A 72,089-nucleotide genomic window follows, 5' to 3' on the forward strand; every position below is an offset into this window, starting at 1 on the left:
TTTTCAGAGTCCGTGCCCCTGGCCTCTGCCTCTCAACAGTATCCTAATGAACAACTAGATTGCTAACATTCTATATTTATTACAAAAGTGTGGAACGCCTGACATCTTCTTAATGTAATCAAAACTGTAATACCTAGAGCATTCCTTTAGAAATTACATATATGAGAGGGTCTTATTGGCTTCAAAATTATGGTTAGTGCTCTAAAAGACTAAAATAAGGACATATTTTCTGAGTTTTCAAATAGCGACAAAGCACTTTTAAATTATTTGTTATCTTTATGTTTTTTTATCTAGTTGACAACTTGAATAAATGTTGCACATAGGGGAGAGGATGTGGTGTTACTTCCAGAACTGCAGACTTTGCAACTGGGGAACCAGGTTGAAGTTTCTGCTTCAGCTCGACATTCTGTGATTCTGGTCAAATCACTTAGTCTCCCCATGTCTACAACCAAAATGAATTTGTTCTTGTGTGATGTAACCAATGCTCATGTAAAGCACTCCAATACCTGACAAGTCTGCACTATATAACACTGCAAAAACACAAAATAATAAGTGTTTTGCACACTTCTGTCATTGGGCTATATTTGGGCTATACCTGGGTGATTTTGGGCTACATTTGGGCTCTTTTGTCTCCGGTGGCCATCTTGGGAGATTTATTTGTTATGAAGTTTCCTAATTTCCTCATGTACTGCAGTCTCCTCAGTCGGAAATGCTTTCAGTTTTTTACTTTGATTCCATCATGAAGGTATTCAGATATGTCACACATTTGCCATAAATTCTGAATGTTAGCACTCTAGTTGCTCATTAGATCACTGTAGTAAAACTACTGTTCACCATGGAAGTCTGCTCCTGGTATTAAAAGTGCATGTTTCAGTCTGCATGTCAGAATTTTTTAATGAAATAGAAGAGGATTTGAGAAGTCACTCAAAATGTGCCCTCATTTTCTTTCTTCAGCATTAATCATAATTTCTATGGCAAAATGAACCCCCTCATTGTGTTCCTTTTTAAATTAAATGTTTTAAGTGTTACCAGTTTATTCCAATCAAGATGGCTTCAGGTGTGCCATACTTTTGTCATAATGAAGACAGTAAGTGCTCTAGTTGTTTTTAAGAACCTTCTTGGACATTCTGTCATTGGGCTATACTTGGGCTACATCTGGGTGATATTTGGGCTACATTTGGGCTCTTTTGTCTCTGGTGGCCATCTTGGGAGACTTATTTGTTATGAAGTTTCCTAATTTCCTCATTTACTGCAGTCTCCTCAGTAGGAAATACTTTCAGTTTTTTACTTTGATTCCATCAAGAAGGCATTCAAATGTGTCACACATTTGCCATAAAATCAGAATGTTAGCACTCTTTTTGCTCATTAGATCACTGTAGTAAAGCTACTGCTCACCAGGGAAAACTGCTGCTGGTATTGAAAGTGCATGTTTCAGTCTGCATGTCAGAATTTTTGAATGAAATAGAAGAGGATTTGAGAAGTCACTCAAAATGTGCCCTAATTTTTCTTTCTGCAGCACTAATCATACTTTTTATGGAAAAATGAACCCCCTCATTTTGTTCCTTTTTAAATTAAATGTTTTAAGAGTTACCACTTTAATCCAAGCAAGATGGCTTCAGGTGTGCCATACATTTATCATAAGTAGGACGGTTAGCGCTCTAGTAGTTCTTTGGAACACTCTGGAAAGCTGCAGTAGAACACAAAGGAATCAACTGACAGTCTCTGCCCTTGTTGGATGTACATGTTTTACTGAGAATGTCAGACTTCATTCTCACATGACTGAGAAAGATAATGTGAATTTACAGAAAATAAGCTCTCAGTTTAGCTTATAGATCACCTTCCAAACCTCTGTGGTAAAAGCATGAGAAAATAGTTTTCTCTCAATCATGATATCCCAGCAGAAGGCTTTTTCACATGGTGAAATCACCTTAGAACATACCACAATTCCTAAAATGAGTATGGTACCATCAACAAATGATTTATAATGTAACTAAAGTCTTAAAACCTTCTATTAACTGCAATGCTTTTTAATGAGGTGCTATCATGTATATTGGTCCCAAGATGGCTGCCAACACTTCTTGGATGAAGTGCTGACAGCCAATCAGATCTCAGGATGAGATGTGTGGTTAGGCTCCGCCCACATATATATATTGATTTAAATGCTATTTTCTCAGGAACTACTGAACAGATTTACACCAGACCTACAAAAGGCACTTCCTTGACCTGAGGACTACCTCTCTGCCAAATTTCAAGTAACTCTGTTCAGCCGTTCGGGCTGTAGCTGTGTCTAAAGGTCCTATGGAAAAATGCATGGGAAAAACGCGTTTTGGGACCCCCCTTTTTTCTCAGCCCCCGCTTGACGAATCCCCCCGAGACTTTCAGGGTAGGAGCGGAGCGTAGCGCCCCACCTATTTTGAAAAGTTCGCGAGGATTCATCGACCGGCGCCAAAGTTATTCCAAATAGAATGTTGCGGATTTCCTATGGAAACAGGGTCCTAACTATAACTATCTACTGGCGACCGCCAGTAGATAATATATATATATATATATATATATATATATATATATATATATATATATATATATATATAAAGTATTTCCCTGCCATGCATTATAAGGATATTGCAAATCACTGAGGAGTTCCATAACAATACAGAGGAACCCGGCCAAAAGGTGAGTTTCTTTTAGAAGATTATGGAACTCCTAGGTGACTTGCAAAATCCTTATTTTGTAGGCCAGGGGGTACTTTATCCCTTTTAATACATGGGTCACACCATCACCTTTCCCAAAAACCTATTAGAACCTAGTTCTTTCATATCGAAGAGCAAGCATGTTTGTAAACATGAACAATACAAATAAAATCTCTAGTGCAAAATTGAATACATCAAAAACCTGTTAGATATTTTTAGCAAACAAATATTAGTAATAGTTAATTACAAGTCAGTTCCTTTTTTTAAAAAAAAGCTGCAGTAGCTTAGAAGGTATAGAAACATGCAGAAAGGTTCTACCTTTTCTATAATCAAATAAGGATTGTAAAAAATAAACATGCTCTTTCTCATTGTCACTGTACACTAGAAAAATAGAGCAGAAGAAATAAAAGCAAAGTTTCCTTTTTGTGGCTTTAAGCAGCTATGCCTTGACCTGACCTGTCTTTCACCTCAGCTGTTGGCTCTGGTGCCAAGAATTGGGACCTCTTAACTGGACTGCAATAACTTATTGCAGTTGACTTCTGACACAGAAAGATTCTAGCTTTTCTGTGTTCAAGGAGTGCAAAAAATAAACATATTTTCTTTGCTTGTCATTGTAAGCTATTAAAACGGAGCAGAAGAAAGAAAAACAACCTTCCCTTTAAGTTGATTTAAACAGCTGCCTCAATTATGCCCTGTAACCTAACCTACTTTTCATCTTGGGTGCTGGCTCTGGCAGCAGGCATTCTGATGTTAGAACTCGACTGTAATGATAATAATAATAATAAGAAGAATAAGTAGAATAGCAACAATAATAATTATATTTATATATATATATCCATACCTTATGCATACAGATATATATTCAATGAAAAAAACAAAGGTTACAGCGACATTACAGTTAGACTCAGATTTCACTCGTACAAAACCATAGAAATTCAGCAATTACAGTGACTTTAGCTAACTATAACTTATGCCCCACACTGCACTGCTTATGACCTCACATATTAAGTCACTCATGACATGGTCAGTTACATCACTGATGAGTTCACTGATGACATCTCAAATGGCATCATTGATGATACCACTGATGAAATCATCCAGTGAGTGTAAGTGTTTCGTAAATGTTTCTGAGACTTAAAGATATATATAAGCTACAGCATACGTTAAATTACTATTCTTTCTGGACTAGTAATTAGTTATACTATTTCTAACATATCTCATCTGAGTGACTGTGTGACTGTATCAGTGTGTGAGTAGATGTTTGAGTGGCTGAATGGGTAGGTGAGTGGCTGTATGGATGTGTTAGTGGGTATGTGAGTAGCTGTGCGGGTGAGTGAGTGGCTGTGTGAGTGACTGTACTGGAGAGTGAGGTGGTGTGTGAGTGGCTATATGGGTGAGTTAGTGGCTGCATAGGTGTGTGAGTGGCTGTATGGGTATCTGAGTGGTTATGTGAGAGGCTGTATGGGTTAGGTAGTTGATGTGTGAGTGGCTGTGTGGGTGAGTGAGTGGCTGTTTGAGTGGGTGTATAGGTAAATGAGTGGGTATGAGAGGCTGTATTGGAGAGTGAATGCCTGGGTGAGTGGCTATAAGGATGATTGAGTGGATGTGTGAGTGATTTTTTTGGATGTGTGAATCAGTTTGTAAGTGATTCTATGTGTGTTTGGGTGGGAGTATTGTATGGGTGAGTGAGTGGTTCTGTCAGTGGCTGTAAAGGGTAAATATGTGGGTGTGTGAGTAGCTGTATTGGTAAGTAAGTGGCAGTAAGTGGCAGTGTGAGTACCTGTATGGGTGAGTGTGTGGATGAGGGAGTTTCTTTATGGGAGATTGAGGGGGTGTGTGAGTGGCTTTAAGGGTATATAAGTGGTTGTGTGAGTGTCTGTATGTCTGTATGACTAGATGTGTGAGTGGCTGTTTTGATGAGTGAGTGGGTGCATGAGTGTATGGGTCAGTTAGTAGATGTGTGAGTGGCTATATGAGTGAGTGGATGTGTGAGTAGCTCCACAGATGAGTGATTAGTTGGGTGAGTACTGGTATGGGTCAGTGAATGGGTATGTGGAGGGTAGCATAGCAGTGGCTATAGGAGAGCTTCTATGAGGGTGTGAGCTGGTGTCTGAATGATTCTGTGGATGATGTCATCAGTGATGTCATTAGTGATGTCACTGACCATGTCATGAGTAATGTAATATGTGAGGTCATTAACATAGACAGTGCATTATGGGGGTGTAATTTGTAGTTAGTTCAGGTCACAATGACTGTTGAAGTTCTATTTTTGAGGTAAATCTGAACCTAACTATAATGTCCCTGCAACCTTTGTTGTTTTCAGTAAATTTCTAAGGTTTTAAAAATATTCTTTTTCCTAACTATAACGTCCCTGTAACCCGTGTTTTCTTCAGTGAATTTCTGAGGTTTTTCAAATTCTATTTTCAAATTATACTGTCCCTGTAACATTTGGTTTTTTAAGTGAAATTCTAAGGTATTTTAATTTTATTTCATAAGGATAACTTGTAAACTTTTATAGTAAATGTGTGACTGTGTGCCTGAGTGTCTCAGTGGGTGTGTGAGTGAGTGTCTCTATGTAAAGATGCAAGATGAAGTTTTTATCTAATTAGCTGATCTTAATAGTGAGGTGAATGCATTTGCAGTGAATTTGTATAGCCACTCAAAATGCATGCGTGCATACATTAGAAAATACGATGGCACAAGAAGTTCCCAGCAGCAACGTATCCACTAGCCTTCAGTTAAGTCTGAACTTTTTGAAAAAGCAAATGAAGTTTTAAAGCCACTCTTTTTCATGCTGGCTACGGGTTCTCAATCAATGAGATCAGAGAAATAATGGTCACAATTGAAAAAACTGTATTGATTCATAAAAATAATGAAATTAAGATTTTTCTGGAGAGAATGTACCATGACAGAATTCGTTTTTGTCAGTCTAACAAAAATAATGAACCACTTATGGTGTTCTCAGCTGATTTGACTCCTGAAGTTCTTGCTGTCAAAATGAGATCACAGGATGCAGTAAAATCAGCAGGAACCATTTTAAGAAATGTCCTTAAAGATTTAGATTTTGGACTTAGTGATAAATTTTGTGAGGCCACAGAACTCCGCAAATCATGGGAGTCAACAAGAACGCCTGATGTTGTCTTAAAATTTTTTACATCATTGTTTAATATCAGCAAAGCAGAACTGTTACAAACTAAATTTCTTGAGTGCAGAATAGAAGCCAACAACATTGATGATGGCTTTGAAGATATAAGCAAAGAAGTGGAAGACAATCCCATGATCCAACAGGCTTATAATATGCCAATGAACTGTCTTTTCCAAATCATGCTTTATGAATTACATCACGGCAAAAAGAAAGCTCCACTACACATGATGAGTGTCTCCACAATTTATAACAAGTGCAAAAGTATAGAGCTGATCACTTCAATTAATATGATTGGTGTATCAACAAGTTTTATTGACATAGTACAGAGCAGGAACATGTTAGCAGCTCAAGCTGTAACATCTTGTGACTCCGACAACACACCACGTCCAACTCACTTTACCAGGAAAGTATTTACAATAGCTGCTCTTGATTATTTTGATTTTGAAGACAGTTCTTCTTTGTCTGTAAGATCTAGCACACATTATACTGCCATGGTTCTTTTCCAAGACTGCCAATGAAGTAGCTGCTGGAATGAAAGCTGTGTCAGCAGTAGCCATAAACAAATTAAGCCGCAAACTTATAACCCAACTGCCTTTCCAATGTGTGTAAAATCACTACAAGCCATTAATATGTCCTAGTCTACCAGAAAGTGTCAAAGTGGCCGAGGACTTGAATCTTCTTCTACCTGGTACTGCAGTCTGTAAAACTGGTTTAACTGAATTTATCATATCGCTTATTCGGTGTGGTACTGAAAGATGAAGAAAAGCCAGTTCCTCTGTGGGCTGGAATTCATGCTCTGATCTCCCAGAATATGGTCCCTCTGAAGAAGGTTGGGTTTTTACCAGCAATACCATCTCCAGTATGCAAATGTATACTCTGCTCCAGAAAAATTCCAAAATGTGTGTTCTCAGTTTGAAGACCAGCCTATCCTGCCAATTTTATGTGATAAAGGTGCTTTCCATATTGTAGCTGACATTTTTCTGGATAGTTCTGTAGAATTTAATGATCTTTATTCAATGATAAGCGTTTTCCACATGAAAAAAGTTGTGTTGTGGTATGCAGGAAGGTATCTCAGTGGATGTGGCATAGACAATGCACTTATTGAGTTTGAAATCTTTGGAAGCAAAACTGTCCCATCAGTATTGAAGAGCTGAAGCAGGAGAGATTTGTTCTGAAAGAGAAAAAGCTGTTTGACATCATCACTAAAGCTAAACTTAGTCACTTTAATTGCCATAATAAGAGTTTCATCCAACCAGCAACTACAAAACAGGTTCCAGAAAATCAAATTTTGCAAGCACTTAGTGTGATGGATGTAGCAAAAGAAAGGGGTGAATTCACCAAGGACATTCTATCGCATGATCTTCTTCCACCAAACACATTACTTGATAGAAATGCTGCAAACAAACCAATGAAGCACAAACTCATACAAGGGCTTTAAAATAATCTTTCACCTGAAGAATTTCAATTTGAAAAGGTGTCCTCATTGAGAAATGCTGTTATTGTGGAAAATATGTCACAATTGCAAATGGTCAAGATTTAATCCATGCAAAACTTTGGAGAGATTGTTCAGACTTTTCTACAGATATCAAAGTCAGTGTGCACCTTGCAAAAACTGCACATTGTCTTTGACAGTTGTTAGAGCTGGAGGTCTCTAGTTAGCAGAGGGACCCTTTTTTCCAAGTCAGGGAAAGGGGATTACACTACTGGATAAGCCCTGCTCACCCCCTTGGTAGCTTGGCACGAGCAGACAGGCTTATCTCAGAGGCAGTGCGTTAAGCATTTGTGAACACATACAGTAATACAGTGAAAACACTACAGATGGACACCACACAGGTTTTATAAAAATAAGTATTCTTTATATAGACTTAACACAAGACCACAAACGACAAAAATCCACAATACTGTACTCAAAATTGACTTAAAGATGGTAGAATTAGCTTAGTTCAAGTTGTTGGTAAACGCGACACAGTTCTCACAAAAGTACCTGGAGGCGTAACGCAAAATAAACAAAAGACTCGCAGCGTTGGAGATGCGTCGGTTCCTTGCTTCAGGGGAGACGATGCATCGCACCGCAATGCTTGCGCAGAGTAGGAGATGTGTCTTGATCCTTACCGGAGAGGAGGTGATGCGTAGGCTCTCATGCTGCAGCCCGGTTGCGATGCGGCAAGATGGTGCCTCGATGCGATGCGACACTCCGGTGCAATGCGATAAGATGGCACCCTTGATGCGACAACGTTGAGACGGTGCAATATGCCCTGACATCCTTGCGGCGACTCTGTACTTTGGAGCCGTGACAGGCCCTGCGACACGCTTCTCTGATGATGCGACAGCGACCCTCATGGTTGTGACGCGCTTCACCGGTGATACGACAGCAGACAGCTGCGACGAAGACATGCTTCTGGGAGATGCGGCAGTGCCACGCTTCTCCGGCAATGCGATGACTACAGCTGCGGCGGCAACACGCTTCTTCTCGTTGCGTCGCGCTTCCTGCTCCCAGCGACATGCAGGCTTCTGCAGATAGAATTTCCAGCAAGGAATACCAGAGGGGAGCTGGTGGTGAAGTCTGTTGTCCCTGAGACTTCAGCAGGAGGCAAGCACAAGTTCAAGCCCTTGGAGAAAGATTTTTCAAGATGATGAAAGTTCTGTAAAAGTTCCTTCCCTCCTTGGCAATGAAGATACCACTGCAGGCCAATCCAACAACACAGCACACTGGCAGGGGGATAGTCCAACTGCTACAGCTTCCCTTGGTTCTCCTCCTTGGCAGAGGTTTCTTCTTGTTGTTCCAGAAGTGATCTAAAGTCTTGGGGTTTGGGTCCCCATATTTATACTACTTTTCTCTTTGTTCTCTGAAGGCAGAGAGGCCTTTGCCTAGTCCAAACCAGTTCTGGTCAGTCCTGGAGCGCTTTGTTTACCAGACTCCTTCTTTGCTTTCAGAGTGCAGGGCAGAGACATCAGACACACCACAGGAGGTGGAGCCAGCATTGTGGAGGGAAGGCACAGCCCTATTCAGGTCCCAGGTGCAACTTCTCCCACCCATCTACATGCAGATCTTCCTATTCAGCCCTGTGGTGACTCACCCTTTCCCCTGGAATCCCCAGCCCCTGTCACTTACAGAACCAGACACACAATACAGGTGTATAGGAACATCACAAAATTAGTACTCCCGCGTATTCACTTGGGAAACCATTTGGCCCTGGAGCTTTACCTGAATGCAAATCTGTCAACGCGGTCCCAAGTTCATCCGTCGTTAATGGGATGTCTAGTTCTTCCCTCACTGCATCGGAGAGTGCTCTTGGGGGTAGATCCCCTAAGAAGCGATGGATTTTGGCTTCCGGCAAGTTCTCCCCAGGGGCATATACATCTGCAAAGTAGTAGGCGAAACTCGCTTCAATCTGGGCCGGGTTATACAGTACCTCGCTGTCCGGACCACAGATACCGAGAACAGTGTGGGGCTTCAGTGCCTGCTGGCAGAGCTGATGTAATATTGCGCTGGACTTATCACCCCACTGATAGATTCTGCTGTGGGTAGAGAGCCATGTGAGTTTGGCCTTGTCCAACAACTCACTAGCATATAATTGTTGTGTGAGGGGTAACTGCCGGTGTGCTATGTTCCCATCCACTTCCCTACTCTTCCGCTCCAGATTAATGAGCTGAGCCTCTGTCTGGGTCAATTTCTCTCGCCGCTTTTGGCTCTGTGCTGTACAGAAGGAAATGTCTGCTTCTCTTATGGTTGGCTTCATGGCCTCCTATAGCACCTCCAAGGAATCCACCGATTCTGTGTTATATGCAAAGTATTCTGTAATGGCTTGGTGTATGTATGATTTATATTTGTGATCCCGTAGGTGCCATGTCAAAAGGTACCATCGGAACTCTGGGCATCCCGGGCCCATCAAGAACTCCAGTGTCACGGGGGAATGATCTGAGAGGCCTCTGGGTAGCATGTCAGCTGTCATCATTCTATGGAGGCATCCCGAAGGCATAAAAATGTAATCTAGGTGGGAGAATGAGTTGTATACAGTCAAGTAGTATGCACACTATTGGACATTGGGTTGGGCCCTTCTCCATGTATCAACCCAACCCATTCCGTTGGTCAGGGATTGCAGTCATGATTCCTGCTGTGCCACAGATCTCCCAACCCTGCGCCACCTGTCCCGGGTGGGGCACATCACATCATTCCAGTTGCACCCAACCACAGTCAGTCCGCAGGGAATATCAATCCAGATGGCCAGCAGGCATTCTACAAAAGCCCAGGTCAGGGGTGGGGGGGCATAAACACTACCCAGAGTGACTGGCTTTCCGTATAATGTGCCTGATACTACTGCATACATCCCTTGGGGGACAAGCCATGATCTGGTGTGAACAAATGGAACTCTGCTATGGATCAGTATTGCTGCCCCGCATGTGCCCCTAATGAATCCGGAGTTATAAACCTGGATATAGCCGAAACAGGAGAGACAGGCCGCCTTGTTACCTAGGATATGAGTCTCCTGTAAGAATAGGATATCAGCTTTGTCCTGTTTGGCCTGGTGGAGTACGGCACCCTGTTCAATCTTGTCTCGGATACCCCGTACATTCTAGCTGACTGTGCGAAGTCCAACCTCTAGGGTCTCTGTCATGGCCGGAGACATGGGTCTAGGGGGACCAGGGGTGTGTTGTGAGGCTTATGTGTGGCATCTGCATGGGGATAAGTGTAAATAAAGTAGAAAAGCATGGCATTAAAAATGGTAACAAGAAACTGCCCAAAAAAAATCCCCTACCCTAATACCTCAAAACTATTGAAGTATCTGTCGCAGCTGGGAGGTGGCCTGAACCCAAGGGGGACCAGGCACCCCTCCACCAATGGATCCCCAGTAACCTTCCCTTAGACATGAGAAAGTCTCTTTATTCAAGAGACGATGCCATAGGGAAGTAGCCGGTGAGTTCTATTCCACAACTGCCACAACATCTGTTGCAATCTGTTGTCTCTGAGACCGGTTATGAGACCGTCTGCTCCCACTGGGATTCTGTCAGGCTTGCACAGAATTGGCTGTGGGTTTTGGATCTGCGCATGGACCGTCACCTATGATTCCGCCTATCCTTGAGCATAGAGGATTTGTAGCCCCCATCAATAGATGATGATACAGAGTCCAATCTTGGTGGTTTGTGTGGTTTCGTCTTGAGTGTTTCATCTGTCCATGCGAACCTCTCCTACGGGATTTCAAAGAAAAGATACAGTGATTTGTATGACACTCTCAGGTGGGCCGGGCATAGCAGGGCGTACTGGAGTTTCAAGGCACGAAGCCGGGCCTTCGTCTCCGTGAAGGACTGTCGAGGTTGCTGGACCATCTTTGTATAGTCCAGGAATATCATTATGTGATGTGAGGTATAGAAGAGTGAGTTTTTTTGTCTGGCTTGTTGTAGGATTGTATCCCGATCATTAGAGTAGAGGATTTTGGTGATAATGGGCCGCGACCTAGCTCCAGGAGTGGGTTTTTGAAGCAGGTCCCAATGTACGTGTTCTATAACAAAGCATTGTGACATGGAGTTAGGGAGAAGCCAGTCCGTGAGCCATGTTGCAAGGAATTGCTCAAGGTTGTTTCCTTTGCCGCCTTCAGGGAACCCCACAAATCAGAGGTTATTTCTGCGCGCTCCCCCTTCTGCATCTCCCACTCATGTTGCCAGGCCTTTCATGGCTGATTCTAGGGTGGACACTTTCTTTTGGAGGGAGGCGACTAAGTCTTCCACTGTTGAGATCCGAGTTTCCGTCTCCGTGATTCTTTCTACAGCATTGCGGAGATCCTGATGAATGAGCATAATGGCGTATCATATGGCTCCAATTTTCGAGTCAAGCATATCTCTGGATTGAGTGATTGCCACCATCAAGGCTGTGTTATCTGGCATGGCAGCTGCTTGATCCCCTGGGTCCCGGTTGCGGTATATCTGCCCATCGTATTCTGTTTGGATCCAGTGCTATGCAGCTTGTCTTTCATCATCATGTGACCATGAAGGGGGGCCGTCCTTGACAATGCTCTACCCACCAATAAGGGAGTAAGGACCTTTCCATTGAACAGATGGAACTCCAACCCTCAAGCCGTACCGGAGGCTAACCCAGTCGCCTCCGCAGGTGGCCACTTCTTATCTCCTCTATCAGTTATCTCAGTCTTGGCAACACTAGTCTACCTTCTCCAGGGGAGTAGCAGCGATCACTGGAGAACTGCCTCCCAGCCACACAAATATTAGTCTCTTCAGTACAGGGGACCCAGAGTACTCACTTTCTTGTCGAGCGGTCAAGAGATCTTCACCAGGGCCGTCTCATGGTGCCACAGCTCTGCGGAACTGCCATGGTGTCCACTTAGATCGTGGTGTCGCTCCCAGGATTCCTGGCTCCAAGCTGGTCCTGATCCCAATGTGTTGCCACCCGCAGCCACACCACTGATTTGGGATAGTCAAATTGATGCACCACTGTGACCCAAGCTGGCTGCTGAGCTGCAGGGGTAATGTTATCGACAATTGCCCAAATGCTTCCTCAATGCTGTGTTACTTCAGGTCCGGGGAGATGCCTGTCTGCACATAGCCCTCTTCCCTGCAGGGATCCTCAGACAGGGCCGGCATGCCAACTCAATCACCTGGGAATCTGGTCGCCTTAGGGCGTCTAGGACCAGACCACCCCCCTCAGCGTCTCCAACTAGGGTAGGCAGCACTGTACTGCTGGAGCCCACTCCATCGCCACTCCGTTACTCTGGGATTACAGAAGCATTAGGATGTCACCATGGCCCAACCTTGCTGCTGAGTGCAAGATCCATGGTCGCCTACCACAGCCCTCTCCTAGCTATCTCTAGAGGCTCACTGCCAGGGGTGAAGGCCCACCTCCGCACAATGATCCAGGGTGACAATCTCGGAGCTGGCAGTCTCGCCCCAGCACCCCTCCCAAAGTCTCAGGCATAGCGTTGGGGTTGTGCCCCCCTCTGATCATTTTGCAGTGGAGAGAAGGTCACTCTCAGTGCTGCAGCACCCACCCAGGCCGTCTAGTTTCAGCAGCAGCAACTGTGCAGCCCAGCCACGGCTAGCAGGGTTATCCAATTGCCGCTACCTGCAGCGTGTAGCTCCAGACATATACATTTGGTCAGGGGAGTAGAAAATATGTGTCAATGTGGCAGGACTATGGAAGAATCAATACATGGTTACGGGAGCTTGCCTAAAGGGCATCTGCCATGTTGGACCACCTGGCCACGCCCCTTGGCCTGTGACTTTTGAATATATCTCCGGACACCACCTCCTCACTGACAATCATTCCACTTCCAATAATAGGAAATTTTGCGTCACTGAAGCATAAGCAATGTTTTGGCAAGTTAACATCTCCAAGTTCATATTGTTCAATGTTTCTGACCACAATGTATCCAGTTGCACAGGTAAAGGTGTCGATTTTTTTTTCATACTGGCATGGTCAATTGTTTCATTTGTTGACATTTGTCTGATTCTCTCACATTCTTTGACAAAGAGCTCAAGATAACTGTTGTTAGACCTGGTACCATTTGCGTGAATCTCCCTTCCATTTTTTCTGATTGCCTCCTCTGTTTTTGATATGTTTTGCTGGTTTAGATGCTTTGGGCACTGTGCCACTGCCATTCAGTGCCACAGTGCAAGTGCTCCCTATGTTAAATTGATGTAATGATTAAGCCTGGGCGTTGGACTACGCTCCGTTCGCGGAGCTTGCGAAGTTTAGGCAACTTCGCGATTCGCGCAGTGCGCGAAGTTGCAGATTGCTACGCAATCTAGCGCGTAGTGTAGTAGTTTTGCTTCCTCGCGTGCTCAGTATTCATTCTCGCACGCGCGGTAACGTCTTACCGTGATTCTGCGATCGCCAACTTGCTTTTCTATCTGTTCGCGAGCGCCACGAGATTTGTAATATGGCTGCCCAAGCCCACGAGAGTGTGCGAACGCGAACACGTCATTCGGGCGCGCGAGCTGACTTCCGGCGGCTGTCTTGGTAAGATCGCGATCCCTAACATGCAAAACAACAATCTGGCGAAGAATATCTCACGATCTTCATAAAACCTTCTCTAAAATGATCATTTTGCTCAGAAAAACTCCTCAGATTGTGATTTTGCTGTAGTCTTTTGTGTAAGGAGGAGTCCTTTAATGTTTTTAACTCTTTTTTTCAAGAGGAAGGAAGTGCCCCTGAGTCTACAACTTCCTGTTCCTGTCCAGCAGGCTCCTCCCAGTGCTTTGTGCATGTGCTGTTCACTTTCATTTGGATTTGGAGCTGGAAGGATCACTTTTTGTGTCTGTCTGCTGCATCATACAATTGGATTGGATTTCTTTGAGGACTTTTTGATTTGAGATTTAATTTACTACAAGTAAGTTGGAGAATTGGTGTGTTTGTTTCATTGGGGCTTGTATTACCTACATTTTTCTGGGTTTTTCATTGTTTTTTAAAAATTATTGTTGTTGCGGGTGGACTGTGCTTTCAATAGGGGCCTAGTTGTTTTTCTCTGCAATTTCAGCCAGTAGGGTACCCATCGGTCCATGTTTCGTGGTGTCTGTAGAATTTTCAACATCATGTAGGGCATGGATGGCATAGGATTATTTGAAATGCTAAATGTGGCTGTGGTGTATTTCACTGTTGGTGGGTGTGTGTGTGAAATACCTTTGTTGGATGTGTGTGCTTGATGTGTAACTTCTTTCCAATCCTTTCGTAGCCCTGTTGATTTTCATTTTTGTATTAAAGCTGTGTTGGTTAGCAGGCCTCCTTTGTCCGGTCATATATTATAGGCCTGCTTCAGTTCATTGTTTTCCATGGCCTGTTGTGACTGTGAGTGCCCATGTGGCTTGTGGCAATTTTGTGGTGGTAGTTTAGTAGTCTGTGCTTCTTTTTCCATAAAGGCCTGCATTTCTTTTCTTTGTTCCCCTTGGCTTATGCTTGTTGTTGTTGTGTCCTCCTGGCCATGTGTGTGGCGGCCATTTTGTGAAGGCAGGCATTGTGCTTTTGCCATAGGCTTACATTGAATGTTCCAAGCTTGTGGCCTAGTCTGCCAGTAGGCCCAGAGGTAGTCAGCCTCAAATCTTTGGTGCTTTATTTAAATTTACAGTTTGTGCTGTCTGTTGATTTTTTTTTTTACACCATGGATGGCTTTGGATTTTATTGCAAAAGGTGTTTTTTGGGGGTGAAATAGCATTTTTTGTGTGTGTGTTAAATAAATAGGGCTTTTTAGCCAGCAGGTAACCCTAGGGATTCATCTCGCGTACTTTTGGTAACTCTGCACAGCGCGGCAACGTAGACTTACAGTTTTCATCATTTTCGCGCTCTCAATATGCGTGTTCGCGCACACGATAAAGCCTTTTTGTACAGTTCGCGATCCCGAACATGTAGCATTTGCAATCTGGCAAACAATATCTCGCGAGCAACATAAATCCTTCTCGAAAACACTTTTTTTGTGCATTTTGCTAAAAAAACTCCTCAGGTTGTCATTCAGCTGTAGGTTTGGAGCACAGAGAAGCTTTTATTTTTTTGAAAATATTTTTATGAGAGGAAGTAAGTTCCACAGACACTACAACTTCCTGTCCTTTGTTATCACTTTTTGGGTATTTGTGGTGGGTGGCCTGAGCATGTGTGTGGTGGCCATTTTAGGAAGGCACGCATTGTGCTTTTGCCATAGGCGTACATTGACTGTCTTCCATTTCTTGTTGTTGTGGGTGTGTGGCAGCCATTTTGAGGAGCCATCCAAGCAGTGTGCTTGCTTTTGCCATTCTGTTCCAAGCTTATGGCCTAGTCTGCCAGTAGGCCCAGAGGTAGTCAGCCTCAAATCTTTGGTGCGTTATTTAAATTTACAGTTTGAGTTGTCTGCTGATTTTTTTTTTTTTACACCATGGATGGCTTTGGATTTTATTGCAAAAGGTGTTTTTTTGGGGTGGAATAGCATTTTTTGGGTCTGTGTTAAATAAATAGGGCTTTTTAGCCAGTAGGTAACCCTAGGGATTCAGCTTGCGTACTTTTGGAAACTCTGCACAGCGCGACAATGGGGACTTAGAGTTTTCGTCATTTTCGAGCTCTCAATATGCCTGTTCGCGCACGCGATAAAGCCTTTTTGTACAGTTCGCGATCCCGAACACGCAGCATTTGCAATCTGAAAAACAATATCTCGCGAGCAACATAAATCTTTCTCGAAAACGCTTTTTTTGTGCATTTTGCTAAAAAAACTCCTCAGGTTGTCATTCAGCTGTAGGTTTGGAGTACGGAGAAGCTTTTATTTTTTTGAAAATATTTTTATGAGTGGAAGTAAGTTCCACAGACACTACAACTTCCTGTTCCTGTCCTTTGTAATCACTTTTTGGTTATTTGTGGTGGGTGGCCTGAGCATGTGTGTGGCGGCCATTTTAGGAAGGCAGGCATTGTGCTTTTGCCATAGGCGTACATTGACCGTCTTCCATTTCTTGTTGTTGTGGGTGTGTGGCGGCCATTTTGTGGAACTTGGGGGTATTTAGCTGGACGCACTGCTATTTGAAAGTTCAAATGTTTGTATAGTTGTCGGGTCCTCAGAGAATTGCTCTCTGACCAAAGAGCGTGATGTGATACAATAAGTCGGTTGCGCCACTCAACTGAGTGGAGTCCCCCGGGCTCCAATGCCCCTCGATTGGGTTTCAATAAAGTAGTCAAAAGTTCTACATAGATTGATGTTTCATGGTGTTTTATTCACACACAAGTTTCTTAAAAGTTTTCTTTTAGCATTATTCCATTGCGGAGTCCCAATGCATTTCGGCATTAACATAACATGCCTTCATCAGGGGAAACGTTTCTATAATGTAAACAAAAAGCGTAGCACTCAATAAATGATTCTGGACAGGTACGTGGTTATATGCAATAACTGTGATGTTACGGAATACAAAATGTTTAAAAACGATCGGTATTTGTGAGCATTATCCTAAAGTACTATGCATGGTGACAGCATTAATCCGACGTGTTTCGCAGTGAGCCGACTTTCTATTATGCAGTTGTCCATAATATCAGGAAGGTCCGTGAAGGTTAGCTAAGTGCACTGTTGAGTGAATACAGAACGGGAATCAATGAAGCTGGCTCGGGGTGTATTATAATAAAACATGCTAGTAAACGTGTGTGTTTTCGATATTAGTTAGAGTAAGACAAATGGATTTTGAATGTGTGCTATAGTGCTCCATGAAATCCAATATGCGTCGCGGCTAAAAATCATTCTTTTAGAATCAAACAGTGATGTTCTTACCGAGTTAAGCGTAATGATTCTCGCGTAGTGTGCTCCGGAAGTAAAACCCGAGCATGTAACCCGGAAGTGTATTAAATGAACTAGGGTTGCTAAGCAACCGGGGCAACGTTGTGATAAAAGTGTCGGTTGTTAGTGCTAATAAAGTTAGCTATTCCATGAATGGCGAGGAAGGTGATGGAAGGTGATAAGGGTCGAATGGTGATACAAATAAAAATAAAAGCGCACTGGTAATCAAAATGAAAACGGAGAGTTAAATTAACTATAATGGTGTAGACAGAACGTGTGTAGTGGGTGACATCTGTTCCAGCAAGGAGATGGTAACAGTAAATAATAACAAGGAAAATATCTGATTGAAGGAAAGATAAATGACACATTATACGATGAATGAAACATTAAATATCATGGTGAAAAATTACATTAAACCACATGGTAAAGGCTATAGGCAGGACCAAGGAAGCTAATGATTAAATATTAGCGCTGTTGTAACTTTAAAGGTAACAATTAAATTCCATACGGTCGTTGAGACCATTTGGCTTCATGCTACACAAAAGGGATATCCAGTAATTCTCTCTTTTGAGAAGTTCATTATGATTATCTCGACCCTCTAGTCTGGGAACTGTCTCTAATACGCAATAGCGTAATTGACTGATGCTGTGGCCTGCTTCCAGGAAATGCTGTGCCACTGTCGATTTCAACTGTTTGGTGCGAATGTTGGACTTGTGCTCGTTAAGTCATATCTTAATCTTGCGTTCAGTTTGTCCAATGTAAACCTTCCCGCACGGGCATTTGATCATGTAAATAAGGTTTGCACTGTCGCATGTTGCTGTAGCTCTGACCTTGATATTGTTTCCTTTCATAGGGTGACTGATGGTTGTCCCCTTGATTACATTGCTACAATGGTTACAATTCCAACAGGGTACTGTCCCTTTGTGAACAGTTATTGTAGTTTCTTTGTATTTGATGAGTTCTCCAAGATTTTTGCTCCTGGTGTAAGCGAATATGGGGTCGGAATTGAAAATATTATTAACATCCTGTTCAATTCGCAGTATTTCCCAATGTCTTTTAATGATCTGCCTGAATTTGAAGCTAGAAGTCGAATATTTGGATACCACTGTTATGGAATCTTTGTTGGTAGGTGGCCCGGGGGACTCCACTCAGTTGAGTGGCGCAACCGGCCATTTTGTGGAGCCATCCAAGCAGTGTGCTTGCTTTTGCCATTCTGTTCCAAGCTTGTGGCCTAGTCTGCCTGTAGGCCCAGAGGTAGTCAGCCTCAAATCTTTGGTTCGTTATTTAAATTTACAGTTTGTGTTGTCTGTTGATTTTTTTTTTTGACACCATGGATGGCTTTGGATTTTATTGCAAAAGGTGTTTTTTTGGGTTGGAATAGCATTTTTTGGGTGTGTGTTAAATAAATAGGGCTTTTTAGCCAGTAGGTAACCCTAGGGATTCAGCTCGCGTACTTTTGGTAACTCTGCACAGCGCGACAACGCGGACTTACAGTTTTCGTCATTTTCGCGCTCTCAATATGCGTGTTCGCGCACGCGATAAAGCCTTTTTATACAGTTCGCGATCCCGAACACGCAGCATTTGCAATCTCGCAAACAATATCTCGCGAGCAACATATATCCTTCTCGAAAACGCTGATTTTGTGCATTTTGCTAAAAAAACTACTCAGGTTGTCATTCAGCTGTAGTTTTGGAGCACGGAGAAGCTTTTATTTAAAAAATAATAATTTTGAGAGAGGAAGTAAGTCCCACAGAGACTACAACTTCCTGTTCCTATCATTTGTAATCACTTTGGTTATTTGTGGTGGGTGGCCTGAGCATGTGTGTCGGCCATTTTGTGGAGGCAGGCATTGTGCTTTTTGCATAGGCCTCCAAGCTTGTGGCCTAGTCGTACAGTAGGCCCAGGGGTCCTACTCATCAATCATCACGGGTGCATGGAATTTACACAACAGTTTTTGTGTTGTGCGTTAAATTTCAACATCATGTATGGCTTTGGATTGAATTGTAAAATGTGGCCTTTACTTTCCTACGGGGGTAGATTTCACTTTTTGGGTGTTGTAAATAAATGCTTTTAGTTTTTGTGTATATGTTCGTTGTTGTTGCTCCCTGATGCTGCATCCATCCCATAAGATGCACAAATATTTATTTAGGTCAAACAGGCTAGACTACATTTATGTTTTTGTTCTTTGCTATTCTTCTTCCTGAGTGTACACAGTACAAATACAATAGGATCCCTGGCCTTGTCAGTCTCTTAATGGCTGGCTATACTGTTGTTGTTCACTGACTTCATAAAATTTAATAATTGTGACCATCCACCAGACACTAATAAGTTATATATTATATTATGGATCTTTTGACTGACGTTCTTCTGGCTTTTTTGCTTTTAGGTGCACAAAAGACAGAGGAGGTGTGTCATCATCATCCACCGTTGTGGTGCCAGACCGACGTCCTGCTGCTGTACACAACGTGACGTGTGAGTGACCTGACCAGGCATCTCTGCAACTTGTGCAACTGAGTGCTGTTTTGACATCTGTTGAAGATGCCCCCAAAGAAAGCAGGTAGCAGGTCCTCCGGTACCAAGAAAGTTGCCATGGAGAAGAAGGAACAGAAGAAGAAGGAAGTGTTACTTAAGTCTGGTGTGCTTCCCAAAACCTTTTTTGGTACACCAAAAATGATGCCTGCAGCAGCGGTGACGGGGGACCAAGCTGGGGGCAGCACCTCCACACCAGTGGGCCCAACCCACCAACCCAGGCCCAAGCAGATGAGTGTGGAAGAGGTAGCCAGCCTTATGGTGGAAAGCAGTGATGCTGAGCCTGAACTAAACTTATCGCTATCTCAAAGTAGTACACAATCAGCGCAGGAGGGAACACAGCAGATAAGTGGTCAACAGCCGCAGCCACCGCCCACAATAGTAGCTGTTGTTCCTCCCGAAGTAGGGGCAGTTCAGGAAATTGAGCCTCATGCAGAGGAAGAAGAGGAAGCCACTCCTTTAGAAGTTCCATTGGCTTCCAAATCCCCAGCAAGGAAAAGGAGGGTTAGTATATCAAGTTCTTCACCAAGCCCCCCTCCTGATGATCTAGATGCCACTTGGAAGCCACAAACTGAGTCTGAGAGGGAAACACATCACAAGAGCAGGCATGGGAAAAGGAAGGTTCCAGAAAGCCTTACACTTATGGATGTTGATGTAGAAGAGCAGGATGATGATGATGATGATGAGCCAGTCATCACAAACATCACTCCCGGGCCTGAGGAGATGGAGACCAACATTTTTACACTATCCAAAATGGCTGCGAGGGATGTAGCATGCATACCTCCAACACAGGTAACACCAACACGACCTCCAGCTTCCATATTTACATTAGCAAAGGGCCGGCAGCGTCCTACATACAGCACAAGCACCAACTCAGCAGAAGTAGGTAGTGGTGCTGCACAGAGTCAAATTCAACACACACCCTCCAGTTCATCCGGCATTGGAAGTGGGAGTGGCACCTCCAGCAGGAGACAAAAGTTAAGCTCCCCAGTGTGGGACTTCTTTACGGTTAGCGGAAAGGAGGAGAACATTGCTATATGCTCCGTTTGTCATACCTCTGTTAGTCATGGTAAGCTTGGTACAAACTATGGTACCGGAGGCCAAATGACCCATCTGAAAAAACACCACGCAATCCAGTGGGAGGAGCACCTTAGTCTTATCAAAACTGGAACCATTGCTGTTGGGCATAAACGAGTAGATAGTCCGCTCACGGTGGAAAATGAAGAAGAGGGAGACATTCTCTGTGGTAGTGGTACACAAAGTAGCCCTGTCCCAAGCACTGCAGTGGTAACGCACACATCCTCAGCCACATCTCATTGGCACAAGAGTAAAAGTCAGCCTGAGACACCAAGGAGTACTGCTGGCCAAAAAAGTGTGACAGTGACCACAGGAAGGAATATCATGCAGCCTACCATTCTTAGCATGTTTTGTAGGCCGGAGGGGCAGTATGAACGCAACCACCCAATAGCACGTTTGTACAATGCAAAGCTGGCTGAAATGTTAGCACTGGACCTTCTCCCTTTTTCTTTTGTTGAAGGGGTGGGTTTTCTTGAATTTGTGACCACCATCTGCCCAAAATGGAAAGTTCCCAGCCGCTACTATTTCAAAGAGTTGCTGTTCCAGCACTACATCACGACATGCTGGAATTGCTTGGAAAAGCCTTAAAACAGAGTGATGTTCAGAGTATACACCTGACAACAGACATGTGGACCAGTTGCCAAGCCACTGATTACATGTGCATCACTGCACACTGGGTCTCTTTTTCGGGTGTTAAAGATAAGATATCTGACGGTGTTGTTGACACCGCTGAGATTTTTAAAGACACACGCAAACATGCAACTGTAGCCATGTTTGCTATGGAGAAATCTCATACTGCTGCAAACATTTTGAATGAGTTTAACAGCAAGGTGTTTGAGTGGCTGCGACCAAGAGGGCTTACCATTGGATTTGTTGCCACGGACAATGGCAGTAATGTAGTTAGGGCCATGAAAGATGGTGGCTATTTCAGGGTGCCATGTTTGGCTCACTGCATTAACATTGTTGGTCAGGACTTTCTGAAAAATGAAAGCAAAGTCAGCAGCTTACTGACCACCTGCAGAAGAATATGCACACATTTCAACCATTCTTTTAAAGCCCGGAAGCAGCTGAGGGTCATTCAACGTGAGCATAAAATGCCAGTCAAAGCACTCACTCAGGAGGTGCCAACACGTTGGAACTCAACCTATTACATGCTTGAGCGTCTGTTTGAGCAGTACATACCACTTAATGCTTATGTCATGAAAAGGTCTGGGGATCCTACTGTGAAAGGCATGACAGTTGAGATGGCCCAATGGGACCTCGTCAAATGCCTGACAGAGATGCTACTTCCTTTTGAGGTCTTCACACATGAAGTGAGCAGGGAGGACCGTACTATGGGCCAAGCTATCCCATTGTTGTACATGCTAGAGCAAGAGCTGAAGGAGGTGTTAGAAATGTACGCAGGTGTGGATGACAAAGTAGATGCATATTATTTGGCAGACACCTTAGTCGCTCGCTTATCTGACAATACAAGGATTCAAAATAACATTGTGTCACATCCACATTGCATTACTGCCTCAATTTTGGATCCACGTTACGAATTATTGCTGCGCAGTAATGAAGTAATTCCTTTTTCAGAAGTGGATGTTGCCCAGTACAAAACTTTGATAGCTGAGGAAGCCACTGACTTTGAAAACGAAAGGATCTTAATTAGAGGCCCGCCCCCCCAGGGCAGAAAAAGTACTGCAGGGCACCCACAGTCAAGTTCTACTTCAGAGTCCAAGAGCAGTGCGTTTGCCTCCCAGCAGTCAACAACACTGCCAGCAATAACATCAACACCACCAACAGGATCATCAGGCACATTAAAAAAAACGGCAGGTGATTGGTTTCTACGGAAAGGGTATTGTACGTCCATGACTGATGCAAAGGCAAAAGAGGCCCAGGAAATCGGAGCACCCCTGAACATTGAGTGGATGGTTCAGGCCTATCTAGTTGACACAACAGAGGTCTTCATAGAGCAAAGCCCATTGATGTATTGGTATGGGAAAAGAAGCTAATGGCCAGTGCTCAGCAGGCTGGCGATAAAGTATGTGGCTTGCCCTGTTCCAAGTGTCTCTTCAGAGCGTGTTTTCAGTGCTGCTGGTGCCATTGTTATCGTCAAAAGGACCAGTGACTCGCTCAAAAGCGTTGAGAGGTTAACCATGATCCAAATGAATCAACACTTTATACCACCGGAGTACAAAATACGTGAATCACAGCAGGAAGAGGAGAGCGACTTCGATGACATAAGTAGTGGGTTGTTAGACGTACTTCTGTCCGAACCACCAGAGTTTGAGGACGAGCTCCTCTTCCTTGACAACTAGGCTTTCAAATTGTTCTCCCTTCCTTTATTTGTGTGTGACTGTGTATCTGTTTTTCTGGTTCAAAATCTAATCACAACAAATCCATCAACAGTCTCCTCTTTTTATTTCCATATTGGAGTTGCATGTCTGTGCATAACTGTCCACTCTACTCCTCAGGGTCCTGCTCCATCTTCCTTACTCTCCCTAAGTACATTTCAAGCAAGCCAGACATTGGATGGAGATGGAGAATAGTACAATACATGTTGCCTCTAACAGTCCCTCCATAAGAAGTGAAACGTGAGTCCAGCTATTTTCCATTTTGTTTCCAAGCCGAAAGAAACTCATCACTGACTGCCAGAAGGCTAGGCAGGCATCAGATCAGACAGCCAAAGAGAACACCAAGACAGGTAATGAGTGGTTATTGTGAATGATGGTGGCATGCATTGCATTGGATGCTGGCTGACTACGAATAATTGTGCATGAAGTAGAACTATACTAGTTTATCGACAAAGTAAAAGTGACTCAGGTGTGGTGACAGTTAATGTTTCCTTGTTGTTTAATAATAACCACATTGTACTCCTACCACTGCAGGGGCCGGTCAATATCCCTTGCAATTTTGTAATATGGAATATATTATAAACTTAATCAGTCACTACAGACTGAGTTGGTGTTGGAGAATACGTACCACATGGTCATCATCATGATGCTGCTGAGCATACTATCTTTGCACACAGTCAGTTGGATTGGAGAAAATTGATGGAATAACTGCGTTTCATGGCCTGACTTAAAAGGTAAACAGTTTGAACAAGAACTACAGCAGACCTAGGCTAGATGTCCGTGTAGTGGTGTGGACTGGAGTAGAGTGTAGTGGTATGAGGGACAGTGGCGCATTGATTTAGTCACTTCATTTGGAAAATGCTAGGTTGCTGCAGTGCATATGACATTTCTCTGGCTCGGTCAAAATGTAAGTAAGGGGTAGGGTGCCTGGCCTGTGTCGCGGTTCTCCTGTTCTGTGGCTGTGCTGGCTCCTGAGTCCTGTCCCGTTGTTGTTGTACCTTAATGCTGTAGAGTAGACACTATGTATCCTATCCAAGCTGCCTCAGTCTGAAAGTGTTCTCTCCAGAGTGTTGTCTTCTTGTCTTGCTCTCCACTGTAATTGAGTTTATTGTTTTAAATGCAGTAATTTTTCAATACCCCGTTTGTTTTTCCATCTACACTTACAGGCCGGCCTTTAACCTGTGCTATAGTGGGAGAAACGACTCACACTTACCTTACCAATCCGCATCAGGCAGGCAGTGGTATCCAAGATTGATGTGCGGAGTGTCCATGGAAGGGAGGACCAAGAGGAATGACGAGTATGATGCAACTCCACATTTGGACCAGGATAATACAGTAACTTTAGTATCATTCATCATTCGTTAAATTTATTTGATTGCTTTTTTCTCTTCAATCATTACAACTGTGTTGTGGTTTGTTTGGTAATTGATCCCTACAACTATTTTTTAATTTCCTTTGCTAGCTTGAAAAATAAAAGTAAGCCCGGTACAGCATGTAATTGGGTTCGGTCTGAGCTCTGAGGGCGGCAGACAGGCAAGGCAAATTTCAATTTCTTCCCTGACTGTACTGTCTCATTGGGTAATAGTAGTTATAGTAAGTACAACTCATTATCATTAACCATCAAGTTCTCTTCCTCAGCATGCATGCATTTGCTTTTTCTCACTTTATACTTTGATTTCTTTGATAATGGATCATGGTCGTCTTACAAGATTGTGTTTTACTTTTGTTGTGTCCATGCATACTGTCTGTTTTTCTTTCTCAAACCTTTCCCAAAACCCCACTTCCCATCCATTCATCAATCCCTAACCCTCTTCCCCCGGGCTATGTGATTTATATTGAGGTGTGATGTGATGACTACATTAAATGTACACCAATTGATCACACGCTTGCTGGGGCAGATGTGGTGATAGCAACACCAATTGAATTTCAACTAAGGCAGGGCAAGGATCTTCTTCTGCTTGCCCACCCATGCTGTAGTTTACTTTGTGTTCTGTTCTACTACTCCTCCCACAGTCTCTCAGTCAAGTGACTTTCTATTTCTTTTTTTCAAATGCTATTGCCAGTGCCTACTACTACCACCACAATAATGGCATCTTGTCCGTTAATTTTGGAAACCAACCATGCAGTCATCAGTGTGCCGAACTTCATCATCAATCACAGGTAAGATAAGTTTGGTGGGAGGTATGAACTAGGAGGAGAGACTGACAGTACTATTATGACAATTAAAAATAACTCAGTGAGGGGTACTGCATCTATCGGTTTGTGTGTTACAAAATCGGCAGATGTTTTAAATTAAACACTGGCTGTGGGCATGCAGCAGCACGGAAACAAAGTAACAAACCATGTAACTTAGATTGAATTCGGAAAACTGTAACCCACCACAAAACATTAACTTCGTATAAGTAAATAGTAAATAGTATATCATTTAATATCCCCTAACAAAAATAAACTATCCCACTCTGACCTAACCCTCCCCACTCCCTAACCCCAACCAATGTCCAAAACTAAACGAAAGTTGAAGAGTCCCAATGTCCAAAAGAATCCCTAACGCCCAAAAACCCACCCACCAACAAAAGGAATTAAAAAAGGGGCAAATGACGAGGTCCTCTATTGTCGGCGGGCCTTAAGGTGTTTATCGACCAGGATCTTTACCCGCTCCTCCAGGTTCTCCTCTAAGCGGGCCATCCGGCGGAGCAGCTGGCGGCAAAATGCCCTGCAGTTACATGCAGGGTGGGGGCAGCAGTGCTTGAAATCGAGGCGCGGCGGCGGGCGGATGCCGGACCACAGCGTCGTGAAAGTGGAGGCAGTGCCTGACTGGGGCCGGGGCATTGGAGGAGGCTGCAGCTGCAGCCGCCTCCTCCTCCTCCGCCTGAGCCACCAGCCAGAGATAATGTTGTGTAACCAATAACCTTAAACAACAGATAGGCCACCCTTTGCAGGCTGGCTGCCCCAATCGAAAATACATTAATAATAATAGGTAGGGAGTGGTCCCCAGAGTGGGAGGAAGGGGCTTCCGCTTGATAATATATATATATATATATATAAATATTAGCTCCAAACCGGGTTCCTTGCATACGAATCAGGCACCAACTCCGTGGGATGAATTTAAAGAAATGCTTTATTTCAAAAGCTGTGGCACAGACGCGTTTCGGCGAATATATATATGATGTGCTTGCAAACTACTGCAAGTGTACTGTATTCTGATAATACTACCCATATTCCCCTAGGCTTTGCTACTGTCGCACAGTTTCTTTTACATTTTCTTCAAAGTAAGAATCTCCAGTGACACTTTCCACCTATACTGTCTATTGATGATAGTACATCCAGGCATACATCCATTAAAGTAAACGTTTATCCTTCTTTTATATATCTCTCATACTTAGTTGGTTTCACCAACAACCACCCATGCTTCCGCTCCTTCCTTGCTTGCCTTGGCTTTGAATTTGAACCAAACAACTCTGATTTTTGCTATCTAGCACTATCCACCCATACTGTGTCGCCCACCCAGGCAGGCATTCTTTCACCTTCCACCCATCCTTCAACAACCCATGCATCTGATCTGATTACTATCAGCCACCTATGCATGCTTCCAACAACATATCCTTCTCTGCCAGTCAGTCATATTATTTTTCTCGCCCGTCCTTCCACCCTTAGTTCTTTCCCTCTTTGTTCAACACATCCATCAAGGTCATCTGATCTGAGTTTGTCTTCTCCATAAAACCTTTACAGCTGATTTTTGAGTCAAATAGAAGAGGCCATTGGTTACTCTACTCACGCTGCTAATGCTAAGTAAAGGGAGTCTTCTTCAACCGTTGTATAATAATAAGTCGCACAGTACAGTGAAATAGTGAACACACTTCCATCTAGTAGTAATGTCAAGAAGTAATGAATATAACTTACCGCCACCGGCCACTGCTGCTGGATCCCCCCTTGTCTCTCCTGCAGGTGCCGCCAGTTCGCCTGCCCCCTCCGGAATAGCCGCATCGCTGGCCCCGACGGCACTGGTGGATGGTAGTGTGCCTAGAAAAAAACATCACAAATTTTTAGATGCCTGGAAACCTCCCCCTATTTCAAGTGTTCACTTGGAACATTGAAAAAAAGTTAATGAAACATACATCAGCACTAGACAGTAAGTACAGTCAGTAGACAGACACTAGCAGTAGTGATATGGTTCCACTTCCTAGGGTCATGGGTCATCTAGTCCTACTCTACTCTTTTGAAAGTTAGCCTGAGCCATGAGTAACCCTTTTAGATTCATCATGTCGACTACTACTCTTTTGGCGCATATTTAATTATACCTGCCAGCTTATTGACATGTGCAGTAGATGCCTTTGAGGCCACTTGACTGTTGCGTACAAGTGAAGAGGTCGAAAAAAAACCAACACTTATTGAGTTTGTTTAGTTCATATTGCTTAGCCATCACATACATGTTACACTTTTTGCCATGACTGCAAAATGCTTGCATTCACCAGTATACTATCTAACGGCTAACTCGCAGCATTTTCCTCATATAATAGGTGGAAGATTCCCTTCTACAAACCAGAGATTTACAGAACATATTATGATGCAAGATGATGTAACCAGTATTTCTACGTTCCACGGTGAGGGGTCTTGCAGAATTCTAAAGATCTTGGCTCTTGTTCTTGTTGTCATGCACTTGTAAATGTTTACTGTTTTAATCTTAGGTTTTTTGCTGGCTTATTGACTATGGCTGTAGTAAATTAAATTTCATATTAACGATGTACAGAGTTTGATACTTGTTTCAAATAAACCTTTTGAACTTACACATAGACTCTGTGGTATTTGGTGTGGTGGGGTGGACTTACACAAGTGAGTGAGCAAAATGGTGTTATTATGTTCTGGGTTGTCTGTCTCAGTCATCATCAACATTGTGTATCTTCTGTGTGGGGGGGGTCGGGAGTGGGACCCTAATGTGAGACACTATAGCTAGTCGGTCAGGGGATCCTGGGTTCTTCGGACTGAGGTGTGATCAGTAAGGTCCAACCTCCCATCAGCAACATCCTATTTTGTTGTGTATAGTTCTGTATGTGGCTCTGCAGAATCACAAGACAAGAGTAGTATCATGTACTATCCGATCAAAAATACTAGTCAAATATCTGGTTGGCCATTTTGTTTGTGGTAATTGTCAAAGCCTCAACATTGAGAAGACTTGAAGAGGACAATCCAAAGGACAGGACACAGTGGCTAGAGCTATTGGTCAATCAGAGTTTTGTTATTCCAAAGAAAACCTTCTATCAAGAGTGGGCAACTGTGCAAGCTTCGCTACAGACAGAGTAATATAATAGTAGTAGTAATAGTAGTACAGAGAGTCATAGCAGAGGCAGTTAGAAGCAACTTAGTTAGAGGCACAGATAAACAGAATTTGGAAACAGATAGTCAAGGTCAAAGAAGTAAGCTTTTGTAAAAATAGAATTAGAAAGTGTAACCATAATTTATAGTTCGGAAAAAAAAGATGCAGTAAAAGTTAGGGAAATATAAATGTCAATATAAACACTGGAGGACTTACTGGGGCCAGCAGCAGGAGCCTCGGTAGAGGAGCGGTCCTCTGGTTCCCCCGCCGACTCCGACCCCGTCTTCTTGCCCCTGGGTGGTTCTGATGATCATGTAAAATATAATAAAGAAAGAGACAAACATTAAGGAGTGCTGTGAAAGAAATATTAATAAATCATTTGGAAAAATAAGTCAAACAACATTTTAGGAAACAACAATTGCAATAAAATTGACATATCTAATCAGATGGATCGACTACTGGCTTCTTCCTGCATTCACGGATCGTCTACTTATTTATGAACACTCCAGTGTTCCATAATCATTCTGATTACAAATACTAATGAAGCCTAGAAGTACCACCTGACCTAAACCACCTATTCCAGACGGGCCAATTGTTCACTAAGTCTGCATTTCCATTTTTTTTCAGCCATCAAATGCATAGATGAGATGGAGGACGCATGCATACATTAGTGCATACATACATACAATAAATTGTGGGTTGATTGCATGATTCTGATCTGGTTCTGCTACTGACTGACCATGCTAAGTCTACCACTCACTAAACAAAGTACAAAAGGTTCGACGGAGGACTGGGGTAAGCAGCACTCAGTGACAGAGGAGGCGTCACGCAGACCGCATAAAACAATTATTAACTAATACTAACAAACTAAACCTAGTATCCGATATCCATCCACCACTATTTCACAGTAGGGCAATGGAAGGACTAAAGTCTCTCTAGCAAATCGCATTACCTAACTTCAGTTCTGTAAAATAAACTCTTATATAATCAGCATCAGCACAAGCTAGCGCAAACTAAGTTGCAAACAAGTAAGAGTACCACCGAGCACCTGGGTCCTTAAATCAAAGAACATTTTGCTTTTTGGAACTTAATTTACCAGCAACGCTTGGCACGCAGCAGTAATCTTGTTGTTCATCAAATTTAATATACACAATAAGTTACTCACCAAGCCCGACGACCTCGACACCTAGCAGGTCCAACAGGTCCTGCTCCCGGTCCAGGATGTCGGACCACCGGTGGGCTAGTTGATTGTGGGTGCACCGGACCCCAGACCACCGGAACACGGCCCGGCGAACCCTCACCCACCGACGGTTGCCGCTCCTGGGTAGCGTACCCGGAGCCGGGCCTGCCGCCTGCTGCCAAGGTCAAGGGGAGGTGGTGCTGGGTGAAAAAAACAAGGGCGGCCACCTCCTCCTTCCCAAACAGTTGCCGGGCCTGCACCCATGCAGGACGCATTCTGCCGCAAGGCAGGCGGCCCTTCTCTGCTCCTGCAGGTCCCTTGCCCTTGGCACTCGGTTTGCCCTTGGCCATGGTTCTGGGGTGGGTGGGAGGCGGAAAAGAAAAGTTAGAAGGGGAAAAAAAAGTTAGGGGGAAGAAGATAGAAAGAACTTTATAAAAGTAACAAAAACACAGGTAAAGTAGCAATAAAATGCAAAATATAAACTTAGGCAAAGAGAGAGATAGATAATAACAAAAAAAAAGTCAGAAAAAATGTTTTAAAGACAAAGGATTGAACAGATAAAGGGAGGATACAAAAGTAGGCCCAGAACCATAGCATAGAGTGAAAAACAAGATGGCTGCACCCATTCGCAACTGCGTGGGTTAGTTTGCGCGATATTTCTCGCGAACATGTACTATTCATCGCGAACAAGTAAAATGCGCTCCCGAACACGTCAATGCACATCGCGAACACGCTATCCGCGACCCGGAACAGGAAATAGGCATCGCGAGTGGGTGGGACAATTGAAAAACAAGATGGCCGCGCCCGTTGGCGACCGCATGGGTAAGATCGCAAGATATATCCCCCGAGCATGCAAACAGCTCCCCGAACACGCTCACCGTGCTCCCGAAGAAGAAAAAGCCATCGTGAACGGCCGCACCAAGCAGCTACGCAAGCTCGCGAAGCTACGCGAAGGTCGCGTAGTGCAAGTACATCTTCGCGAAGCTTTGCAAAGCGTGGCTACACGAACTACACCCAGGGTTAGTATTGATTAGTGACTCCATGATTGGGTTATTTGATTTACTTGTCAGACCCTAGTATAGTGCACCATGTGTGCTCAGGGCTTGTAAATCAAATGCTGCTGGTGGGTTTGCAGCACTGGTTGTGCCACCCACAGAAGCAGCTTGTAAAGTGTGTCCCATTCCTGCCATTGCAGAGCCTATGTGCAGTCTGGTACTGCCATGCTGACTGACCAAGTGCACCCACCTGCCAGTCCCTAAACCTTCCCTTATCTACATATCAGACACCCCTATGGTAGGCCCGATGGCAGGGTGCATTGTAAGTATAAGGTAGGACATGCTCTGGTGTGTGTGGCATGTCCTAGTAGTGAATTTCAGCCATTTTTGTTTTTCACTATTGAAAGGCTATCTGTTCCCCATAGGCCAGAACGGGCAGTTTGATTATTACATCTTATAATCCTAACTGACTCAGGGAACATGGTAGAAATTCGAATTTAGTATGCCTGAACTCAGAATGATAAAATACATATTTTAGTGAAGTTGGTTTTAACATTCTGTGTTTGAAAATACCACTTTTAGAAAGTAGGTATTTTCTTGCTTAACTGTCCAAGCCTGCCTCTGCTAGGTTGTGTATTCCATGTCTGGTTTCTGAGTGACAGGGGCTGGGGGGCTCCAGGAGACAGGGTGAGTCAGCACAAGGTTGAATAGACCTATCTGCATGAGGAGTGGTGGGAGCAGTAGCACCTGGGCATGAATAGGGCTGTGCCTGCCTTCCACAATGCTGGCTCCACCTCTTGTGGTGTGTCGGATGATCCTAGCATACACTGTCAAAGGAAAAAAGGAGTCTGGTAAACAAAGTGCTCCAGGACTGCACAGAACTCGTTTGGACTAGGTACACACACTCTCTGCCTTCAACACCGAAGCGTGGCGTATCCCCGGAGAAGCGTGCTGCAGAGGTCACCGTAGATCCGCGTCGTAGGGCCTTTCGCTTCTACAAAGGTCATCGAGTCGCCGTATGGCCATCGGGCGTGCACGCATCGCCTCAAAGTTGTCGCATCGTGAGCAAGACGCCATTTTGTCGCATCGCACCGGAGAAGAGTATCGCATCGAGGCACCATCTTGTCGCATCATACCAGAGAGCAGTAAGAAACTGATGCATCACCTCCTCACACAGTAAGGAAGCGAGCATCAACTCCCCTGCGCAGCAGTAAGGAACCAACGCATCCACTCCCCTGAGTGTAAGGAACCGACGCATCACCTTCCCTGCGACCCTTTTGTTTGCATTGTGTTACGCATCCAAGGTACTTTGAGAGTAAAGTGTTGCATTTACAACTTGAGAGAACTGAGCTATTTTCTACCATTTTAGAGTCTATTTTTGAGTACAGTACTGTGGATTTTTGTCATTTGGTCTTGTGTTAAGTCTATATAAAAATTCTTATTTTTATAATACAACCTGTGTGTTGTCCATCTGTAGTGTTATCACTGTATCACTGTGTGTGTTCACAAATGCTTTATGCACTGCTTCCGAGATAAGCCTGCCTCCTCGTGCCAAGCTACCAAGGGGGTGAGCAGGGGTTATTTTAGGAGTGTAGCCCCTTACCCTGACTAGACGCAAGAGTCCCTATTTGGTCAAAGGTACCTACCTCTGCCAAGTAGAGACCCCCAAATCTAACAATGTGTAATTAAGATAACTTGCTGTATGTTTATTTACATAGGAGGTGTATGAAATCAACCCCATAGAGACATCATGCAAGATGTGTCATCGTAATTCATCTCCTTCTCCTTTTCCGTGTTTTGTTTTACCCCCTTCCCCACCTTCACCTTGTTGGCTTCCACTGTGTTGGGCTGATCTTGGTGGGTGAGGGGAGTTGGGATCCAGCATCAGGTCTTCCATCTCGCATCTGCGGAAACATCAGGTGAGATTCAGGCCTATCTAGGGCTCCAGGAGGGGGACGCATGGCCCCCCTCCATTGTAATTCTTAGCCCCGGGGAGGTGGTGGTCTCTGGGGCAGCATTGGGGCCCCACGGCAACCCGTTAATTACTTATAAACATTTGCCCCGGGGAGGTTCCGGTCCCCAAGGCACAGGGGTGCCGCGTAGGCACCCTTGCATACATAAAAAGCAATGCCTTGGGGAGGTGGCTTTCATAATCCATGAGGGGCACTGTGTGACCCCTCCTATTTTTTATGTATGCCCCTAAGACCTAGCCAACCAGAGGGGTTATTTACAAGCAGGCGCAGAAGCCCATACTTGCATTTTTTTCCCTTGCAAATTTACGAATAACCCAAATTCACAGCAATTCTTTTCTTTTTAAATGCTTTTAAGCTGTGGCAGGGTCCCAGGGGGACCCAAAGACCAAGGCTTGGGGGTCAGGGTATTCCTACCCTGTCCACTTTTCTAAACTTTTTTTTTGGGACTCGGCTGAAGCCGAGTCCCAAGATGTCTGCCAACACTTCCTGGTTGAAGTGTTTGCAGCCAATCATAGCTCTGCATTTCCCTGCAGGAGCTCATTATTTTTCACAGAGTTGTTGTAGCCCCAAATATCACTAACTTTAATTCTCTTAAATTTCTCTACAACTACTGAATGGATTTACACCAAATAATAAAAAGCACAGTCTGCATAACCAAATCTATCTTTCTGCCAAATTTGGTGTAATTCTATCCAGTGCTTCAGGCTGTAGACACATTCAAATGTCCTATGGGAATTCCCATGACACCTCTTTTTCTCAGCCCCCACTTAATGGATCACCTGAAACTTTCCATGTGCAACAAGAATCACTGGTACACTTTTTGGGGAAAAGTTTGTGAAGATTCATTAAATGGCGCCAAAGATATAGGCAAGTCCAAAAACACTTTTCCTATGGAAACAACATGGTCCTAACTATAACTACCTACTGGTGACTGCCAGTAGGTAATATATAAATATCAAGATGTGTAGATATGGAGTTAGGAATGGTAAGTCTATATATCCCTATATACACTTACCTTCCAATCCTCAACATTCTCTCCTTCACATTCTTGTTCCATAATATTTTGGTGTTTGATATTCAGTAGTACATCTAACACCTGACTGGTATATCTAAATTGAAATGGCTGCCAGAGTCCCTTAGCTGTGATCCTTAAACAAGGAAGTTGATGTAGATTGAACATACCTCAAATTAAGCTGTTTTCAAATTGGAAGCGTTTGTGATAAAAGGAGTGCATTAAAGGTAAAAAGAAATGTAAGCCTATATAGATGATGAGCCAGACTGACTAATGATGTAAAATGGAAGTGCCATACATTCCTGATTGCTCTGGCATGTGCACAACACAAAGAGGTTATGTTATAGGAAACTTGTTTAGCTGATGTACACTGCAAGGTGTCTTGGTGCCGAGAAACAGAAGAGGTAACACGATCAAGAAACTTTAGAAGAAAAGAAAGTGGCATTAGCTTATATTCTTGCCGAAATAGCCAAGTCTTTAGTGCCTGTGTAAACTTTGAGCAATCCACCACCAACCCACAGTATTTGGCATGGCCTTCTGTACTAAGCTGCATATCTCTTTTCTTATATTAAATAATGCTAGGTTAAGAGCTTTGGAGCTGTTGGACTGCCTTCGTCATATGTAAGCTTTTCTTGAAAGTCTAAATTAAGAACTCTATCATGTGTATATAATTTGTGATTAATTTATAAATTAACATATCCGCAGAACACCGGCCTCCGAAAGCAGACTCTATAGAGATCTCCCTTTATAAAAAGGAAATTAAATCTATGTGTGCAAAAAGTCATAGGTATTTGCACTCACAAATTCACTACCATTGATTAAATCTGAAGAAATATAGTTTACATCTCGTTTCTGACTGGTAGTATTTGCTAGTGATTGCCTTCATGGAGTGAATTGTGCTTTTTATTCCAGATCGGTGAAGTAGACTTGGGGAAGGAAGAGTGTTTATTGATGGGTCGTTAGATGAGTCTATGCCCCTCATCCGTGGGTATGAACATTTTGCAGTTATCCAATAGGACCAAGACGATGTGGCGCGGTCCACTGCTTAAGAAGCCAGGATAATATAGGCTGCCTAGCAAACCTGCAGTTTGGATAGGACCATTGCAAGGAATCGGTATGAAAGACTCCCATACATGTTTATGCACAGGTACAGTGGGGTAAATGTGTTTGATTGATGATGGGCTGGGCAACTAGCTCTTTTAGATGGATCAATTTTTGTAGTGTTCACCTCATGCTGGGGTGTTTTGTGAAGGTGTGTAATGAAGGATGTTACTGCACTTTATGAATAATAAGAGGGACTTTAGGGCACATGATTGTAAGAAGGTGTCTGTGACAAAGACCATGAGCTTTAAGTCGGCCGCGACCCTCCAGGTCTCAGTCTCATTAGTAGTTAAAAATGGGCATTAAAACATTTTGCTATTGGGACCTACATTTATGTTCTTAACTTTACTGGCAAATAGCAATGATCAAGTACCAAACAATTTTTGTAAGAAACGTTAAGGTATTCCTAGTCAGAGATTTAGATCCGGTTTTTATTTCTCATGTTTTACTTAATCTTGCACCAAAATACTGGTCAGTGGACACTCTCTAGGGATCACAAAAATGCAATTTAAATGTTTAAGTAACACTCTTAGTTACATAGGCTATACCCCTTTTAGAGACTTCCCACACTTTTTGCATCCCACTTAAAGCCCTGACAATGGCAAAAGTACTATGTTACCCACGTGTTGTTCTTGGTTTAGGGGCGAAAAAAATCTCTTTAGCTGAAACCCAGTAATTCAAATTATCAGGTGTTTTTGTGGTGCAAAGGCCTGCCACACATTTCCCAAGATCAACAGACAGAGTATACAGAATAATTTTTAAACCTAGCTCTTTAAATTCTGTTTTGCGGACAGCCATGCATATATTCCACAGGCCAACCAACATACACCCAAGTCAGCATCCCCCGTCAAGCTCAGCCAAGCCGCCCACATCACAGCAGCCCATGAAACCAAATAGAATGGATCTTATGCATTGCAGAAAATATCCTTTGGTGTAGGTCTATATCAATAGAGCCTTAGCAGAAGGACTAACCTTTGCACTGCAGTGACATCCCTTCAATGATGTCCTTGTCTCCCTAGACGTTATGGAAATTCTATAATGTTTACAATAAATTGTAGTATTTGCATTATTTCTGTAGCATGATGAGACATACAGTAAGCACTATCTTCTACAGTGCATCAGAAAGAAAAGTCCTTCTTATATTGCTACAGTGCTAAAGACACAATGTGGGAAAATCTGCTGCAATACAAAAGAAAGACCTGTTTATGTACTTGATATTTGCATGGCTTTTTTACGCCATAGTTCTCTCTAACGAGTCTACAGTGAGCTACGACTAGCACTATTTTATTGGTGGGAGTTTATTAAAAGTCAGCACTGGACTTGTGGAGCATTATAAAAGGGTAAGAACTATGTGTATGTGTTTACATACATTTTTATCATGAGAATAATTTCGCTTATCTTTACTTGTAGCCTTGAAAAGTATTGACAGAAACACTTGTCGGCTCTGAATATGTATGGCATTGAAGTTGACATGACACTGTATTTGACAATGAAGTTGACATTGAATTTAGCAATGAAAGGATAATAAAAAAATAGCCTTTTGTATTGCATCCTTCCTTGTTTAAAGACATTCATGTTTGTAGAAGTACAAATCGCGCCTGCATTATAATTGTTTTAAAATTCCTGTGAGTCTCCTGGGTTCTTGAATTCACACCTGGGATGGTAGGTTGTGCTCCAGTTTTGCACTTGTCAATTTGCTATTGTCATATAATTGTACTCGATTAATACAATACTCGAAATACGCTGCAATAGGTCCGATTATGAGTGCCATGGAGGAAGGTGTGATATTAATCTCACCTGATAAAATCTGACACCGCTTAGATCAGAGTTTATTGAGCACATTAAATAGCATATATTTTTGCACATATTGTAATTATTCGGGGCCAAAGTCTGCACTATATTACCCACTGCTGCTACTCCTAGTGCTGCTACTCCTAGTTTAGGGTCGATTGGTAATTAATATTTCTCTACATGTCCATTTTAAAAGTAGCAGAATGTTTGCCATTGACATTGAGCCAAATGCACAGAATATGTTTTATTTGATTCAGTATCTACATTCAAGCAATTCAAAGGTAACTTGCACATTGCAGTAAGTTTACAATTTTTGGGAATTCACTATCTCTGACTGTACGTTACGATTATAAATAAAAGCAGTAGTAAGTCTGGCTCTACACATGGCCAACCACAGGTACAGCAACATCCTCTCCTTGAAATTAATGGAGATCGGAACTTAAAATAAAACGTCTTGGAAATAAAATTAAATTAAATTATTTAAAATAGTTAACAATATAAATAAATATAAATGAATGTAAAATATTTATATAAAATAGTACATATTCGTTATGTAATGATAACATCTTTTAGCAATCTATTTTGAATTTAAAACAGTGTGACAAATCCATTTTATTAAAAGTTGATTCATTCGATAAATAGCTGTTAATAATTAATAATAAACATCTAAAATGTTTTTTTTCTTTAGTTGGGATTTTTTTTTTTAAATTTAGCTTCAGAAAATAATGTTAATTTAATTAATATATTTCATTCATTAAAGTTCTAATTTAAAATGTATTTAATAGTGCTGTAGCTTCTTTTAAATTTTGTTCTACATTTTAAGTAAATAAACAAAATTAATTCATATTTAAATTTAACATTGAAATATTTTAAATATTTATATTTGAATTAAATGCATTAAAAAAAATTCCTATACTTTACAGTAGGAAAGCTCTGCAGTCGGAGTGGCGATCGCCGTATGGTAAAGTGTAGGGAAAAACAGAAGGTCTGACGTTTAGATTTTTAAGATACACATATGTACACTGTACAGATTCAATTTCCCTTAGTGTGAACCCCTACGTGTTTTAATTTTTCAGCACCTCATTTTGAAAATCCACTCAAAATGACTAAATGATGAAAAAATAGTCTTGTATGGGGATGTGTACACATGATAGACAAAAGGTTATTACATCAAACTTGGGGTGCAAAATAGAGGATTTGGGGAGTTAAGTAACCCACATGGGTCTCCAATGAAAATCAGAAGCAACATCATGGTGTTTTTGGGGCTATGTGGGCACCCAAACCACAACCATCATGTTGAATGGATCAATTTCAATGAACAATGCCGAATTGCAAATTAAAACCAGACAAAAATATCTGATGTGGGTGTTTATATTGAGTAACAATGAAAATGAACTCAAATGCAGCGGATCTTAGGGCAAATGAGACCCTGAGAAGGAAAAAAACTAGACCAGCTACACCATGTACATTTTATCAAAATCCTAGGAACTTATTAATGAACTGCATTTTATAGTAAGTAAAGTAGTGCTAAAGTGTAACTATTTACATACTACAAAATGCTATTCACAAACGTACAACAGGAGACCTGTGCCTTGGCCTCTCTTATCTTTTGTGTGGATATGTCTACCAAGGTAGTAGAGATCTCTGTACATGGTGTGGACCTCAGCACATAAAGGCATATATATTTGTACTAAATGTGGAAGAAACAAAGGGGAATAACTGGAAAATGAGCACTACTTACTACTAAATAGGAAGGGATTAGGGATATTTAAGGATAGGTTTAGGGCAGAGCATCGTAATAGATAAACACACTAATAAAGAGTAAGAAATTTGCTTTTTAGAAACTACACTTCTAAGTTACTGCAGCCTTAAAGTTGTCCAGACAGATGTAAATTTACTGCAGCTCAACCCAGTCTGGAGTAAATCAGGCACCAAACATGGCCACTCACAGGTACTGCAACACATTGCCATAGTAAGTAATGAGGCAGGGAAATACATTACCACCCTCTGAGAACCAATTTTATATTATATAATTCACTTTAATGTGTAAATTATATATACACATATCATGTCATGAGTGATGTAATATGTGAGGTCATAAGCAGTGCCTTGCAGGGCTGCAAGTTATAGTCACCTCAAGTTACTGTAACTGCTGAATTTCAATTGTTTGGTATGAGTGAAATCTGACCCTAACTATAACGACCCTGTAACTTTTGTTTTCTTCAGTGAAATTCTAAGGTTTTTTAAATGTTATTTGCTAACTATAACATCCCTATAACCCTTGTTTTTTAGTGAATTTCTACAGATTTTTTGATGTTATTACCTTACCATAACATCCCTGTAACCCTTGATTTTTTAAGGGTTTTTAAATTTTATTTCCTAACTGTAAACTGTAACCTTTGAGAGCGAGTGTTTGAGTGAGTGCATGAGTGTCTCAGTGGGTGTGTGAGTGAGTGTGTGAATGTTTCGATGGAAGTATGAGTGTCTGAGAGGGTTTGGGAGTGCCTGTATAAATGTCTCACTGGGTGTGTGATGGTCTGAGTGGGTCTGTGAGTGGGTGTGAAAGTGTCTGAGTAGGTTTGTGAGTGCCTCCATAAGTGTGTGAGTCAGTCTCTGCATAAGTGCATGAGTTTCAGTGGGTCTGTGAGTGGGTGTGTGTCTCTGAGAGGGTCCATGAGTGGGTTTGTGAGTCTCTGAGTGGGTCTGTGAGTCAGTGAATGAGTCTCTGAGTGTAGTGTTTGATGACAGAGTGTCTTGGGGTTCCCAAGTTGCTAACAAAGTAGCAGCCGTGAAAAGATCTTCGGCGGCTATATTGGGTTTCGCCAAAAGATTGGGTGGTAAACCAGCTGAGGCTATACTGATGATTTATAAAGCCAAAACCCTAGCCATAGCAAGGTACGGGGCAGGTATTTGGGGCTATAAAGATCTAGCACCAATCCAGAGAGAAGAAAATAAATTTCTTCGTTCTGTTCTGGGTCTCCCCCAATCTACATCATCCTTTGCAACCCATATGGAGCTCGGGATAGGGTATATTACGGATGTCTTAAACCTGGCACCACTCTTACTCTGGATTAAAACCTGGCTGAACCCGAACCTTACACTAAATCATAAGATCATTAGAGACTGTATGGAGAGGGATGGAGTGGCGGACATTCTGTGGCTGACTTTCATCAAAACTTCTGCAGCTTTTTTGGGTCGCCCTGAATTATACTCGAACCCAGAAAATCTAATTAAAGAAGACATTATATGGGTAAAAACTCAATTTATTAGTCTGCGTGAATCAGAACGAGAAGCAATAGAGATTATAAAGCCTACAGTTAGGTCTCATTTTTTGCTGATCTCGTCTCTGTCAATTCAACCCTATTTGACCATTGTCACCAGACCCTATCATCGGTGGCTCCTAACAAAATTTAGATTTAATCAAGTTCATTTTTTGTTGGGAAATTATGAAAAGTGGTGACACCCAAATGAAAATGTGCCCTGCGACTGTGATCATTTTTCTGATCAGGACCAGACTCATTTTGTGTTTTTCTGTTCTTTCTTCTCCGAAAGCAGGAAAAAGTTTATTAGACCGCTGCTAAGGGAAAAGGGGTTTGTACAGTTTAAACCCGCTTTGTGCTATCTCCAATTAATGGAGACCCCTTTAGTAATGTTTGGGGTAGCCAATTTCCTGATTGCCTGTATCCGGGGTAGAAGAAAAAGACTCAACCCAAATGCAGGTCCTGGTGTTGTAACCGCATATTCGAGTACTGTATGAGATAATTTTATTCAACCAGCCTATAATACATGAAATACTGGGTTTATGCACCTTGTTATATTTTGTTATCAAATTCTAGCTTGTGTGGTTTTATTGCTAATGTATTTTAATATTCAAAATTTTTTTACCTGCATAAAATGTTCTGGAAATTTTAAAACTTTTTAACTGTATAACTGTATAGTATACTTTTATGATTTTTATTTAATCGAATAAAGTGTTTTTGACTTGACTTGACTTGAGTCTCTGAGTAGGTCTGCAATTTTGATATAAGAGAATATGAGTGGCTCTGTAAGTTTGTGCATGAGTGTCTGAGTGGGTCTGTGAGTGGGTGTATGTATCTGAATGGATCGGTGAGTGGCTGTGAGAGTGTCTTAGTGGTTCTGTGAGTGGGTGTGCATGTCTGAATGGGTCTGTGAGGGGCTGTGAGAGTGTCTTAGTGGTTCTGTGATGAGTACATGAGTGTCTGAGTGAGTCTATGAGTGTGTGTGAGAGTGTCTGAGTAGCTCTGTGAGTGGGTGTGTGAGTGTCTGAGTGGGTCTGTGAGTGGGTGTGTGAGTGTCTAAGTGGGTCCGTGAGTGGGTGTGTTTGGTGTGTCAGTGGCTGTGTGAGTGCCTGAGAGTGTGAGTGAGTGTCTAAGAGTCTGATTACGATGCTTATTACGATGCTGACTTCCTCATTCCTGTCAGAGGCAGTCAGACTTCTGTGGTCTCTTCAGAAGCAGTTGCTTTGACCATCAAATTAAAATGCTTGCATATGCACAGAAATCTGACCGCCACGGTCCTTCTGACTCCAACAGGAAATTACGACTGCGGTGGTGTCAGAAAGGACCAATAGAGTCTATCGGACAGTGGATCGCCTTATAAACTGCCTGCCCAAATACAATACATATTTCCGACAAGCTGACCGTGGCAGTGCAATCAACTCATCTGAGCTGGCGGAAATAGGGGGATATAAGGGCAATAATCACCTCAACACAGCTTCCCATGTCCTGTGCTGACATTGAGCCTATCCTACATGTCCTGCCATTGCTGTATCTGCTTGCTGATGCAGAAAATCAACATCATCATGGATGCAACCACCTGTAAGTCTCAATTGATGCACCACCATGGAACAGCAGGGTTGTAGCTTGATCAGTATGAGTGGGGGGGTGTAAGAGCCACATGTTTCCAATTCATCACACTGGAACTTCTTGCTAATATATATTTCAAGAAAAGCAGGACTTGAGGGGGCCTGAAGGGACATTGGAAAGAGTGAGTAGTGAGAGTTGTGTAGCAGGCTTTGAAGTGATTCAGGGTCTGCCGGTGGTTATCATTAGCAGGTCGAAAAAGCAGATGCAGAGATGGGTCATGTGTGAATCCAAATCAACTCTGCAGTAGTACTACCTTACACTGCCACAGATGTAACTGCAAAGAGACTCCTGATACCCTCCTGATACCCCATTTCCAGTGGTGTCTGGTCAGGACTGAAGCATTATCATAATATATGCAATGAAGTCACAGTTGTTGCTCCAATAATTAGAGCAACTAACAAACATTGGCAAATCCATTTGTCCAGGCTTCTTGTAGGTGCAATGTTACATGTTGTATCAGATAACCTTGATGTTGTTCAATGACAGAAGTAGGTATTTATTGTTTGTGTAGGATAATATGCCAATCACAATGTGCAGCTCACATGATTGTAAGGCACTCCCACACATACATCAGTTAAGCTCCTGTGAGAGACTCCCCATAGTGCATTCATCCCATTCATGTATAGAATAAGAAAAACCCAAGGAAACACAAAATTCACAACACTGTACAAGTCTGCAACAACATAGAAGACAGAGAGACTGTGTATGTGTCAGTGTGGGCAGGTAAAACATCCCTGGTGAAACATCTGCACATCACCTAACTGAAAGCACTCCTAGCCAACATTGGGCCACACAATATCTCAATCATGGGGATGTGACACTACATACACCCCCTGGAGCCACAACATCATGTATAAGGCTAGTGGTGTTGCAATCCTGATCTAAACTTATTTTGTGAGTCCATATATGCAACATCACAGAATGTATGTTCCTATCACATCTGAATGATTCCCTCAATGTCCAGGTCAGTGACAATGCACAGGCACATTCTCACAAACCCTACATATGTGCACATCTCAGAAGCTGCTGTAATGGGGCGTGCAATAACCAGTATCAATAAATAGCACTGCCTCATGAATGACAAAGCATGAGTCTCCAGTAACACCCTCACATTGCTCATAAGCTAGGTCCTGTATCAACACATAACATACATCAGTATGGACGCTCAGAAAAAGAAAAAACACCTCCGCTGCCAAAACACTAAAATGGGCATTCACACATCAGTCACATGAAAAAGGAAAGTCAGGGAAATGGGATTCCCAAAAATCACATCCACATACGTTTAAAGGCCACAATGTAATGACTTCCTGCAGATCTGGGTCACCTAAACCAGGTGGACTCTTAGAAGGCAATGGGCCAAGGCCACACTACATTTTGCACCTTCTTCAATGTCTTCATGTGAACAATATTGTCACAAAGTGGCATGTGAATCTGGCTAATATGTAAGTGCAAGCCCTGAAAGAAAACACTGCAGCAACAGCAGTTGTCACCCCCCCTTTTGAAAGTACATGGAAAGAACATACATGAAAACGGTGAAATGTGCTTCCAAAGTGCCAAATAGGTATGACAATGCAACACCCCCATGTGTGGTGAAAAAACCCCTGCTTTGCACACTTTAAACTCATATCCAATATACACCTCAGCCAAAAGATATATACATTGATCAAGTCAATCTGCAAAACTTACTATAGCAGATGCCACTCAATGCAGTGTCAGCCCCAATTGGAATTTATCCCACGTATACATCCATTGAACATTTTCCCCCATCCTCTGTAACAGCATTACTTGTCCCATGGTCTGACCACTCTTACCACTGCTAATGGGAGTAGATACACATCCCAAATTAGCCAATAACAACAAGTACCATCAGTAGCAATGAGCAGGCAAATGTTTCTAAACAAACCAAGTTGTTTATTATGGAGTCCACTTTGTGATCCAAAAACAAAAGGCCAATGGTCAGTCCATATTCAAGGATGTGGCCCAGCACACAGCTGTGCCAACTAACTTTCCAACCAGAACACTGCCAAGGAAACCTACTGAGGAAGGGGCATCTAGTGGGCAGGCCAGGCATCAGTAGGATGTCATTTGGATGTGCTGTGTTTGGGCTCGCGAAGGCTGGCTTGATACTTGGGAGGGCTGGGCTTAGGATTGGAAGGGCTGGGTTGGTTTATGGAAGGGCTGGACTCGGGTTTGGGAGGACTGAGTTTTACCATATGGGGGATACAGTAAGCATAAAGGGTAGTGATGGGCATATGGAGAAAGGGAGAGGTTTTTTTTAGCTTTTTTGGTGGCCTTCGCAGATCTGTGGTGGGATGAAGATGAGATCCTTTGGACTTTAGGTGGCGGTGGGTGGGTTTTGGGACTGGTGGTCATCCTTTTTTTAGATCTTGTGTGGTTGGGAGGGGATTATTGGGTGGCTGGAGTTGGAAGAGAAGGATAGGGCACGATTGGGAAAGAAGACCTTTAGGGTTTGGGAGGTGGAGCAGCAGTGGCAGGGAAGAGCGCAAGGGCAAATGTGGTAAGTTATTTGGGAGACTGAGGGGGAGGGTGTTGGAGGGAGAGGGATGAGAATTTGGTGGTGTGGATGTGGTGCCTGGGTGTGTGATGTCTGTAGTGTCTGTGTCCGGTGGTGTGGGTGTGGGTGTGGTGCTTAAGTGTGGGATGTCTGTAGTGGCTGTGTCTGGTGGTGTGGCTGTGATGCCTGGGTGTGGGATGTCTGTAGTGTCTGTGTCTGGTGGTGTGGGTGTGGTGCCTGGATATGGGATTTCTGTAGTGGCTGTGTCTGGTGGTGTGGGTGTGGTGCCTGGGTATGGGATGCCTGTAGTGGCTGTGTCTGTTGGTGTGGGAGTGGTGTCTGGGTGTGGGATGTCTGCAGTGGCTGTGTCTTTTGGTGTGGGTGTGGTGCCTGGGTGTATGTTACTGGATGTGGTGGTGATGGGGTCAAGTGGAAGGGTGTGTGGTAAATTCCGTTTCGTGGTCAGATTTTGCAGAGTTTTTGCAACTCTGCGCTCCACTTTGAGGGCAGAGTTTGACGAAAACTCCATCAACCACTGTTGTGTAGCAGAGTTTTACCAGCACCCTCATTAATTAAAAAAACAATCCTGATATAGTAGTGCCTGATCCTAATATGGCAACGGAGAAGATATTACCCCTCATTGGTTGACTAGCACAGATCTGGGTAGGCTCTGGGTAGGTTTTGCCAGCCAAACGTGTCCTTTCTCAGTTTCTCCCCCTGGCCCTGGGCTGGGTTCTTGCTTTCTGCTGCTATTGGTTAGTGGGGAAGTGGCATCATTACTCATCAGAAGAAGTTATTTCTGTGCTCCCCCAGCCATTTCCCTGTCTGAGTCTGTAAGTGTAACCTTGCTTTGTCCCTCTGTGCTCAAGCCACAAAGAGTAGAGGAGACCCGACCACAGTCATGACTTCCAGCTGTAGAATGTAGTGCACCTCTCACTTAAAAGCACATAAATTGTTAAGGGACGCAACCCCCTCCTCATTCCAGTGCATATGTGCCCTTCGCTTCGCTCCCCTTTAATCAGAAAAGACATTGATTATTGAACTGACGCTGAGACTCGATCGAACCTTATACTGCGCACTCTCACAGAACTCTGCATAATGCTGCAGAGTTTTTCGACAACTACGCGGAATTGCGCAGAGTCCGTGAGATTCGCATACCCTCAGTCAAGTGCCTGGTGAGTGGGTGTGTGCCTGTCTTTTTTCTTATGTTTATGTTGTTGTGTGCTGCATGTGGATGTTGAGGTGGTTGCATGCTGATGTGTGCATGTTCTCTGGGCAGGTACGGGTTTAGAAATTGAGGCTGGGGAAGAGGCAGGAGATGGGGTGGAAAGCGGGTAGAAGGCTGCCATGAGTGTGGAAGCCACAGCCTGAAAAGATCTCTGCATTGCAGACATTTCAGCATGAATGCCTTCCAGGTACAACACCATCAGCATAAGCTGAAGGCTTTGCACCTGGATGGCATTCAGCACTGCAGCCTGACATACAGAGATCTTCTTCAGGATTTCAATTTCCTTCACACTCAGGGCAGCAGGGGAAACAAGGGCAGGGAGCGAGGTGCCTGGGGAAAAAGTGAATTCCTCCATCTTACAGGAGTGGACCCAGACAGCTGGCTGGGGAGCAGCAGGGAGGGTGGAGATGGAACGTGATGGCAGACATGAATGTTGCAGATGCAGGTCCAGGGGAGTCCACCACCAGGGATTGCACACGGTAGCTTGACTCTGACCATGAATATGTCGGTAAATCATCAGACTCCTCCATGGTTCTCCCACCACCCTCTCTGCCAATGGTTTCCTGAGTGTCACGGTTCAACGGGAAGCACTGTGATCAGCTGCTTCCCCAATGGTCTCTGCCCTGTCTCCTTCACTACCCTGAGTTGATGCTGAAAGAATTGTAGAAATAAGGTCATTGCAATTGTGTGAATACACTAGGCAAACATATCCTAACACAACACATTATACATTTGCACCGCTCACAACATGTACAAGGATGACTACATTGGCTACAACATTGGCATGATCACATGCATGAATGCGACATGACCTGTGCACAGTCATACATAATGGTGTCATAACCACATTCGGCTCCAACTGCATGTGTGACCATGTCCCAAAAACGCCATCATGTGTTTAGCAGGAGATATCATCGCCCGGCCAACATAGGCCCTTGTAGCATACCTTAGTTACCTGATGTCATCAAATGGGATGTGCACATGGAGTGCATTACTACCTATCCACACAAGGCCATGCAATCAGCAAATGGTCAGATGTTCTTAACCCAGAACATGGAGAACTGCTGGGCACCTGCTACAGCTAAGTTGCAGCAATAAGTGACTACCAAGAAGAATGTGACATGAAAGGGTCCATTCCACACTGTACATACTTTCCAAGTGACATTTTCACATCTCTCCATTGCCATATGATGCTTTTGAAAGCTGCACATGAGTAGCTTAGATAGGTGTAACATGTAGTACTGAATATTAGAATGGAGGCAATGTGGCTTCAACTGGTGTACAATTTCATCACAAATAACCAATGGACATGAGTCTGTCTAGAAACATCCCCAGTCAAGATTGGTTCATGTGAGCACACCGTTTTCACACTGCAAATCTCAAAGCCATTAGAAGAATTGAAGCACATGAGCCTTCGGAAATTTCCAGTCCATAAAGAGGTCTTAATCATGTCCACAAGGTAAGGGAATCCACTGTACTTTCCATGTTTAACAAACACAAATATCAATGTGGTACTCAGTGCTGACAGACACATATGAGCACAACATGTCAGTATATCACTCCCTGATGCCTATCACAAGGAACCGAATGACCCTGCACAAATTCACATGTGTATCCCACCTGACTGAAAACTGCCTTCTCAATGGCATGCAAAATCACATTGCCTGAAAGGCTGGAAGAGTTCCAACCATGTGTGTCATTGCCTCAGCATTTTGACCTGACTAATGACATCCATCAATGTCATTGCGTATGTGTGACTCACCTACACATATCAATACACCCCTGTTTGTGAATACACTTACTCTGTATACCAATCACAGAATTATATTGTTATGTATACATTGGCCAACACATATACATTTGATGGATGCATATTGAAAACCTTGTAGACCCCCCGATCATGTATATAACAGTTGTATATGTGAAAGTACAACATGTAAACGTAGGCATCAAAACAGATGGCACCAGTGGTGTTTTCCACCTCATGATACAGTACATACCAGACTTACCAAGGAGAAGTAGTGCTCATTGTCTGCATCCAGAGTGCATTGTATGCCACACCACAAGTAAGTGGTCCACCATCACATGAGACACTGTAGTGAGAGAGTATCGCTCCAGACACAAGGATTCCAGACACAAGGATAACAAGGGCATGTTTGGGACCACTGTCACATATGACAGCAAAAGATAATGTAGGTTCATCTGAGACATTAGGCAGCCATGTGGCTGTTCAACTCTGGAAACTCACATTTGACATGACCCTGCTTGGTTCTGGTCCACATGGACAATATTCAACGGTTATCGCCATGCACCTACTACCAGACCTACACATGCAACAACTCTCCCATTGTGTGGGACTTGAGTCGCCTTCAAGCTTGATGGAAAAATTGCTGCCTGTAACAAATGATAGATGGTCATGCAGAATGTTTTACTTAGGCCAATACTCACCCCTCCTAGATGCTGTTGGGCTCTCAACTGCCCATCAAGGTCCATGTATGCCACTGCCAATATGTGGGCCATTAGTGGAGGGTCAGGGTCCTGCACATGCCCCTTCTGCCTTTGGGAGCACAGCCCCAGCTGCACCTCTACAATCTGCTGGGTCTACAGACTACAGTATTATTGCAGCACTGGACAGACACCTGAGCAATCTGCATAAATTACTTGATTCTAGCTACCCATTACATCACTGCTACCATTGCAATGATTACATTAACATTTTGGAGTCACAATCAAACGGCTGCCATGTGTGTAACTGAGAACTTCCACTCTGAGGATAAGTGGACATGTGATTTACTAATTTCGATATCATACTACGTCGGCATGTGTTTGTATGGCAAGTCCTGGCATCATAGCATACATGGTATGCCATATGTGGCAGTGTGTATGGGATGACATCAACATGCCAGTGAACATATTGCATGATTGCACAATATTACACAACAGGTGATTCACTTTGGAAATACACAGCAGATGTAATCAACTATCTGCAATGAACATGTTTCACATTAGCAATGCTCCTGTACATTGGTAGCATCACTCATATAGCAGGAAAAACCCAAACATGTGGGAGTAAGGGGCCTGTCCTATGGCAATGACAAACAGTGACAACAGTGTTCAATGGACAGTAGTCTTGGGTCTAGGGCTCTCACCATGCACCATACCAAATGTAGCAATAGTAGGTGCTCATGGTCCTGTAACACTGATTCAGGCCACATCTGAAGATCATCAGGGAGAGTACTATGCATCTGTTCCATTGGCAAAGACACTCTGCTACATACTGTCCCCACATTACCATCACATGCCCACATTTTCCATACATCTAGTGGCCATCCTAAAATGACATTACCATTGTCGTTTACTGTGAAGGGGTCTGTGAGGTGATGGAATCTCCCTGACAACAGGATGGTGAGGCCTCATGTGTGTTGAGTGAACTTTGGGACTGTATATATCTCTCACATCAAACTTGCATGCTACTTGCAGGAAACATACACAAGTTAGGATATAAGGCCTATACATTTATTAACACGTCTGCCATAAACTGATTTGCAAAATCATCATTGGCAGCAATAGGTTGATACATGCATAGATATGTGCATACAACAGGTGTAGGGTTTAGGAATGTATACACATCACCATGATGATGTCATTGCACAAAGTACAGTACCACATGAAACAGGACATAATTGTCCCATGTTGGGGCAAGACTATCTGACGTACAAAAGTCTGTTGACAGTCTGGAAGTCTGAGCCACATGGTGCCCCATAGGTTTGGATAGGACAAGTGTTGCAGAGTTCATACTGTATTAGCAGTACTCACCTGTTCCTCTGGTGGGCCACAGGGCTGGTGATACAGGGGAAGGACCTCGTTCACTAGGGTCTCCAGCTCCTCTGGAATAAGGCAGGGGCCTTCTGTGTAGACAGCCATTAAACTGAAACTTACATTTTCCAAACTAACTTATGGACTTGTCAGCCATGGTTGAAGCCGCCTACCACGCGGTTCAAATCAGCCGGCGGTCAGTGAATGAGCGTGTCCCAAAAGCGAGGTCAGGCATCCATATAGGTCAGCTTCTGTTTAAGACGGCCTTAGCCATTGAACCGCGTTGGTCACATTTAAAAAATGTAGCCTATGGCTGTGGTAGTGATGGTTGAAACTGCGTACCATGCGTTTCAAATCCACCTGTGGTTGGTGAATGAGCATGACCCATAAGCGAGGTCAGGCATCTACATAGGCGGTTTTCTCTGTAGACGGCCTCAGCCATTTAACTGCCACGGATGCATTTTCCAAATTTAGCCCATGGATGTGACGGCTGTGGTTGAAGTTGCCTAGCGCCAGGATTGAATCCGCCGGCAGTCACATGTCCCATAGGTGTGGTCAGGCATCCACCATGTCAGTGTTGATAACCACATTCTAAACTTCTAAGTGGGTTCTTCCACTACACATATTTTGGAACATTTCACCTGATGTTTGACAACTCTCGTCTGCCTATACCACACGTTTACTGCGGTGCAGTGTACACCGGCAGTGACGGTAGTTATGCGTACAATGCAGACTCCACAATATAACATTTTTCCCAATACAAATGAAGTTTGTATGATGTGCACAGTACTGTTACAGACACATATGAGGTCCAGTTCGGTGATGATAGGTGGAACTTGCAATGATGGGAATGGATCAGATTAATCTGGGTGACTCTCGTATATATGAGGTAAGTCAATGTCATTCTCTAGGCTGTCCTCTGCCAGGAATGGGCTATCCTACACCAGTGGTCAAGTGGGGATATGCCTCATCCAGATATTTTTCAGGCATCTCTACCCCTTTCCTCATACAAAAAGTTGCTTTGTATGCTTTTTTCATTCATGCAATTATGATGTGATATGATGTGTACTGCTCACATATGCAGTACTGTTTGTTCACATAATTTTTGGCTATGTCTTGGTATATGTTAGTGTGGACACTGACCAATATGTCCACACTATATCCATATGTATCTACATTCCACACAAAGGTACCCTTGCAGAGGGAGGAGACAACAGCCTCCAGTATTTTGGCTATTTCCAGACCTACAAACTATGGGAAAAAACAGACTTTGTCAGAAAGTTTAATCTCAATAGGCAGACAACACAAGATCTATGTGATCAGTTGGAGCCTCATTTACATCCTTGAAGAAACTATCCCACATGGCTGGCACCAATAGTGAAACTCATGTCAGCCCTGCATTTCCTGGCCACAGGTTCTTTTCAGTAGACTGCGGCTATATCTGGTGGAATGTCACAACCTATGTTCAGTGGGGTGCTATGTGATGTGATTTTAGCGCTGATGAGACACATGGACTGCTAAATTCCCTTCCCCAGACGTGGAGATTTGGCCAGTGTGAAGGGTGACTTTTATGGAGTAGGTCTAATCCCACATGTTGTTAGAGCTATTGATGGCACACATATTGCCCTAATACCACTGCAAATCAGAGAATAAGTCTATAGTAACAGGAACCACTTCCATTCTATCAACATGCAAGTGGTATGCTTAATGATTTATACATCTCACACATCTGTACCAGATTCCCAGGATCAGCCCATGACTCCTTTGTAATGCAGAAGAGTACCACATCCTAGTTGAAGTCACAACTACTACTGGAGAGGGCCTAGCTTGTTGGTGAGTATGATGTGTCCAACATATGTATGTGTGATGTCTGGTCACATCTTCTGCAAATGTGTGACTCATTATTGCACATGTATGTGTCTTCCATGTAGAATACTCAGCATATCCCAAGTGCCCATGGTTGTTAACACCGCTGAGGAATCCAACAATGCCAAGGGAAGTCCACTTCAATGAGGCCAGTGGTAGAGCAAAGCGGCCAGTTGAGTGGGATTTTTCACTCCTGAAAGGCAGATTCAGATGCCTTGTCAAGACTGGGAGAACCCTCCTCTACTCACCCGGGAAGGTGTATCAGATCACCTGCTGCATGCTCCACAACCTGAACTGTGACGGAACATCCATCTCATCACAGAGGATGGAGACCAGCAGGAGCCACCCGGTGAAGATCTTGAAATGCCAAATGATGATGAAAGTGGCAAAGAGGAAGAAGTTGACATGTGTCTAGAGCTCATCAACAACTTCTACTCATGAGTGTATGCATGCTGTGAGATGTCATGACTTTGACTGTTACAGTGACTGTTGTTGTGATACTGTGAGGGGGAAGTTTATGGATACTTGTTAGGTATGTAGAGCTGTATGAAACTCTGTGCACAGCTGTCTGTGGAGGAAGATCTTGACAAATGTTCATGTTGCTGATGTTGCTTTGTGTGGTGGACATTTACCCATGTACTGTTTACTCCAGAAGGGGACTGTGATTGGTGTTCTATGTTTGGTTTTCTAGCTAATCTCTTTTTATTGGTCTGTTGTAGGTACTTTCACTGTGTCATCTTCATTTGGACATTTCGGAGTAGTGACACCAGCAGGTATATGATGCTGTTTCGAAGTATGAAATGAATATGGAATGTTCCTGGGAATGTCTGGTACAGACTTTGGGTGTACTATTCCTGTACTTAGCCAGCTTAAACTGCGATAAGATGTTAGTTGCTGATACTTCATTGTATTTGTTCCCTGTCGTGTGGGGGTCCTTTTGCAATGTGTGTGTATCATCATGTTCTCCAATACAATGTTGTTGTTGGGTCAAATCATGCTAGTCTCTCTTCACATTGGCTAATTCCTCAATGTGTATAACCTGAATGAAGCTGTTGATGTGTGTCTTCATTGTTTGCCACACCACTGACAAATATTTGTGACATTCCACCAGATGCTGGAACACTGGATTGGAATAAACCTGTGCTCAGAAACCTTTGTATTGTCTTGTTCTATTTCTTTGTTTTCAATGAAGTGGAGTTTCTTTTGTGAGGTTGTCGATATCGCTCCAGCTAATTCCGTGAACCAATTGTCATTTCTCAATTCTATTTGGCATTGTCAGATGTATCTCCTCTGACCACGTTGTTGAGGTCTGCACATGACATTTATGGTCACTTACACAGATCATTTCAGTGATGTATTATTTAACAACGTTTTTGACATTATGGCAGCCTAAGTTTGGAACTATGGAATAACGATGTAATGAGACTGTACACTTGTTTGTCTGTGTTGGGGTGTGATGGTTGTGATACTTAGTTGGACATTGTTGAAATCTCACATGTCCAGGATTACACATGTAGAATCTACTCACATTTGGTAATTCACAAGGGGATAACTTCATCATTTCCTAGATGTAAATGATACTATGAGAGCTTGTGATTTAGTGACAAGTGAATTTATTGCAGAGCACAAAGTGAAAACATGAAACCTAAGATACAGTGAAATAGTGACAACAAAGGAGTGTAGTTGTCAGTGTTGGTAGATGAAACCATTGCAATATGAACCACAATGTCTGAAATCCAAAGTCCAACAACTCCTCCCATCAGAAGCTGAAACATGTAGCAGAATTGTCAATGAAGTGAACATGTTGCGCACAATGGACAACATCATTTGTGGCATCTCTCCCTGGCAGTGATAGGTGCCTTGCCAACCAAACCTCCTAGAACATTTCTTGGACAGCCTGGTCCACGGTGGGTGGTGGTATCTGCTGCTGCAGACTTGGGGTGTCGGAGGAGTCATCTTCTGACAGGGCCTCCCTTCCTGTGGCTGCTATAGATGTTGAAGGGCCTGATGTAGATGGACCACAGGAAGGGGTAGGTGTTGGGGGGAAAGCCCCGCAGAGTGTGGTATTAATCTCCCTCAGCACCCCTATGAGCTGATCCATGCTGTTATTGTGAGTGTCCTGCCTCTGGTTTATAGACCTCTGCAGCTGCTTCATTTCCCGAAGATCCGCAAGTACCTGGTCCATCACTCCTTGGGAGCCCTCATAGGCCGCCATCATTTGGGCGATGTTGGCCTGGGCATCATTGGCACCAGCGGCCTCACTCCATGGGCCCACAGTTACCCTCCCACCACCACTGTCCCCACGGGCCTGTGACAATGGCCCAGTCTGCAACCTCCCACTGGCTGCTCCATCCTCAGAGAGTGTGTTGACAATCCTCACATCCAGAAGTGGGACAGGGGTGCAGGAGATGTTGCTGGTGGGACTTGGTCCACCGGTTGTTGGGGCAGAGGCCAACTGAGTTGTTGAAGCTGGGGTGGGAGGTGTGGTTGTAAGCACATTGACACTCACTGTTTCCATCTGGCCAGGCCTGTCCAACCAGTTAGTTACTCTATGTCCAAAGACCGAGGAGATTCGGCATCACTGGAGACTTCATACAGAGGAGGAGGTAGACTCTGGTCAGTGTCCTCAGTGTGGGCAGATGTAGTGCCGGATTGACCTGTTCAGACATAGAGTAGAATGTTATTGTTGTAAGTTTGGTATCTACCTCCACATCATTTGGTATACAGCAAGCTCAGGCCTCGAAGGGACAACAGGGTTTGATATTGACATAGTTAAAAATCCCCTTTGTGTTGTACTCGTTTGCAAGACTTTGGGAGACATTCATTACATGAAGTGTTATCGGCCTGACCATTTGCTGTACTGATATGCTTCATGTTGATATGGGGATGGAAATGACATCTCCCAATGACTTGACTCCAACACAGGGACTGATTATGATCTTGTCGGAAAGCATTCTGACCGATTCAGTTCCAGAATGCTTTCCAACAATTGGGGGAATCATACCGAGTGATTTTGATGCATTCGGATGCTTCTGGGTACGATTCAGTTGGACTCCCAATGACTTCAATGGGACCCTGTGTGTCGAACAAGAACACAGGCTCCCATTGAAGAAAGGGGTGTCTGGTGAAAATTGTATACCCTGTGGCGGGCACCCCAGGGTGTCTGCCACACTGTGCATGGTTGGAAAGGGGGGCTCCTTGGGTACCCCCATGGGACTGAATCAGAAGGCATCAGGGAAAGGGGAGGCTGCTATGGGCCCCCAAAGACAGATTCTGACAGCCATTTTATTTTGGGCATATCGAATCGGAACGGCTGTACGAATCAGTGATCGTAATGGCTCGCTTGGAAACCATGTCCATAGATCTGTATGTTTCGGCTCCGAAATACTCGACCTGTCCGTATGCCTTTCAGAACCGATTTGGACAGCTCTAATAGTTTCCGGGCATCGTAATCGGTCATCAGGAACTATGTAAGTTCGGTCAGAAACAAGGGTTCTGAATCAGATTTGGCAAACCCGAATCCATTTCGGAGCCCCCTTCGAACGGTATCGTAATTGACGCCACAGTGTTCAAGTTGCATGTGTAGTAGTAAATTCCAAGTGCTAGGTAGGTACAATACAGGCATACCACACTACTACACTACCTGGTAGTAGATTTAGCAAAGGTAATGATGTGTACTGTGCGGTGTCAATGGGTCGCCAGCCATTTCAAATCAGCTGGATTACCTTCATGCATTACTGCCATTTCAGGTGCACACTTGATATGGTGTCACTCATGGCATCATTCTTTCCATTTATGGAGACCAGGGTGAGTTTAGGCTGAGTCAGCAGACATGTGCCTGAGCAGAGCATTGTGTGTAAGTTGCTCAGTCCATATTACCTGGGGATCAGTGTTAACATGGCTGACAAGTGAGTAAGGACAAACAACACTGGGGCCTCCTGTTATGTGCTCAAGCAACAGGGCCTCATGGTAGCTTTAATCATTTCAATCATTCCTCCCCCACACTTGACCAATGGTTAACTGCCTGTAAGGTAAACCTCATTAGTTAAATGGCTGACAGGTGAGTAAGGACAAACACTGGGTCCTCCTGTTAAGTGTTTATGCAACAGGGCCACATGGTGGCTGTAGTCATTTCATTAACTCCTCCCCCACATGGTTAACTGCCAGTGAGGTAACCCTCGGTAGTGAAATGATTGACAAGTGAAGATGGACACATTACACCGGGGCCTCCTGTTCAGAGGTAGAGGTAGAGGTCCTCATGGTTGTTGCAGTGATTGCAAACACTCCTCCCCTACACTTGACCAATGGTTAACTGCCTGTGAGGTGACCCTCAGTAGTGAAATGGTTGACAAGTGAAGATGGACAAATGACACTGGGGCCTCCTGTTCAGAGGTAGAGGGCCTCATGGTAGTTGTATTCATTATAAACACTCCTCCCCCACACTTGACCAATGGTTAACTGCCTGTGAGGTGAACCTCAGCAGTGAAATGGTTGACAAGTGAGGATGGGCAAACAACGCTGGGGCCTCCTGTTCAGAGGTAGAGGACTCATGGTAGCTGTAGTCATTTCAATCACTCCTCCCTCACACTAGACCAATTGTAAACTGACTGTGAGGTGAACATCAGTAGTTACATGGCTTACAAGTGAATGTGCGCAAACAATACTGGGACCTCCTGTTAAGTGTCCAAGCAACAGGGCCTCATGGTAGCTGTAGTCATTTCAATCACTCCTCCCCCACACTTGACCAATGGTTAACTGCCTGTGAGGTGACCCTCAGTAGTGAAATGGCTGACAAAGAAGTAAGGCTGAACAACACTGGGGCCTCCTGTTTAGAGGTAGAAGTAGAGGGCTTCATGGAATTTGTAGTCATTGCAAACACTTCTACCCCACACTTGGCCAAGGGATAACTGCCTGTGACATGTACCTCAGTAGTGAAGTGGCTGCCAAGTGAGTATGGACATACAACACTGGGGCCTCCTGTTCAGAGATAGAGGTAGAAGACCTCATGGTAGTTATAGTCATTTCCCCTTTGACTTGTCAACACTAGCAAAAGTGGTTTGTGTTACATAGGTGTTTGAAAAAAGCAGTTGTGGTGGGCCATACTACTAAACATTTGCATTTATAATGTATCCTGGGTTGATGATTTGATTGTAATGTACTTACAGACTGCATTACCACATGGGAGAAGTAATTGTGGTTGATTCATATGATCTTATGTGTAGGGCTACTGATTATAACTGCCAATCCCACATCTCTGATACTTTGGCTAGTGCATATAGGACATTTATTTGAGAAATAGGATAGCAAGAGCTGAGATGTGTGCAAACAGAACATTAATATGTTATGACAGTTGGTGTGGTGTTACTCACCAGTCTCCACTTCCTTGCATTCTCCTGTGAAGCCCTCAGAATGCAGGATGGCATGTACCTTCTCATCCCAGATTGTGGGTTTTGGTTGGCCAGGAGGACCACCGCCAGCCTTCTGAGCCCCAAGTTGGTGCCTGGAGGCCAGGTTCTTCACTATCCGCCAGAGATTGGGCCACCTCTTCCTTATGTTCTCTTTTGTGCGCATGGCTGTACCTACAGCATTCATTTTGTTAACGATCCTGTCCCACATTTCATTCTTACTAGCGAGAGATGTTTGTTGGACTTGGGCTCCAAAAATGTGTGTCTCTATTCTATCCAGAAATCTGTGATAACATGAATCTTCCTATAGAGAAGATGACGAGAGTACAAAGAGGTAAAGCTCCACCAAACAAGGGACATTCATTTAAACTATATGAAGTAAGTGATTCTTTGTTAGCTGGAGATGTCCTCATATTTATCAGCATCAGGAACACATCACCAAACTGGGTGTGAAAACCATGTTTTTTTTTTAGTAAGCTACCCATCATCCTAGCAAAAGGCAAGAAGACCATTGAATACTAGTAAGCTGGACAGAGCGCGGCCAAATGGACGGAGTTTCTGGTCATTTTGCACATTTGTATACTCGCAGCCATTTAAGGAGAGAACAATAATGGCTCTTACCAGGTAAGGACAAGAAAGAACTCACTCATCACAGTCACTACACAATGCGCTCCAATAGATCAACAATTAATTCACCTCCATGAAGCATTTCAGATCGTCTTTCAATGTGGAATTGCAGAGAAAACACACTGGATTTGCCTTTGTCAAGCGCAGGAGGTCAAGAGTGTGTGTCCTTCACAGAAGTGAAGAGGGAGAGGAGTAAGCCTAATGGCTAGGGCAGCTGACCTCGAATCTGGGGAACTGGGTTTGAGTCTCTGTAATGATGCTGAACTTCCTGTGATTCTGGGCAAATCATTTAATCTCCCCATGCCTAACAAAAAAAATGAATGTGTCCTCATGTAGTGCAACTGATGCTATGTAAAGCGCTCTAATACCCGATTCAGGTCAAGTTTGTGCTATATAAAACTCTGTAAAAAGAAAAAAAAAGTGAAGCTTCTATCGGGGCACCTGCTATGTTTATACATGTAAGTGTTTCCCGTTGAGGTTAATTTCTCTAAAACTTAAGCAGGTCTTCATGCCAGCTCCCCCTGCGACAGTTCTCCTTTCCAGCTTGCGCACTGTCCACTACCATCTGCAGCCTGGCTACCTGCTGCCCTCTGTTTGTGCCTTCTCTGCTAGTTTCTTGCTATGTTTTGCATTTTTTTGCTCATTTATTTGCCATCTGTTTTGCCTTTTCTGCTCGTTTTTGTGCTTATTTTTCTGCCCTCTGGTTTTATTTTTTGCTTATTTTTCTGCCCTTTGTTTTGTCCACTTCTGTAATGGGGAGGGGGGGGTCACATGCCCCCCTCCCTGGGCCGATTTCAGCCCCAGGGACCCCATCCAACAGGGCCATGCAAAAATACAATGTACCAGGCTGATTTTGGCCCCAAGGAACCCATCACCCGGCCACATCTCCCTGAGTGCCCTGGCCCCACCCAGGGCACCCAGTGTGTATCATTGGGGAGCACGGGGGAAGACTTAAGGCCCCCACAGTTTCAGCCAGCTCCCTACCTTCCTCGGGAGTCGGCATTGCTATTGCATGCAGGGAGCTGCTAGATTGCAGCTCCCGATGTGTGGGAGCACTCTTTCATCAGTTTCCCTGCCTGCATGACAACGGGCAGGGAAACCAATGAAAACTCTGCTCCCAGCAAGCAGGAACAGTTTGACAGCTCACAAACTGCTATCTCCCTAGGGTAGGCACCTCAAGAGATAACAGGAGCTGGCTCTGGGTGGTGGCGTCCCCAGGGCCATTAATCGCCATGTGGCCCCTCTACTTTAAATAGAACGTGATGGGCCTGGGAAGGTGGTGGTCCCAGGGCCATAAATGGCCTGGGAGAAAGGCCACAGAGCCCCCTTCCTCTATTACATACATGACCCTGGGGAAGTGGCGGCTGCCAGGGCCCTTTCGGGCAAAGGATGGGGGTCTGCACAGCCCTCTCATTTTCTTTCATAAACCCAAGGTAGGTGGTGGTCCCCTTGCTTCCAGGAGCCTCGTGATGAGTGGCCATCCTCAAACTTCTGCAACACTTGGACAGCTTCTTAGAGGTGACAGTCCTGGGGCCAAGATTGGCCAAGGGCAGAGGGATTGGCCTTGTGCTCCCCCTGCCCTTATTTAAAATATTTTTTAAAAAACAGGAACTGGCTGACCTGGGGGCAAATATTCAAACAAGCAGCAGGAGCTCACTCTTTTTTTTAATTTCATTTTTGCAGAGGATTTATGACGCTGTCACAATTTCGTGGTAAAAAATGTTTTAAATACATTTTTTGCCCTGAGGGGTCCCATGGGGAGCCCAGGACCAGGGCTAAGGGGTCAGGTTATTCCAACCCTGCCCCCTTGTCTTGATTTTTATATTCAGCTGAGGTTGCGGCCCAAGATGGCAACCCACTTTTCCTGGTTGAAGTGTTTGCAGACAATCAGATATCAGCATGGGACTGTCGGATCCTCGGAGGATCCGCGACCATGTATATACAAATTTGAATTTCTTTTAATATCACCAAAACTACTGAACAGATTTACACCAAATCACATATAGGGCATTTTCTGTACCAAGACCTAACTTTCTGCCAAATTTGGTGCAATTCCGTTCAGTGGTTCGGGCTGTAGTTGTGTTCAAAATTCCTATGGAAATTAACATGGAAAACACACTATTTTTTAACCCCTTTTTCTTGGCCCCTGCTTGATGGATCACCCTGAAACTTACCAAGCACAACTAGAAATTCTTGGAATACTTTCTTTAGAACATTTTGTGAAAATTCGTCAAAAATTGCTTTTCATATGGAATTATTCTCCTAACTATAACTGACTACTGGCAATTGTCGGTAGGTAAGTAGGCAAAAAAAGAAAAAAAGTGTATATATATATATATATATAATTTTGTCTCATGGCCCGGCGGGCTCATGCACAATGAGGCTGGAAAGTCAAAAGGGACTCGAGGAAGCCCTATGACAGATCTCCAAACAAGGACTTTAAAATTCAGACACTTCGCACCTGTTGCTTCATATCAAATGCCCACAGGAGCTTACAACTATCGGGCTCTCCCCAGGCAACACTTACCCAATAATACTGCACTCTGGGAGCTGTAGTCTTGGTGAAGTTACAGTGGAGTTGCCACTATGTGACCGGAGGTCAAGCGGATAACCACCAATGGGAGAGAGCCTGGACATTCACAGGTAGGGGTGGAGCAGTACCTTGCAATCAACGGCATCCGAAGAAGGCCGTAAGGCCGAAATGCATTATGCCCGAGCTGTCCTATTAAAGGTCTTCCAGCGTGTCCCCCGAGTGACCTCTACTTGTATGGAGAGGCGTGATTTGGTCATATATATATATATATATTCACTTAAAAAACCATAGGTTTCACACATGTTATAGTTAGGAATTAGCATTTAAAAAACCTTGCAAATTCACTTAAAAAACTATAGGTTTCACACAGGTAATAGTTAGGTGGATATTTCTCTCGTAAAAAACCAATGAAATTCCCCCGTTATAGTTAGTTCAGATAACTATAACTCGCGCGCCCGCAATCCACTGCCGATGACGTCACATATTACATCACTCAAGACATGGTCAGTGGCATCACTCATGACATCACAGATGACATCATCCTTGTGATAGAGTGGCGGTCGCACGAGTTATAGTTATCTGAACTAACTATAACGGGGGAATTTCATTGGTTTTTTACGAGAGAAATATCCACCTAACTATAACCTGTGTGAAACCTATGGTTTTTTAAGTGAATTTGCAAGGTTTTTTAAATGCTAATTCCTAACTATAACGTGTGTGAAACCTATGGTTTTTTAAGTGAATTTGTACGGTTTATTTCAATGCTAAGTTATGTATTTCTTAATAAATTTTTGTTTTTAATTTTTTTTACCGTGCGCGCACCATGCGCGCACCCCGGTAGTTGTTAAAAAAAAACCTGAAATGTTTTTTTCCCCCTGGGGGGTCCTTCTGTAACCCCCAGACAAAGGCTAGGGGGTCAGGAACTCTCTTCCCTGCCCCCTTTTCACGTTTTCCTCCTTTTTTCCCCCTTTCCTTTTCAGTGCGAGAGACAAAATGGTGGCCGACACTTCCTGATTTCGACCGATTCGAATGTTGACTGACATCTAACAACCAATCAGAATTTCGCTCGCGCACGGCACCCTGCGCGCACGGTGCGCGCGTATAGATATTTATATGCTTTTAAATGCTATTTTCTCTGGAAATACTGAACAGATTGACACCAGACCTGCAAAAGGCACTTCCCTGACCTGAGGACTACCTCTCTGCCAAATTTCAAGTAATTCTGTTCAGCCGTTCGGGCTGTACCTTCGACTAAAGGTCCTATGGGAAAATGCATGGGGAAAACGCGTTTTGGGACCCCCCTTTTTTCTCGGCCCCCGCTTGACGAATCACCCCGAGACTTTCAGGGTAGGAGCTGAGCGGAGCGCCCCATTAGTTTTGAAAATTTCACGAAGATTCGTCAACCGGCGCCAAAGTTATTCAAAATAGAATTTTCAGATTTCCTATGGAAACACGGTCCTAACTATAACTATCTACTGGCGACTGCCAGTAGATAATATATGTATATATATATATATATATATATATATATATATATATATATATATATTCAATGAAAAAAACATAGGTTTCATGCACGTTATAGTTAGGAATTGGCATTTTAAAAATCTTAGATATTCACTGAAAAAAACATAGGTTTCCGGGGTGTTATAGTTAGCTGGACATTTCCCTCATACAAAACCCTAGAAATTCCCCCGTTATAGTTAGTTCAGCTAACTATAACTCACGCGCCCCCGCAATGCACTGCTGATGACGTCACATATTACATCACTCATGACATGGTCAGTGATATCACTGATGACATCTCAAATGACATCACTGATGACATCACTGATGACATCATTCAGTGAGTCTGTGTTCCTGTAAAGTTTTAATATGTTTAATATATATAGGGAAAGGCCTATGGAAGAATGAGTGGGTGTATAAGTGTGTGAATGGATGATTTTCTAGGTGCGTGCCTAACTCTATAAGTGAGTCATTAAATTTATCTTACTGCAGACTAGTGACTAAACTGTATGAATGTCTGTATCTGTCTGTCTGTTGGTGTATAATTGGCTGCATGGTTTTGTGAATAGCAATATGAGTGTCTATATGGGTTATTGATTGGTTGTCTGAGTATCTGTATGGGCGCCTGAGTGTTTGTGTGGGTAGGGTGTGTGTAACTCTGTGGATAGATGTGTGAGTGGGTGATTCTATGGGTGCATGGTTTTTAGAGTGCATCTTTGATGGACTGTATGGTTGGGTGAGTGTATGTATGGGTGTGTTAGTGATTGAATGTATATCTCAGTGGTACATGTGTGAGTAACTACATATGTGAAAGGCAGGGTATATGTGTGTAAGAGTATATAACTGGGTATATGTGAGAGTGTGTAATTGTGAGAGTGGCTGTATGGATGAGTGTGTGCTTGTATCAGTAATTGTATTAGAGCATAAGAATGTGCTGGTATTTTTATGAGTAAGTGAGCTTTTGTGTGTATAACTGTATAGGTGAGTAAATTGGAGTGTGATTAATTATTTGCATGATTGACTAGGTGTGTGAGTATGTCTATGGATGATTGGCGGTGTCTGAGTGTCTATATAGGTGTATAAATTCATATGATAGTCCTGTGCTGAGTGACTGTGACTCTACAGGTGAGTGAGTGGAGGTGTGTGTAGACGTAAGAGTCAAAAAGTGGGTATGTAGTTATTGGTATTGGAGTATCTATGGTTTTGAGAATGGCCGTCTGAAATTTTGAGTCGGTATATCAAAGGTTATATTAGGGTGTGAGAAGATGCACTAATTTATTACATGGATGACGTCATCAGTGATGTCATCAGTTTTGTCATTTGAGATGTCATGAGTGATGTCATCAGTGATGTCACTGACCATGTCATGAGTGATGCAATATGTGACGTAATCAGCAGTGCATTGCGGGGGCGCACGAGTTATAGTTAGCTGAACTAACTATAACGGGGGAATTTCTAGGGTTTTGTACGAGGGAAATGTCCAGCTAACTATAACACCCCTGAAACCTACGTTTTTTTCAGTGAATTTCTAAGGTTTTTTAAATGCCAATTCCTAACTAAAACGTGCATGAAACCTATGGTTTTTTCAGTGAATTTCAAAGGTTTTTTAAATGCTAATTCCTATCTATAATTTATCTCTAAAGCTATGATGTTTAATGATTTTCATTGAATTTCTAAATTTTTCAATTTCAGTGTGTCAATTCCTTTAATTATGTTTTTTTAAATTCATTTTTATAACCTTTTTTTAAAACTTATTTTTTCTTTTAAAAATTACAAAATATTATTTGTTTTCTTGGGTTTAAAAAATAAATTGTTAATGTTTTAAAATATATTTTTATAATTTTTTAAAATATTTTTTAAACTATATTTGCTAAACTTTTTTTTTCTTTTTCCCCCCCATTTTTTTAGGATCCGCGCACCCTATGCGCACCCTTCTCGACCCCTACACGTAAGCATCCGCATACGGTAAGCGTTGGGTACGTGTTTGGTGCACGAGTGCATTGCGACCGGCATGCGACTCCAAGCCTGTACGCGACACGTACGATGCACGTTACGCGACGCTGGCACACTTCTGCGATGCGTCATGTGCGTGCAAGACACGGTGGGTGCGCGAATCCCGCGAAATATTAAACATTTAAAAAAACATATATATATGTATTTCATGTGAATATTAATTGAAGACAAACTGTAAACTACTCATAAAAGTAATATATTTTTTCATTTAATCCTATATTCTTTTTAAATTCAATTTCGCGGATGCGCGCAGAGTGCGTGCTGCGTAAGCGCACGGTGCGCGGATCCCATGTGACCTAATAAAAGAGATTTGATTGGTTCATTACACTTCCTGTTCTAACTATTGAAAGACCCAACCCATTTTAATCATTCTTCTTTGACCTTCTTTGGAGAAGCATCTCTTTGCAGAGAAGAAGCTTTTTTGACTAGGTTTTAACTTAGCTCAAAATTTTCTTAACAAACAATGGCTTCAGGGCAGCAGGCATCTCCTGGATCTCCTCATTCATCTGAGGATGATTTTTTTGGAAGAGCCACCACGCCCACCACGTTTTTCATCTGTGGTGTGGAAATTTTTCACATATCCAGAGGGACAAAACAAAGACCAATGCCACCTTGGTGACCTGCAAGATCTAACAGAGAGTGCTGTCTCGTGGGGATCCAAACAAAAAATATTCATGCGGAACTGCGAGCATGATGAAACATCTAAGGACCCTTCATCCAGTAAACCTTGCTCGGGAGGAATGCCGAAGGATGAGAGTCGTTCCTGCTCCTACGGATTCTTCACAGCCAAGCACTTCAAGAGTGCATCCTTCTGCACGAAATTTGGACATCCGTCCGCAGTTCCAATATTTGAAAGTGCTCTGCATAAAATGCAATGCTACTTTATGCTACGGGGAGCAGTCTATTGATCTGATCTGCCACAAGCAAGAATGTCACCATTGCTAGTTTTTTTTTTTTCCCCTGAAGTTCATTGTTTTGTTCCTCCAGTTCTGTTTTTTCCTTTTTTTTTCAAGAAAAAACCCCAAAATTAAAAAATTGTTCAAAAACACAAAAAAAAATATAAAAGAAAAAAGAAGAAAAAAAAAGTTCTTCTAAGAACTAACTTTCCTGGTTTAAAAAAGAGCCATATATTTGTTGGTGTGTGAAAGTTTAGATGAATGTGTGTCTAGTACGTAATTGACTGAATGAATGCATTAATAGCGTATGGTGAATGTATAAGTGCAGAACTATGAGGAAGTGCTGCAGCATCACACAGTAACCTCTTTAACTGCAGTGTGCTGTAGTACTTCCGAAGCACAGGGATGTAACATATGTACATAAATATGTTGCACATCTATGCTTCTCTCTGCACGGCTGCTTAAATTGCAGCCATGTGGTGACACAGGCACCCTTGCACCATAGTGGAAGGATATCTATGTCATGTGCTGTTTGTTTTTGTGTAGAAAGACACACCTTCCTGCACAAAAACAACCAGTAAACGCATTTTTCTCCTTCAATGTATGCTGAACATTTTAGCATGCATTGAAGATTTAAAAATGAGAAGAAAAGAAAACAATTCTCCTTGTTGTGCTTTCGTACACCAATTAGAGAATGGTGCAGCATTCACACACATATCAAAATTTATGATTTCTGATAAATCTGGAGATGTGTCTTGTTCTATGAGTATTCAGTGCAATCATGCACAACAACACTTATAGAACAACCTTTCAATGCAAAGTGGTGTGTATGATGAGGTTGTATTTACATGGAGTAGAAAAAGTACACAGAGCGCCTTTTCCTCTCTTTGTAAATATGAAAGAGTGTCTTGTGCAATAACTATGTTACAAAAAGTGACATTTTTCTGTTTTAAAATTGCTTCCAAATGATAGAACGTAAGCACAGAGTTTTCTCTGCAAAGATGCTCAAACAAGAATGATTGAAATGATTGCGGTCCTTCAGTAGGTACAATGGGAAATATTATGAACCACTCAAATCTGTTTTTTTGGAGGTCATATATTATCCGGTAACAGAGAGATTTCAAAACTACATCGGTATAAACAGAGTGTTTTTAAAAACGTGTTCAATCTTTGTAGGTTCTTTCAGATCTGCCCATTCTGCATATTAATACTTAGTTAAACTTACCTTCACAGTAATAGAAATTAAAAATGGTATACATTTTTTTCAGATTTTTTTTGGCAATGTAAATTGATGTAAACTGCTTATTTTAGAATTAGGATCTGTAAAAAAAGAGAAAAAATAGTTATAACATGTAATAATAAATTTTTTACAACACAGCATAATTTCAACAAAGTAATTTGTTTGCCTTTTTTGCTGTTCTCAGAATATATTGAATTTCACTAGAAATAGTGATTTCAATCGTACTCATCCCTTAACAGCGGGCAAAAAAAAACCAATCAAAAAGATTGTTTAAAAAAACCCAACATGCTATTCTCAGTAAAATACCACAAGATACAAATCACACATATATGAAATGCTTATGTATAACAACATTTTATAATTTTAACTTATAAAAACTGTAAATGTTGTCGCTTAAAAATATTCACCGAGTCAATGAGCACAAAATAGTCCATTATTCAAACATATACCTTTCGTTGAGGCCAAATGGTATTCTAGCACTCCTTTTTATGTAAATTGTCCAATGGTAGTCCTATTAAATTATAATAATAAATTCCTCAGAGAATGAATTATCTTCCTAATACTTTGACTTTAAAAATATTAGGTAGGAATTAAGTAATTCCCTAGGCAAATGTTGTTTAAAAACCAACTGGGAATCATTACAAAGTGTCCAGCCTTTCTCACATTTTAGATAGGCAGTGTAATGTCCAGATGTGGTGGAAGGACCATCATGGAAAATTATTGCAATTGCTACAAAAGTCCTTCCTGTTATTGATAGTTGTGTTGCTACAAACTGCTTTATTAAAGTATCCATTTTTCTTCCATCAGCTGTACAACGTTGCATCATTAAAATGATGTATTTTCCATATTTTGTTAAAAATAATGTAGATAACATTTTTGATTTACATTGGCTACACCCCATGTTTTGATTTGCACCTTTAACTAATTTATTGAAAGACACTGATTTACAGTCTGGTAAAGTTAAATACAGAAATCTTTCAGTGTCTACATTAGTGGTACATGTATACATGCAATTTTCACAATGATGTTCCCATTTGTAAGAAAGGCCAAAAACATTTTCTATTTCTACACCTTCATTTTCAAAAATGGTAAGCATATACATTAAAAATTCCTGAGCATCTTGTTGGATATTTTGTGTAAATTGTGTAGAACCAGAACACACATCCAAAAGATTCCGAACATCTGAAACAGATTGTATTTTACTTGTATCTGTTGTCAATTTTTCATAAACAGAATGCAACAGAGAACAAAATCTTTTTTGCCGATTCTGCATAATTTGTTCTTGCAAACCTTCAAGATAAAAAACAACATTGACCACTACATTAGCATAGCAGTTGACACCTGAACTATTTTCGAACTGATAACCAACAACCTCTTCAACAGTGTCCAATTTCTTTTTACTTGCAATCACAACATTATCTTGTTCTTTTACCTTCTCGACACCTTCTGAACAGATATTCTCAAACCTTCTTTTTCGACCAATCATACGCTTTTCAAATACAGGATATTTACCTAAATTTGGAGCATACACCCTTCTTAACCTATTACACTCTTTTACACAGTTTGCATCTGCAGTAACCTTTGTCTCATCAAAAGCAATCAAAAACAAACCAGATAATGTTCTGACTCGCGACAAAGCAACATATGGCATACCCTCTTTAAATACAGTAGATCCAATGTTCAACAATGCACTGTCTACACTTAATCCTTGAGATTTATGAATAGTCATGCATTTGCCAGAGAAAATGGAAATTGTTTCCTATGGACATATAAATCTTTAACAAGCAAAAAACGAACTGAACAAAGACCAATTTCTTTAACATCTTCAATCTGATCAAATTTAATTTTAAAAAATTAAATTCCATCTTTTTTCTGATAAGTAACAAACTCCACCACTTTACCCATTGCGCCATTAACTAACCCTTTTTCGACATCCAAATTACGCCTTAAAATTACCCAACAGTTTACACACGCATATAGTGTCTTTTCTAAACCAGCTGTTTTAGATATTTTTTTCTAAAGAATCCAATTTTGTATTCAACTTTCCCGTCAAAGTAATAGTGATTCCTTCATGCTCTATTTTATCGATGGCTTCCATTTTTATAATTTCTTCATTTTCCAGTTTCAACAGTTCTTCGTTGAATATGGAACACTCGTGCAGTGTTGGCATTAAACAGATCACTGATTTATTTTCAGCAATTTTCATGTACACTTTTGCAGGAACTACATTTTCATTTGGAAAGACATTGCAAAGTAATCGACTTTCCAAAGCTTGTTTGCCATGTTTTGTAAGAATTCAAATTCTTATATCTTGAAGAATACTTCCATATTCAGTATCATTTGCCTGTCGCATATTTGTTGTCAGTTCTTTGTATTCAAAATTAGTTCAAATGTTCACATTACAAACACTACCAAGAGACTTTCTGGTATCTTTATGTGCAAGTGTTTTAAATACCGGTTGTCCTTTTACCGGAGTCAGTTGCAATAGATCTCCAAAAACTATGATGTGTTTTCCTCAAAATAACACGTCATACTCTGTTTTAAGAATTTGCTGCATTCTTAAATGCACAAAGGCAAGCATCAAGTTTGAGACCATGCTCACCTCATCAATAATGAGAAGTTTCATTTTCTTCAAGACTCTTGAAACTTCACAACAAGCTTCTCCAGATAGCTTGTGGTATTCCAATTTGTTCTCATGCTCTACTGGTAGCATTAGTAAACAATGTAAATTAATTCCTTTAATGTTATGTGCTGCCAACCCAGTTGGAGCAGTGACAACACAAGACAAATGCGACGCAGTTGTTTTTTGCAGATAACTTGTAATTACTTTAATTAAGAAACTTTTTCCTGTTCCAGCTTGACCACTCACATTCGGATAGGTTGAAATGATGTACATGAGCAGCCTTTCTTTTCATGAAGTAATCCATGGTCAATCTGCTCTTTCACTTGTTGATATATTTGTTTCTGTTCAACATTTAGTTGTTCTTCCAAGTTTCCTGACTGTATTACATCTTCTTGAGCTTGATACATTGTTTTTTCCACCTCATTCATGGCAGTTGCTGCTTCATTTTCAACAATTGGTTGTCCAAGTGGATCTTGGCTGTCTTGAGAACTGTCTCTAGCAATCTCAGCTGCAATTGTAGCTTCTTGATCAATTTCATCATTCAACATTTTCACATAATTTGCAAAAGCACTGCATTGTATGCTATCTTTACAAGCATTAAATTAATCTTCATAGCTCTGAAAATCTCCAAGTAATTCCAGTTCTGAACGCCATGGTTTGAACATTTGCAAAAGGGCTAAATAGTAAAATTCCCTTTTTTCAGCAGTGTCGCAACTCAATTTCCTGTGATTAATTAAATTTCCTTTGCTTTGTTTCACCAGACATCCTTTGGAACCAATCACTGCATATTTTCCATCATTGATCTCTGTAGTATTCCGTTTAAAAGTGTAGTTTTGCAGCACTTCATAGAGACACATGTTCTCAAGATGATGACTTCTGTTTGGGTAATATGTGTTCAACATATTCGTTTTCAAAATATCTGTACTTTCTGGTTCTTTTTCTGCTAAATATTCAATTTCTTGAACAGATTTCAGTACCCGATTTCGCATTCCTGCAAGACCTAGACTCACCCAAATGATTCTTCTACTTTTGGAATATAGACTTGCAGATGATAACAGATCTGAACATTCATATGCTCCAATTTCATATTCAAACTGAAACTGTATAATTTCTTACTTAGAGTCTTCTCGTGAGAAATCTCTTCCCACATTTCTTTCAATTCCGTCTTTTCTGATTTAGTAATGTAGGACGTTACATATCGTGCAACAGCAATGGAATTGTCCGCAAAATACTGAATATCCATGTTAGCATTCCACATGGATAAAATAACTGGATTGTAGTCATTTATGTATTTTGATTCTTCACTTCTTCTTAAGTTGTAGGTATTTTTGGGAGACTTTCTTGTGATGGTATGTCGCATAGCTGACATAAAACTGTTCACTCTTCCTTTGGATAATACAGGACATGGAAATCCAAAACGACATTTGGTATAGAACTTATCCTTTGACTTGTACTTTCGTCAACAGTATTTTCCACTTCGATGGCTTTGGAATCGTAAGACTTGTTGTTTTAAGTTTTTATGTTCTCTGCTATTGGGTACAGCACCTGTGGCATCATCTTCAATGAAAGTCAAAACAGTTTCATCTGAATCTGTTCCAAATTTGGGGGTGTCCTTGATCCATAACAACATATGTATATGAGGAGCACCTCTTGCTTGATACTCCTTTCTCCAAAAGAAATCCACAACTTGTCCAAGAGAAGGATTCTTTTTATTGCAGATGAAAGACATCATAGCTTCAAATCTATGATTAAAATATCTGCATACATTAACAGGATCCAATGAGCACAATTCTCTAGGTGTCTTGTATTCAATATATTTTATATTGGAATTTGCCTCTCGAAGAAATTCAAGTAAATCACCCCAAGCATACTCAGCACAGCTTAGTGTAACAAACCATGTAGGAGTTCCCAAGTTCCGTAGCATACATTTCAGTTCTCCATGACGACGGTACCAATATTCATTAGTCCCACGCTGACATGCCATCAGATTAATCAACTGAGATTCTAAATGATTATCTCTCTGATGCACTTTATCCATAAAATCCTTTGCAGTTACATTTTGCAGATGCATTCCAGTTTTTAAAATGTGATTTACTGCATATGAAAGTCCAGACAAGTCACTTTCAAACAGAAGATGAAACATATAAGGGATACATTGTCGAAATCTTGGATCTTCTGCATATAATCTTATTGTCCGATATTCAGATGCAGGAATCTGCACAGGACGTTCATCATATCGTCCACCTTTTCCTGTTGGAAACAACTGCGGGAAACAACGAGCTTCCAAGCTCTCTTCCCATACACTCATGGGGCTTCCTGTTGCTTTTTTCATTTGGAACAACTCAATCGTATTCCCCATCACCTCTTTGGAATGAAGTGGATGTACACTGTAATGTTCATAGATTTCTTCACATCTGGACATGTCCACTTTTTCAATTTGTCCACTTAATGTTTCAGTATCTTCTGCTAAATCTATTTCTTCTTCTCCTACAAACACATTTCTATAGTACTCATTATTTTTTAACAGATACAATGATGCCTTTTGCACTTTTCTAACATCCACTAACTCTTGCCAGATTTTCTTATTCTTTGTAGGAACACCATTAACTAGAATGTTTAGTGGCTCATTTTCTGCATGGTCTACACCAATAGTTTCAATATGTCTCCTTAAATCTAACGGTAAAAACACAACTCTTCCTTTCAATCCTCTTTGCAACTCTGATGGAGGTAATTTACCTGTTTTAGTCTCCATACGAACAATAGCCTGAAACGCGTAAACACATTGAATGAGAATTGACTCATACGTATTTAAATCTATCAGCTCTGGAGGAATAGCAACCAACTCTAGATTATTATGAACAGCTCTAGCATTTGCAAATACGCTGCTCAGATCCCAAATCAAAACAATCCTCTACCAACAAATAAGTTGCAAATTCCATCCACTTATCATTATCTTCTATTTCAGTTTTTAAATACAGATTGACACCCCTAGTCTGATTTTTATAGTGAGTTCGCCGACAACAAATACAAGAAACATTTGGTCTTTCACCGGAAATTACCTTAAACTTTGTGATTTCATCCTCAAATTTTTTTGTAATTACGGGTTCTACATTGTCTTCAACATTTTGTTCTACTAATGTGTCAGTTTCTGCACTCTCTTGCTGAGGACTAAAGTAACAAAACTCAATATCATCACAAACCTTCTTCATATCTGATACTGAGCCACGCAAAAGAGCAGTGTTCAACTCATTTAACTTTAGTGCTGGACTTTTCGCATAATACAATCTTCTCACTAACTTCCTCATTTGAGTATGATGTACTACCAGCATCCTGAAATGGTGAAAAACACTTTGACAAACTTTCCTAGAAAGACAAGCCAGAGAATGACCTTGCAAACCAGTATTTTTTCTCACTCTGCAAGGTTCTAGTCCTTGCAACACCTTAATCTTTTGTTTTTCACTTTTTTTTTACTATATGCTCTTAAAAAACTACATAATTTATCAACAGATTCCTGTTGTACACTACAAATACTACTGCAATCCCAAGTATACACAGGGTGTTTAGGACGTCTCCCTAGAACTTCATCAGCTATCACTTCTTCTGCATTTCTTTCAAACATTATCTCTTTCTCAATTGTGCATCCATCTCTAACTTCATAACCTCTACCACTGGTGTCAACTGCAAACAGTAATTTTTTGCTCTGTAAATAACTCTCTTCATTAAAGAAAGGCTCTGAACTGGAACTGTGTTTCCATTCTCCCAAAAAAACTTCACAAAAATGTTTTCTATTAATTACTCTTTTCCCTCTACTTTTGGCTTTCATTAAATGGATTGGTTTATCTAGTGATCGAATTCTGTTTAATACTCAAATGAATAGTTTTCTTTTTACTTCAAAAGCCTTTTCCACAATCTTTTCAATATGCTTCTTCTTTTTATAAAATAGAGCTCTCTTTTTATATTTCTTCACATCTTTCAGCAAATTATGTACTACTCTCTTGTAAAAAATTTTTGGGCGTAATTCCTTATACGGATTTTGCCTTCTTTTAGCATACTTTGTCTCCTTTGACTGAACATTTGTTTTTTTGCTCTTCCTCTTATTTTGATTTTTTTTTCTAGTTGAAACATTCTCAGTGGTTTCAGCATTCTGTACATTCTGTTTGCTCCTACAAACATTTTAAATAAATTGCTTTGTGATCTTACCAGAAGATTTTTTCTTTTCAGCCACATTATCTTGTACATTCAATACTCGTGGTTGATGTTTCTTCAAGTAATTCTCCTGTCTCTGTTTTTTTCTTTTTCTTTTTTTTTCAGGCATGATTTCTCTATTTTAACGTTGAAAAACAGTATCTGTAAAAAAGAATCACAAATAAAAGTATATTAATAACTTTCAAATTTATACTATTCTATTACTGTAGAAACACATTTTAAATAAAAACTGACTAAGAAACTATAGCCCTGAAGCACAAGTGTGACGATGGTTAAACAACTACATACATAGTGCATACTACTTTGAAGCAGTTCATGCCCTAAAGCCTACCTCACTAAAAGACTACATGCTAACTGACTGAATGAT

Source organism: Triturus cristatus, chromosome 4_2 (genome assembly GCF_964204655.1).
Source record: "Triturus cristatus chromosome 4_2, aTriCri1.1, whole genome shotgun sequence".
Taxonomy (NCBI): domain Eukaryota; kingdom Metazoa; phylum Chordata; class Amphibia; order Caudata; family Salamandridae; genus Triturus; species Triturus cristatus.